This window comes from Phalangium opilio, unplaced genomic scaffold (assembly GCF_054372755.1).
Source record: "Phalangium opilio isolate 3A_F unplaced genomic scaffold, DU_Popi_V2 ptg000019l_1, whole genome shotgun sequence".
Taxonomy (NCBI): domain Eukaryota; kingdom Metazoa; phylum Arthropoda; class Arachnida; order Opiliones; family Phalangiidae; genus Phalangium; species Phalangium opilio.
Genome location: NW_028324152.1, coordinates 8688010 through 8749920, shown reverse-complemented (window position 1 = coordinate 8749920; position 61911 = coordinate 8688010). Strand labels below are relative to the sequence as shown.

General features: G+C 36.3%; 9 non-coding genes across 9 annotated transcripts; 7 read left to right on the top strand and 2 right to left on the bottom strand.

The window, feature by feature from the left end:
- The first annotated feature begins 13924 nt into the window (after positions 1-13924).
- Positions 13925-13997, top strand: TRNAN-GUU (transfer RNA asparagine (anticodon GUU)). Its single transcript has one exon. It is a non-coding gene; the product is annotated as a tRNA-Asn (tRNA).
- Positions 13998-14806: 809 nt separating this feature from the next.
- Positions 14807-14879, top strand: TRNAN-GUU (transfer RNA asparagine (anticodon GUU)). The gene has a single exon. It is a non-coding gene; the product is annotated as a tRNA-Asn (tRNA).
- Positions 14880-15686: 807 nt separating this feature from the next.
- Positions 15687-15759, top strand: TRNAN-GUU (transfer RNA asparagine (anticodon GUU)). The gene has a single exon. It is a non-coding gene; the product is annotated as a tRNA-Asn (tRNA).
- A 2862-nt stretch (positions 15760-18621) lies between these two features.
- TRNAS-GCU (transfer RNA serine (anticodon GCU)) lies at positions 18622-18694 on the top strand. The gene has a single exon. It is a non-coding gene; the product is annotated as a tRNA-Ser (tRNA).
- A 661-nt stretch (positions 18695-19355) lies between these two features.
- On the top strand, positions 19356-19428 carry TRNAN-AUU (transfer RNA asparagine (anticodon AUU)). The gene has a single exon. It is a non-coding gene; the product is annotated as a tRNA-Asn (tRNA).
- A 1101-nt stretch (positions 19429-20529) lies between these two features.
- Positions 20530-20602, top strand: TRNAS-GCU (transfer RNA serine (anticodon GCU)). Its single transcript has one exon. It is a non-coding gene; the product is annotated as a tRNA-Ser (tRNA).
- A 661-nt stretch (positions 20603-21263) lies between these two features.
- Positions 21264-21336, top strand: TRNAN-AUU (transfer RNA asparagine (anticodon AUU)). The gene has a single exon. It is a non-coding gene; the product is annotated as a tRNA-Asn (tRNA).
- Positions 21337-22412: 1076 nt separating this feature from the next.
- Positions 22413-22484, bottom strand: TRNAK-CUU (transfer RNA lysine (anticodon CUU)). The gene has a single exon. It is a non-coding gene; the product is annotated as a tRNA-Lys (tRNA).
- A 4770-nt stretch (positions 22485-27254) lies between these two features.
- TRNAN-GUU (transfer RNA asparagine (anticodon GUU)) lies at positions 27255-27327 on the bottom strand. The gene has a single exon. It is a non-coding gene; the product is annotated as a tRNA-Asn (tRNA).
- Between the last annotated feature and the right edge of the window lie 34584 nt (positions 27328-61911).

Here is a 61911-nt window from a genome sequence, read left to right as displayed (position 1 = left end):
TAGCGCGTTCGGCTGTTAACCGAAAAGTTGGTGGTTCGAGCCCACCTGGGAGCGGTGTTGTAAGATCTCAAATGTAACGTAAAAAGCTAAAGTTTTTCCACAATACCTGACGACCATTTAATTTTTGGGCTTCCGTGGCGCAATGGTTAGCGCGTTCGGCTGTTAACCTAAAGGCTGGTGGTTCGAGCCCACCCGGGAGAGGTGTTGTGCGGTCTCAGTGTAGCGTAAAATGTCAAAACTTTTCCACAATACGTGACAACCATTTAATTTCTGAGCTTTTGTGGCTCAATGGTTAGCGCGTTCCGCTGTTAACCAATAAGTTTGTGGTTCAAGCCCACCCGGGAGCGGTGTTGTGGGATCTCAAATGTAACGTAAAAAGCCAAAGTTTTTCCACAATACCTGACGAACATTTAATTTTTGAGCTTCCGTGGCGCAATGGTTAGCGCGTTCGGCTGTTAACCTAAAGGCTGGTGGTTCGAGCCCATCCGGGAGAGGTGTTGTGCGGTCTCAGTGTAGCGTAAAATGTCAAAAGTTTTCCACAATACGTGACAACCATTTAATTTCTGAGCTTCCGTGGCTCAATGGTTAGCGCGTTCCGCTGTTAACCAATAAGTTTGTGGTTCAAGCCCACCCGGGAGCGGTGTTGTGGGATCTCAAATGTAACGTAAAAAGCCAAAGTTTTCCAGAATACCTGACGAACATTTAATTTTTGGGCTTCCGTGGCGCAATGGTTAGCGCGTTCCGCTGTTAACCAATAAGTTTGTGGTTCAAGCCCACCCGGGAGCGGTGTTGTGGGATCTCAAATGTAACGTAAAAAGCCAAAGTTTTTCCACAATACCTGACGAACATTTAATTTTTGAGCTTCCGTGGCGCAATGGTTAGCGCGTTCGGCTGTTAACCTAAAGGCTGGTGGTTCGAGCCCATCCGGGAGAGGTGTTGTGCGGTCTCAGTGTAGCGTAAAATGTCAAAAGTTTTCCACAATACGTGACAACCATTTAATTTCTGAGCTTCCGTGGCTCAATGGTTAGCGCGTTCCGCTGTTAACCAATAAGTTTGTGGTTCAAGCCCACCCGGAAGCGGTGTTGTGGGATCTCAAATGTAACGTAAAAAGCCAAAGTTTTCCAGAATACCTGACGAACATTTAATTTTTGGGCTTCCGTGGCGCAATGGTTAGCGCGTTCGGCTGTTAACCGAAAAGTTTGTGGTTCAAGCCCACCCGGGAGCGGTGTTGTGGGATCTCAAATGTAACGTAAAAAGCCAAAGTTTTTCCACAATACCTGACGAACATTTAATTTTTGAGCTTCCGTGGCGCAATGGTTAGCGCGTTCGGCTGTTAACCTAAAGGCTGGTGGTTCGAGCCCATCCGGGAGAGGTGTTGTGCGGTCTCAGTGTAGCGTAAAATGTCAAAAGTTTTCCACAATACGTGACAACCATTTAATTTCTGAGCTTCCGTGGCTCAATGGTTAGCGCGTTCCGCTGTTAACCAATAAGTTTGTGGTTCAAGCCCACCCGGGAGCGGTGTTGTGGGATCTCAAATGTAACGTAAAAAGCCAAAGTTTTTCCACAATACCTGACGAACATTTAATTTTTGAGCTTCCGTGGCGCAATGGTTAGCGCGTTCGGCTGTTAACCTAAAGGCTGGTGGTTCGAGCCCATCCGGGAGAGGTGTTGTGCGGTCTCAGTGTAGCGTAAAATGTCAAAAGTTTTCCACAATACGTGACAACCATTTAATTTCTGAGCTTCCGTGGCTCAATGGTTAGCGCGTTCCGCTGTTAACCATTAAGTTTGTGGTTCAAGCCCACCCGGGAGCGGTGTTGTGGGATCTCATATGTAACGTAAAAAGCCAAAGTTTTCCAGAATACCTGACGAACATTTAATTTTTGGGCTTCCGTGGCGCAATGGTTAGCGCGTTCGGCTGTTAACCGAAACGTTTGTGGTTCAAGCCCACCCGGGAGCGGTGTTGTGGGATCTCAAATGTAACGTAAAAAGCCAAAGTTTTTCCACAATACCTGACGAACATTTAATTTTTGAGCTTCCGTGGCGCAATGGTTAGCGCGTTCGGCTGTTAACCGAAAAGTTGGTGGTTCGAGCCCACCTGGGAGCGGTGTTGTAAGATCTCAAATGTAACGTAAAAAGCTAAAGTTTTTCCACAATACCTGACGACCATTTAATTTTTGGGCTTCCGTGGCGCAATGGTTAGCGCGTTCGGCTGTTAACCTAAAGGCTGGTGGTTCGAGCCCACCCGGGAGAGGTGTTGTGCGGTCTCAGTGTAGCGTAAAATGTCAAAACTTTTCCACAATACGTGACAACCATTTAATTTCTGAGCTTTTGTGGCTCAATGGTTAGCGCGTTCCGCTGTTAACCAATAAGTTTGTGGTTCAAGCCCACCCGGGAGCGGTGTTGTGGGATCTCAAATGTAACGTAAAAAGCCAAAGTTTTTCCACAATACCTGACGAACATTTAATTTTTGAGCTTCCGTGGCGCAATGGTTAGCGCGTTCGGCTGTTAACCTAAAGGCTGGTGGTTCGAGCCCATCCGGGAGAGGTGTTGTGCGGTCTCAGTGTAGCGTAAAATGTCAAAAGTTTTCCACAATACGTGACAACCATTTAATTTCTGAGCTTCCGTGGCTCAATGGTTAGCGCGTTCCGCTGTTAACCAATAAGTTTGTGGTTCAAGCCCACCCGGGAGCGGTGTTGTGGGATCTCAAATGTAACGTAAAAAGCCAAAGTTTTCCAGAATACCTGACGAACATTTAATTTTTGGGCTTCCGTGGCGCAATGGTTAGCGCGTTCCGCTGTTAACCAATAAGTTTGTGGTTCAAGCCCACCCGGGAGCGGTGTTGTGGGATCTCAAATGTAACGTAAAAAGCCAAAGTTTTTCCACAATACCTGACGAACATTTAATTTTTGAGCTTCCGTGGCGCAATGGTTAGCGCGTTCGGCTGTTAACCTAAAGGCTGGTGGTTCGAGCCCATCCGGGAGAGGTGTTGTGCGGTCTCAGTGTAGCGTAAAATGTCAAAAGTTTTCCACAATACGTGACAACCATTTAATTTCTGAGCTTCCGTGGCTCAATGGTTAGCGCGTTCCGCTGTTAACCAATAAGTTTGTGGTTCAAGCCCACCCGGAAGCGGTGTTGTGGGATCTCAAATGTAACGTAAAAAGCCAAAGTTTTCCAGAATACCTGACGAACATTTAATTTTTGGGCTTCCGTGGCGCAATGGTTAGCGCGTTCGGCTGTTAACCGAAAAGTTTGTGGTTCAAGCCCACCCGGGAGCGGTGTTGTGGGATCTCAAATGTAACGTAAAAAGCCAAAGTTTTTCCACAATACCTGACGAACATTTAATTTTTGAGCTTCCGTGGCGCAATGGTTAGCGCGTTCGGCTGTTAACCTAAAGGCTGGTGGTTCGAGCCCATCCGGGAGAGGTGTTGTGCGGTCTCAGTGTAGCGTAAAATGTCAAAAGTTTTCCACAATACGTGACAACCATTTAATTTCTGAGCTTCCGTGGCTCAATGGTTAGCGCGTTCCGCTGTTAACCAATAAGTTTGTGGTTCAAGCCCACCCGGGAGCGGTGTTGTGGGATCTCAAATGTAACGTAAAAAGCCAAAGTTTTCCAGAATACCTGACGAACATTTAATTTTTGGGCTTCCGTGGCGCAATGGTTAGCGCGTTCGGCTGTTAACCGAAAAGTTTGTGGTTCAAGCCCACCCGGGAGCGGTGTTGTGGGATCTCAAATGTAACGTAAAAAGCCAAAGTTTTTCCACAATACCTGACGAACATTTAATTTTTGAGCTTCCGTGGCGCAATGGTTAGCGCGTTCGGCTGTTAACCGAAAAGTTGGTGGTTCGAGCCCACCTGGGAGCGGTGTTGTAAGATCTCAAATGTAACGTAAAAAGCTAAAGTTTTTCCACAATACCTGACGACCATTTAATTTTTGGGCTTCCGTGGCGCAATGGTTAGCGCGTTCGGCTGTTAACCTAAAGGCTGGTGGTTCGAGCCCACCCGGGAGAGGTGTTGTGCGGTCTCAGTGTAGCGTAAAATGTCAAAACTTTTCCACAATACGTGACAACCATTTAATTTCTGAGCTTTTGTGGCTCAATGGTTAGAGCGTTCCGCTGTTAACCAATAAGTTTGTGGTTCAAGCCCACCCGGGAGCGGTGTTGTGGGATCTCAAATGTAACGTAAAAAGCCAAAGTTTTTCCACAATACCTGACGAACATTTAATTTTTGAGCTTCCGTGGCGCAATGGTTAGCGCGTTCGGCTGTTAGCCTAAAGGCTGGTGGTTCGAGCCCATCCGGGAGAGGTGTTGTGCGGTCTCAGTGTAGCGTAAAATGTCAAAAGTTTTCCACAATACGTGACAACCATTTAATTTCTGAGCTTCCGTGGCTCAATGGTTAGCGCGTTCCGCTGTTAACCAATAAGTTTGTGGTTCAAGCCCACCCGGGAGCGGTGTTGTGGGATCTCAAATGTAACGTAAAAAGCCAAAGTTTTCCAGAATACCTGACGAACATTTAATTTTTGGGCTTCCGTGGCGCAATGGTTAGCGCGTTCGGCTGTTAACCGAAAAGTTTGTGGTTCAAGCCCACCCGGGAGCGGTGTTGTGGGATCTCAAATGTAACGTAAAAAGCCAAAGTTTTTCCACAATACCTGACGACCATTTAATTTTTGGGCTTCCGTGGCGCAATGGTTAGCGCGTTCGACTGTTAAGCGAAAGGTTGGTGGTTCGAGCCCATCCGTGAGCGGTGTTGTGAGGTCTCAGATGTGACGTGAAATGTCAAAACTTTTCCACAATACCTGACGACCATTTCATTTCTGAGCTTTCTTGGCTCCATGGTTAGCTCGTTCGGATGTTAACCAAAAGTTTGGTGATTCGAGCCCACCCAGGAGCGGTGATGTAAGATCTCAAATGTAACGTCAAAAGCCAAAGTTTTTCCACAATACCTGACGACCATTTAATTTTTGGGCTTCCGTGGCGCAATGGTTAGCGCGTTTGGCTGTTAACCGAAAGGTTGGTGGTTCGAGCCCATACGTGAGCGGTGTTGTGAGGTCTCAGATGTGACGTAAAATGTCAAAACTTTTCCGCAATACGTGACAACCATTTAATTTCTGAGCTTCCTTGGCTCAATGGTTAGCGCGTTCAGCTGTTAACCAATAAGTTTGTGGTTCAAGCCCACCCCGGAGCGGTGTTGTGGGATCTCAAATGTAACGTAAAAAGCCAAAGTTTTTCCACAATACCTGACGACCATTTAATTTTTGGGCTTCCGTGGCGCAATGGTTAGTGCGTTCGGCTGTTAACCGAAAAGTTGGTGGTTCGAGCCCACCTGGGAGCGGTGTTGTAAGATCTCAAATGTAACGTCAAAAGCCAAAGTTTTTCCACAATACCTGACGACCATTTAATTTTTGGGCTTCCGTGGCGCAATGGTTAGCGCGTTCGGCTGTTAAGCGAAAGGTTGGTGGTTAGAGCCCACCCAGGAGCGGTGTTGTAAGATCTCAAATGTAACGTCAAAAGCCAAAGTTTTTCCACAATACCTGACGACCATTTAATTTTTGGGCTTCCGTGGCGCAATGGTTAGCGCGTTCGGCTGTTAAGCGAAAGGTTGGTGGTTAGAGCCCACCCAGGAGCGGTGTTGTAAGATCTCAAATGTAACGTCAAAAGCCAAAGTTTTTCCACAATACCTGACGACCATTGAATTTTTGGGCTTCCGTGGCGCAATGGTTAGCGCGTTCGGCTGTTAACCTAAAGGCTGGTGGTTCGAGCCCACCCGGGAGAGGTGTTGTGCGGTCTCAGATGTAGCGTAAAATGTCAAAACTTTTCCACAATACGTGACAACCATTTAATTTCTGAGCTTCCGTGGCTCAATGGTTAGCGCGTTCCGCTGTTAACCAATAAGTTTGTGGTTCAGGCCCACCCGGGAGCGGTGTTGTGGGATCTCAAATGTAACGTAAAAAGCCAAAGTTTTTCCACAATACCTGACGAACATTTAATTTTTGGGCTTCCGTTGCGCAATGGTTAGCGCGTTCCGCTGTTAACCAATAAGTTTGTGGTTCAAGCCCACCCGGGAGCGGTGTTGTGGGATCTCAAATGTAACGTAAAAAGCCAAAGTTTTTCCACAATACCTGACGAACATTTAATTTTTGAGCTTCCGTGGCGCAATGGTTAGCGCGTTCGGCTGTTAACCGAAAAGTTGGTGGTTCGAGCCCACCTGGGAGCGGTGTTGTAAGATCTCAAATGTAACGTAAAAAGCTAAAGTTTTTCCACAGTACCTGACGACCATTTAATTTTTGGGCTTCCGTGGCGCAATGGTTAGCGCGTTCGGCTGTTAACCTAAAGGCTGGTGGTTCGAGCCCACCCGGGAGAGGTGTTGTGCGGTCTCAGTGTAGCGTAAAATGTCAAAACTTTTCCACAATACGTGACAACCATTTAATTTCTGAGCTTCCGTGGCTCAATGGTTAGCGCGTTCCGCTGTTAACCAATAAGTTTGTGGTTCAAGCCCACCCGGGAGCGGAGTTGTGGGATCTCAAATGTAACGTAAAAAGCCAAAGTTTTCCAGAATACCTGACGAACATTCAATTTTTGGGCTTCCGTGGCGCAATGGTTAGCGCGTTCGGCTGTTAACCGAAAAGTTGGTGGTTCGAGCCCACCTGCGAGCGGTTTTGTAAGATCTCAAATGTAACGTAAAAAGCCAAAGTTTTTCCACAATACCTGACGACCATTTAATTTTTGGGCTTCCGTGGCGCAATGGTTAGTGCGTTCGACTGTTAAGCGAAAGGTTGGTGGTTCGAGCCCATCCGTGAGCGGTGTTGTGAGGTCTCAGATGTGACGTGAAATGTCAAAACTTTTCCACAATACCTGACGACCATTTCATTTCTGAGCTTTCTTGGCTCCATGGTTAGCTCGTTCGGATGTTAACCAAAAGTTTGGTGGTTCGAGCCCACCCAGGAGCGGTGTTGTAAGATCTCAAATGTAACGTCAAAAGCCAAAGTTTTTCCACAATACCTGTCGACCATTTAATTTTTGGGCTTCCGTGGCGCAATGGTTAGCGCGCTCGGCTGTTAACCGAAAGGTTGGTGGTTCGAGCCCATACGTGAGCGGTGTTGTGAGGTCTCAGATGTGACGTAAAATGTCAAAACTTTTCCGCAATACGTGACAACCATTTAATTTCTGAGCTTCCTTGGCTCAATGATTAGCGCGTTCAGCTGTTAACCAATAGGTTTGTGGTTCGAGCCCACCCCGGAGCGGTGTTGTGGGATCTCAAATGTAACGTAAAAAGCCAAAGTTTTTCCACAATACCTGACGACCATTTAATTTTTGGGCTTCCGTGGCGCAATGGTTAGCGCGTTCGACTGTTAAGCGAAAGGTTGGTGGTTAGAGCCCACCCAGGAGCGGTGTTGTAAGATCTCAAATGTAACGTCAAAAGCCAAAGTTTTTCCACAATACCTGACGACCATTGAATTTTTGGGCTTCCGTGGCGCAATGGTTAGCGCGTTCGGCTGTTAACCTAAAGGCTGGTGGTTCGAGCCCACCCGGGAGAGGTGTTGTGCGGTCTCAGATGTAGCGTAAAATGTCAAAACGTTTCCACAATACGTGACAACCATTTAATTTCTGAGCTTCCGTGGCTCAATGGTTAGCGCGTTCCGCTGTTAACCAATAAGTTTGTGGTTCAGGCCCACCCGGGAGCGGTGTTGTGGGATCTCAAATGTAACGTAAAAAGCCAAAGTTTTTCCACAATACCTGACGAACATTTAATTTTTGGGCTTCCGTTGCGCAATGGTTAGCGCGTTCGGCTGTTAACCGAAAAATTGGTGGTTCGAGCCCACCTGGGAGCGGTGTTGTAAGATCTCAAATGTAACGTAAAAAGCCAAAGTTTTTCCACAATACCTGACGACCATTTAATTTTTGGGCTTCCGTGGCGCAATGGTTAGCGCGTTCGGCTGTTAACCGAAAAATTGGTGGTTCGAGCCCATCCGGGAGCGGTGTTGTGGTATCTCAAATGTAACGTAAAAAGCCAAAGTTTTTCCACAATTCCTGACGACCATATAATTTTTGGGCTTCCGTGGCGCACTGGTTAGCGCGTTCGGCTTTTAACCGAAAGGTTGGTGGTTCGAGCCCATCCGTGAGTGGTGTTGTGAGGTCTCAGATGTGACGTAAAATGTCAAAACTTTTCCGCAATACGTGACAACCATTTAATTTCTGAGCTTCCGTGGCTCAATGGTTAGCGCGTTCAGATGTTAACCAATAGGTTTGTGGTTCGTGCCCACCCGGGAGCGGTGTTGTGGGATCTCAAATGTAACGTAAAAAGCCAAAGCTTTTCCACAATACCTGACGACCATTTAATTTTTGGGCTTCCAAGGCTCAATGGTTAGCGCGTTCAGCTGTTAACCAATAGGTTTGTGGTTCGTGCCCACCCGGGAGCGGTGTTGTGGGATCTCAAATATAACGTAAAACGCCAAAGTTTTTCCACAATACCTGACGACCATTTAATTTTCGGGCTTCCGTGGCTTAATGGTTAGTGCGTTCGGCTGTTAACCGAAAAGTTGGTGGTTCGAGCCCATCCGGGAGCGGTGTTGTGAGGTCTCAGATGTGACGTAAAATGTCAAAACTTTTCCACAATACGTGACAACCATTTAATTTCTGAGCTTCCGTGGCTCAATGGTTAGGGCGTTCCGCTGTTAACCAAAAGGTTTGTGGTTCGAGCCCATCCGGGAGCGGTGTTGTGAGGTCTCAGATGTGACGTAAAAAGTCAAAGTTTTTCCACAATACCTGACGACCTTTTAATTTTTGGGCTTCCGTGGCGCAATGGTTAGCGCGTTCGGCTGTTAACCGAAAGGCTGGTGGTTCGAGCCCACCTGCGAGCGGTTTTGTAAGATCTCAAATGTAACGTAAAAAGCCAAAGTTTTTCCACAATACCTGACGACCATTTAATTTTTGGGCTTCCGTGGCGCAATGGTTAGTGCGTTCGACTGTTAAGCGAAAGGTTGGTGGTTCGAGCCCATCCGTGAGCGGTGTTGTGAGGTCTCAGATGTGACGTGAAATGTCAAAACTTTTCCACAATACCTGACGACCATTTCATTTCTGAGCTTTCTTGGCTCCATGGTTAGCTCGTTCGGATGTTAACCAAAAGTTTGGTGGTTCGAGCCCACCCAGGAGCGGTGTTGTAAGATCTCAAATGTAACGTCAAAAGCCAAAGTTTTTCCACAATACCTGACGACCATTTAATTTTTGGGCTTCCGTGGCGCAATGGTTAGCGCGCTCGGCTGTTAACCGAAAGGTTGGTGGTTCGAGCCCATACGTGAGCGGTGTTGTGAGGTCTCAGATGTGACGTAAAATGTCAAAACTTTTCCGCAGTACGTGACAACCATTTAATTTCTGAGCTTCCTTGGCTTAATGATTAGCGCGTTCAGCTGTTAACCAATAGGTTTGTGGTTCGAGCCCACCCCGGAGCGGTGTTGTGGGATCTCAAATGTAACGTAAAAAGCCAAAGTTTTTCCACAATACCTGACGACCATTTAATTTTTGGGCTTCCGTGGCGCAATGGTTAGTGGCGTTCGGCTGTTAGCCGAAAAGTTGGTGGTTCGAGCCCACCTGGGAGCGGTTTTGTAAGATCTCAAATGTAACGTAAAAAATCAAAGTTTTTCCACAATACCTGACGACTTTTTAATTTTTGAGCTTCCGTGGCGCAATGGTTAGCGCGTTCGACTGTTAAGCGAAAGGTTGGTGGTTAGAGCCCACCCAGGAGCGGTGTTGTAAGATCTCAAATGTAACGTCAAAAGCCAAAGTTTTTCCACAATACCTGACGACCATTGAATTTTTGGGCTTCCGTGGCGCAATGGTTAGCGCGTTCGGCTGTTAACCTAAAGGCTGGTGGTTCGAGCCCACCCGGGAGAGGTGTTGTGCGGTCTCAGATGTAGCGTAAAATGTCAAAACTTTTCCACAATACGTGACAACCATTTAATTTCTGAGCTTCCGTGGCTCAATGGTTAGCGCGTTCCGCTGTTAACCAATAAGTTTGTGGTTCAGGCCCACCCGGGAGCGGTGTTGTGGGATCTCAAATGTAACGTAAAAAGCCAAAGTTTTTCCACAATACCTGACGAACATTTAATTTTTGGGCTTCCGTTGCGCAATGGTTAGCGCGTTCGGCTGTTAACCGAAAAATTGGTGGTTCGAGCCCACCTGGGAGCGGTGTTGTAAGATCTCAAATGTAACGTAAAAAGCCAAAGTTTTTCCACAATACCTGACGACCATTTAATTTTTGGGCTTCCGTGGCGCAATGGTTAGCGCGTTCGGCTGTTAACCGAAAAATTGGTGGTTCGAGCCCATCCGGGAGCGGTGTTGTGGTATCTCAAATGTAACGTAAAAAGCCAAAGTTTTTCCACAATTCCTGACGACCATATAACTTTTGGGCTTCCGTGGCGCACTGGTTAGCGCGTTCGGCTTTTAACCGAAAGGTTGGTGGTTCGAGCCCATCCGTGAGTGGTGTTGTGAGGTCTCAGATGTGACGTAAAATGTCAAAACTTTTCCGCAATACGTGACAACCATTTAATTTCTGAGCTTCCGTGGCTCAATGGTTAGCGCGTTCAGCTGTTAACCAATAGGTTTGTGGTTCGTGCCCACCCGGGAGCGGTGTTGTGGGATCTCAAATGTAACGTAAAAAGCCAAAGCTTTTCCACAATACCTGACGACCATTTAATTTTCGGGCTTCCAAGGCTCAATGGTTAGCGCGTTCAGCTGTTAACCAATAGGTTTGTGGTTCGTGCCCACCCGGGAGCGGTGTTGTGGGATCTCAAATATAACGTAAAACGCCAAAGTTTTTCCACAATACCTGACGACCATTTAATTTTCGGGCTTCCGTGGCTTAATGGTTAGTGCGTTCGGCTGTTAACCGAAAAGTTGGTGGTTCGAGCCCATCCGGGAGCGGTGTTGTGAGGTCTCAGATGTGACGTAAAATGTCAAAACTTTTCCACAATACGTGACAACCATTTAATTTCTGAGCTTCCGTGGCTCAATGGTTAGGGCGTTCCGCTGTTAACCAAAAGGTTTGTGGTTCGAGCCCATCCGGGAGCGGTGTTGTGAGGTCTCAGATGTGACGTAAAAAGTCAAAGTTTTTCCACAATACCTGACGACCTTTTAATTTTTGGGCTTCCGTGGCGCAATGGTTAGCGCGTTCGGCTGTTAACCGAAAGGCTGGTGGTTCGAGCCCACCCGGGAGAGGTGGCGTGCGGTCTCAGATGTAGCGTAAAATGTCAAAAATTTTCCACAATACGTGACAACCATTTAATTTCTGAGCTTCCGTAGCTCAATGGTTAGCGCGTTCCGCTGTTAACCAATAAGTTTGTGGTTCAAGCCCACCCGGGAGCGGTGTTGTGGGATCTCAAATGTAACGTAAAAAGCCAAAGTTTTTCCACAATACCTGACGAACATTTAATTTTTGGGCTTCCGTGGCTCAATGGTTAGCGCGTTCGGCTGTTAACCGAAAAATTGGTGGTTCGAGCCCATCCGGGAGCGGTGTTGTGAGGTCTTAGATGTAACGTAAAATTCAGAGTTTTTCTACAATAACTGACGAACATTTAATTTTTGGGCTTCCGTGGCGCAATGGTTAGCGCGTTCAGCTGTTATTCAAAAGGTTTGTGGTTCGAGCCCATCTGGGATCGGTGTTGTGAGGTCTCTGATGTGACGTAAAATGTCAAAACTTTTCCACAATACGAGACAACCATTTAATTTCTGAGCTTCCGTGGCGCACTGGTTAGCGCGCTCAGCTGTTATTCAAAAGGCTGGTGGTTCGAGCCCATCCGGGAGTGGTGTTGTGAGGTCTCTGATGTGACGTAAAATGTGAAAACTTTTCCACAATACGTGACAACCATTTAATTTCTGAGCTTCCGTGGCTCAATGGTTAGCACGTTCGGCTGTTAGCCAATAGGTTTGTGGTTCGAGCCCACCAGGGAGGGGTGTTGTGGTATCTCAAATGTAACGTAAAAACCCAAAGTTTTTCCACAATACCTGACGACCATTTAATCTTTGGGCTTCCGTTGCGCAATGGTTAGCGCGTTCGGCTGTTAACCGAAAAATTGGTGGTTCGAGCCCATCCGGGAGCGGTGTTGTGAGGTCTTAGATGTAACGTAAAATTCAGAGTTTTTCTACAATAACTGACGAACATTTAATTTTTGGGCTTCCGTGGCGCAATGGTTAGCGCGTTCAGCTGTTATTCAAAAGGTTTGTGGTTCGAGCCCATCCGGGAGCGGTGATGTGAGGTCTCAGATGTGACGTAAAAAGTCAAAGTTTTTCCACAATACCTGACGAACATTTAATTTTTGGGCTTCCGTGGCGCAATGGTTAGCGCGTTCGGCTGTTAACCGAAAGGTTGGTGGTTCGAGCCCACCCTGGAGCGGTGTTGTGAGATCTCACATGTAACGTAAAAATCCAAAGTTTTTCCACAATACCTGACGAACATTTAATCTTTGGGCTTCCGTGGCGCAATGGTTAGCGCGTCCGGCTGTTAACCGAAAAATTGGTGGTTCGAGCCCATCCGGGAGCGGTGTTGTGAGGTCTCTGATGTGACGTAAAATGTCAAAACTTTTCCACAATACGTGACAACCATTTAATTTCTGAGCTTCCGTGGCGCACTGGTTAGCGCGCTCAGCTGTTATTCAAAAGGCTGGTGGTTCGAGCCCACCCGGTAGCGGTGATGTGAGGTCTCAGATGTAACGTAAAAAGTCAGAGTTTTTCCACAATACCTGACGAACATTTAATTTTTGGGCTTCCGTGGCACAGTGGTTAGCGCGTTCAGCTGTTAACCGAAAGGTTGGTGGTTCGAGCTCATCCGGGAGCGGTGTTGTGAGGTTTTAGATGTAACGTAAAATTCAGAGTTTTTCCACAATAACTGACGAACATTTAATTTTTGGGCTTCCGTGGCGCAATGGTTAGTGCGTTCAGCTGTTATTCAAAAGGTTTGTGGTTCGAGCCCATCCGGGAGCGGTGATGTGAGGTCTCAGATGTAACGTAAAAAGTCAGAGTTTTTTCAAAATACCTGACGACCATTTAATTTTTGGGCTTCCGTGGCGCAATGGTTAGCGCGTTCGGCTGTTAACCTAAAGGCTGGTGGTTCGAGCCCACCCGGGAGAGGTGTTGTGCGGTCTCAGATGTAGCGTAAAATGTCAAAACATTTCCACAATACGTGACAACCATTTAATTTCTGAGCTTCCGTGGCTCAATGGTTAGCGCGTTCCGCTGTTAACCAATAAGTTTGTGGTTCAAGCCCACCCGGGAGCGGTGTTGTGGGATCTCAAATGTAACGTAAAAAGCCAAAGTTTTTCCACAATGCCTGACGAACATTTAATTTTTGGGCTTCCGTGGCTCAATGGTTAGCGCGTTCAGCTGTTAACCAATAGGTTTGTGGTTCGAGCCCATCCGGGAGCGGTGTTGTGAGGTCTCTGATGTGACGTAAAATGTCAAAACTTTTCCACAATTCGTGACAACCATTTAATTTCTGAGCTTCCGTGGCGCACTGGTTAGCGCGCTCAGCTGTTATTCAAAAGGCTGGTGGTTCGAGCCCACCCGGGAGCGGTGATGTGGTATCTCAAATGTAACGTAAAAAGCCAAAGTTTTTCCACAATACCTGACGACCATATAATTTTTGGGCTTCCGTGGCGCACTGGTTAGCGCGCTCAGCTGTTATTCAAAAGGCTGTTGGTTCGAGCCCACCCGGGAGCGGTGATGTGAGGTCTCAGATGTAACGTATAAAGTCAGAGTTTTTCCACAATACCTGACGAACATTTAATTTTTGGGCTTCCGTGGCTCAATGGTTAGCGCGTTCCGCTGTTAACCAATAAGTTTGTGGTTCAAGCCCACCCGGGAGCGGTGTTGTGGGATCTCAAATGTAACGTAAAAAGCCAAAGTTTTTCCACAATTCCTGACGAACGTTTAATTTTTGGGCTTCCGTGGCGCAATGGTTAGCGCGTTCGGCTGTTAACCGAAAGGTTGGTGGTTCGAGCCCACCCGGGAGCGGTGTTGTGAAATCTCACATGTAACGTAAAAATCCAAAGTTATTCCACAATACCTGACGAACATTTAATCTTTGGGCTTCCGTTGCGCAATGGTTAACGCCGTCGGCTGTTATCCGAAAGGTTGGTGGTTCGAGCCCATCCGGGAGCGGGGTTGTGAGGTCTCTGATGTGACGTAAAATGTCAAAACTTTTCCACAATACGAGACAACCATTTAATTTCTGAGCTTCCGTGGCGCACTTGTTAGCGCGCTCAGCTGTTATTCAAAAGGCTGGTGGTTCGAGCCCATCCGGGAGTGGTGTTGTGAGGTCTCTGATGTGACGTAAAATGTGAAAACTTTTCCACAATACGTGACAACCATTTAATTTCTGAGCTTCCGTGGCTCAATGGTTAGCACGTTCGGCTGTTAACCAATAGGTTTGTGGTTCGAGCCCACCAGGGAGCGGTGTTGTGGTATCTCAAATGTAACGTAAAAAGCCAAAGTTTTTACACAATACCTGACGACCATATATATTTTGGGCTTCCGTGGCGCACTGGTTAGCGCGTTCAGCTGTTAACCGAAAGGTTGGTGGTTCGAGCCCACCCGGGAGCTGTGTTGTAAGATCTCAAATGTAACGTAAAAACCCAAAGTTTTTCCACAATACCTGACGACCATTTAATTTTCGGGCTTCCGTGGCGCAATGGTTAGCGCGTTCGGCTGTTAACCGAAAGGTTGGTGGTTCGAGCCCACCCGGGAACGGTGTTGTGAGATCTCAAATGTAACGTAAAAACCCAAAGTTTTTCCACAATACCTGACGAACATTTAATTTTCGGGCTTCCGTGGCGCAATGGTTAGCGCGTTCGGCTGTTAACCGAAAGGTTGGTGGTTCGAGCCCACCCGGGAGCGGTGTTGTGAAATCTCACATGTAACGTAAAAATCCAAAGTTATTCCACAATACCTGACGAACATTTAATCTTTGGGCTTCCGTTGCGCAATGGTTAACGCCGTCGGCTGTTATCCGAAAGGTTGGTGGTTCGAGCCCATCCGGGAGCGGTGTTGTGAGGTCTTAGATGTAACGTAAAATTCAGAGTTTTTCTACAATAACTGACGAACATTTAATTTTTGGGCTTCCGTGGCGCAATGGTTAGCGCGTTCAGCTGTTATTCAAAATGTTTGTGGCTCGAGCCCATTCGGGAGCGGTGATGTGAGGTCTCAGATGTGACGTAAAAAGTCAAAGTTTTTCCACAATACCTGACGACCATTTAATTTTCGGGCTTCCGTGGCGCAATGGTTAGCGAGTTCGGCTGTTAACCGAAAGGTTGGTGGTTCGAGCCCACCCGGGAACGGTGTTGTGAGATCTCAAATGTAACGTAAAAACCCAAAGTTTTTCCACAATACCTGACGAACATTTAATTTTCGGGCTTCCGTGGCGCAATGGTTAGCGCGTTCGGCTGTTAACCGAAAGGTTGGTGGTTCGAGCCCATCCGGGAGCGGTGTTGTGAGGTCTTAGATGTAACGTAAAATTCAGAGTTTTTCTACAATAACTGACGAACATTTAATTTTTGGGCTTCCGTGGCGCAATGGTTAGCGCGTTCAGCTGTTATTCAAAAGGTTTGTGGCTCGAGCCCATCCGGGAGCGGTGATGTGAGGTCTCAGATTTGACGTAAAAAGTCAAAGTTTTTCCACAATACCTGACGAACATTGAATTTTTGGGCTTCCGTGGCGCAATGGTTAGCGCGTTCGGCTGTTAACCGAAAGGTTGGTGGTTCGAGCCCACCCGGGAGCGGTGTTGTGAGATCTCACATGTAACGTCAAAATCCAAAGTTTTTCCACAATACCTGACGAACATTTAATCTTTGGGCTTCCGTGGCGCAATGGTTAGCGCGTCCGGCTGTTAACCGAAAAATTGGTGGTTCCAGCCCATCCGTGAGGGGTGTTGTGAGGTCTCTGATGTGACGTAAAATGTCAAAACTTTTCCACAATACGTGACAACCATTTAATTTCTGAGCTTCCGTGGCGCACTGGTTAGCGCGCTCAGCTGTTATTCAAAAGGCTGGTGGTTCGAGCCCACCCGGGAGCGGTGATGTGGTATCTCAAATGTAACGTAAAAAGCCAAAGTTTTTCCACAATACCTGACGACCATATAATTTTTGGGCTTCCGTGGCGCACTGGTTAGCGCGCTCAGCTGTTATTCAAAAGGCTGGTGGTTCGAGCCCACCCGGGAGCGGTGATGTGAGGTCTCAGATGTAACGTAAAAAGTCAGAGTTTTTCCACAATACCTGACGAACATTTAATTTTTGGGCTTCCGTGGCTCAATGGTTAGTGCGTTCGGCTGTTAACCGAAAAGTTGGTGGTTCGAGCCCATCCGTGAGCGGTGTTGTGAGGTCTCAGATGTGACGTAAAATGTCAAAAATTTTCCACAATACGTGACAACCATTTAATTTCTGAGCTTCCGTGGCTCAATGGTTAGCGCGTTCCGCTGTTAACCAATAAGTTTTGGCTCAAGCCCACCCGGGAGCGGTGTTGTGGGATCTCAAATGTAACGTAAAAAGCCCAAGTTTTTCCACAATACCTGACGAACATTTAATTTTAACTTCCGCGGGCAATGGTTAGCGCGTTCCGCTGTTAACCAATAAGTTTGTGGTTCAAGCCCACCCGGGATCGGTGTTGTGGGATCTCAAATGTAACGTAAAAAGCCAAAGTTTTTCCACAATACCTGACGAACATTTAATCTGTGGGCTTCCGTGGCGCAATGGTTAGCGCGTCCGGCTGTTAACCGAAAAATTGGTGGTTCGAGCCCATCCGGGAGCGGTGTTGTGAGGTCTCTGATGTGACGTAAAATGTCAAAACTTTTCCACAATACGTGACAACCATTTAATTTCTGAGCTTCCGTGGCGCACTGGTTAGCGCGCTCAGCTGTTATTCAAAAGGCTGGTGGTTCGAGCCCACCCGGGAGCGGTGATGTGAGGTCTCAGATGTGACGTAAAATGTCAAAACATTTCCACAATACGTGACAACCATTTAATTTCTGAGCTTCCGTGGCTCAAGAGTTAGCGCGTTCGGCTGTTAACCGAAAGGTTGGTGGTTCGAGCCCATCCGTGAGCGGTGTTGTGAGGTCTCAGATGTGACGCAAAATGTCAAAACATTTCCACAATACGTGACAACCATTTAATTTCTGAGCTTCCGTGGCTCAAGGGTTAGCGCGTTCAGCTGTTAACCAATAGGTTTGTGGTACGAGCCCACCCGGGAGCGGTGTTGTAGGATCTCAAATGTAACGTAAAAAGCCAAAGTTTTTCCACAATACCTGTCGACGATTTAATTTTTGGGCTTCCGTGGCGCAATGGTTAGCGCGTTCGGCTGTTAACCGAAAAATTGGTGGTTCGAGCCCATCCGGGAGCGGTGTTGTGAGGTCTCTGATGTGACGTAAAATGTCAAAACTTTTCCACAATACGTGACAACCATTTAATTTCTGAGCTTCCGTGGCTCAATGGTTAGCGCGTTCGGCTGTTAACCAATAGGTTTGTGGTTCGAGCCCACCAGGGAGCGGTGTTGTGGTATCTCAAATGTAACGTAAAAAGCCAAAGTTTTTACACAATACCTGACGACCATATAGTTTTTGGGCTTCCGTGGCGCACTGGTTAGCGCGTTCAGCTGTTATTCAAAAGGTTTGTGGTTCGAGCCCATCCGGGAGTGGTGATGTGAGGTCTCAGATGTAACGTAAAAAGTCAGAGTTTTTCCACAATACCTGACGAAACTTTAATTTTCGGGCTTCCGTGACGCAATGGTTAGCGCGTTCGGCTGTTAACCGAAAGGTTGGTGGTTCGAGCCCACCCGGGAGCGGTGTTGTGGGATCTCAAATGTAACGTAAAAGCCAAAGTTTTTCCACAATACCTGAAGAACATTTAATTTTTGGGCTTCCATGGCGCAATGGTTAGCGCGTTCGGCTGTTAACCGAAAAGTTTGTGGTTCGAGCCCACCTGGGAGCGGTGTTGTAAGATCTCAAATGTAACGTAAAAAGCCAAAGTTTTTCCACAATACCTGACGACCATTTAATTCTTGGGCTTCCGTGGCGCAATGGTTAGCGCGTTCGGCTGTTAACCGAAAGGTTGGTGGTTCGAGACCATCCGTGAGCGGTGTTGTGAGGTCTCAGATATAGCGTAAAATGTCAAAAGTTTTCCACAATACGTGACAACCATTTAATTTCTGAGCTTCCGTGGCTCAATGGTTAGCGCGTTCGGCTGTTAACCAATAGGTTTGTGGTACGAGCCCACCAGGGAGCGGTGTTGTGGTATCTCAAATGTAACGTAAAAAGCCAAAGTTTTTACACAATACCTGACGACCATATAGTTTTTGGGCTTCCGTGGCGCACTGGTTAGCGCGCTCAGCTGTTATTCAAAAGGCTGGTGGTTCGAGCCCACCCGGGAGCGGTGATGTGAGGTCTCAGATGTAACGTAAAAGGTCAGAGTTTTTCCACAATAACTGACGAACATTTAATTTTTGGGCTTCCGTGGCGCAATGGTTAGCGCGTTCAGCTGTTATTCAAAAGGTTTGTGGTACAAGCCCATCCGGGAGCGGTGATGTGAGGTCTCAGATGTAACGTAAAAAGTCAGAGTTTTTCCAAAATACCTGACGACCATTTAATTTTTGGGCTTCCGTGGCGCAATGGTTAGCGCGTTCGGCTGCTAACCTAAAGGCTAGTGGTTCGAGCCCACCCGGGAGAGGTGTTGTGCGGTCTCAGATGTAGCGTAAAATGTCAAAAGTTTTCCACAATACGTGACAACCATTTAATTTCTGAGCTTCCGTGGCTCGATGGTTAGCGCGTTCAGCTGTTAACCGAAAGGTTGGTGGTTCGAGCCCACCCGGGAGCTGTGTTATAAGATCTCAAATGTAACGTAAAAACCCAAACTTTTTCCACAATACCTGACGACCATTTAATTTCTGAGCTTCCGTGGCTCAATGGTTAGCGCGTTCAGCTGTTAACCAATAGGTTTGTGGTTCGAGCCCACCCGGGAGCGGTGTTGTAGGATCTCAAATGTAACGTAAAAACCCAAAGTTTTTACACAATACCTGACGACCATATATTTTTCGGCTTCCGTGGCGCACTGGTTAGCGCGCTCAGCTGTTATTCAAAAGGCTGGCGGTTCGAGCCCACCCGGGAGCGGTGATGTGAGGTCTCAGATGTAACGTAAAAAGTCAGAGTTTTTCCACAATACCTGACGAACATTTAATTTTTGGGCTTCCGTGGCGCAATGGTTAGCGCGTTCAGCTGTTAACCGAAAGGTTGGTGGTTCGAGCCCACCCGGGAGCTGTGTTGTAAGATCTCAAATGTAACGTAAAAACCCAAAGTTTTTCCACAATACCTGACGACCATTTAATTTTTGGGCTTCCGTGGCGCAATGGTTAGCGCGTTCGGCTATTAACCGAAAGGTTGGTGGTTCGAGCCCATCCGGGAGCGGTGTTGTGAGGTCTTAGATGTAACGTAAAATTCAGAGTTTTTCCACAATAACTGACGAACATTTAATTTTTGGGCTTCCGTGGCGCAATGGTTAGCGCGTTCAGCTGTTATTCAAAAGGTTTGTGGTTCGAGCCCATCCGGGAGCGGTGATGTGAGGTCTCAGATGTAACGTAAAAAGTCAGAGTTTTTCCACAATACCTGACGAAACTTTAATTTTCGGGCTTCCGTGACGCAATGGTTAGCGCGTTCGGCTGTTAACCGAAAGGTTGGTGGTTCGAGCCCACCCGGGAGCGGTGTTGTGGGATCTCAAATGTAACGTAAAAGCCAAAGTTTTTCCACAATACCTGACGAACATTTAATTTTTGGGCTTCCATGGCGCAATGGTTAGCGCGTTCGGCTGTTAACCGAAAAGTTTGTGGTTCGAGCCCACCTGGGAGCGGTGTTGTAAGATCTCAAATGTAACGTAAAAAGCCAAAGTTTTTCCACAATACCTGACGACCATTTAATTCTTGGGCTTCCGTGGCGCAATGGTTAGCGCGTTCGGCTGTTAACCGAAAGGTTGGTGGTTCGAGACCATCCGTGAGCGGTGTTGTGAGGTCTCAGATATAGCGTAAAATGTCAAAAGTTTTCCACAATACGTGACAACCATTTAATTTCTGAGCTTCCGTGGCTCAATGGTTAGCGCGTTCGGCTGTTAACCAATAGGTTTGTGGTACGAGCCCACCAGGGAGCGGTGTTGTGGTATCTCAAATGTAACGTAAAAAGCCAAAGTTTTTACACAATACCTGACGACCATATAGTTTTTGGGCTTCCGTGGCGCACTGGTTAGCGCGCTCAGCTGTTATTCAAAAGGCTGGTGGTTCGAGCCCACCCGGGAGCGGTGATGTGAGGTCTCAGATGTAACGTAAAAGGTCAGAGTTTTTCCACAATAACTGACGAACATTTAATTTTTGGGCTTCCGTGGCGCAATGGTTAGCGCGTTCAGCTGTTATTCAAAAGGTTTGTGGTACAAGCCCATCCGGGAGCGGTGATGTGAGGTCTCAGATGTAACGTAAAAAGTCAGAGTTTTTCCAAAATACCTGACGACCATTTAATTTTTGGGCTTCCGTGGCGCAATGGTTAGCGCGTTCGGCTGCTAACCTAAAGGCTAGTGGTTCGAGCCCACCCGGGAGAGGTGTTGTGCGGTCTCAGATGTAGCGTAAAATGTCAAAAGTTTTCCACAATACGTGACAACCATTTAATTTCTGAGCTTCCGTGGCTCGATGGTTAGCGCGTTCAGCTGTTAACCGAAAGGTTGGTGGTTCGAGCCCACCCGGGAGCTGTGTTATAAGATCTCAAATGTAACGTAAAAACCCAAACTTTTTCCACAATACCTGACGACCATTTAATTTCTGAGCTTCCGTGGCTCAATGGTTAGCGCGTTCAGCTGTTAACCAATAGGTTTGTGGTTCGAGCCCACCCGGGAGCGGTGTTGTAGGATCTCAAATGTAACGTAAAAACCCAAAGTTTTTACACAATACCTGACGACCATATATTTTTCGGCTTCCGTGGCGCACTGGTTAGCGCGCTCAGCTGTTATTCAAAAGGCTGGCGGTTCGAGCCCACCCGGGAGCGGTGATGTGAGGTCTCAGATGTAACGTAAAAAGTCAGAGTTTTTCCACAATACCTGACGAACATTTAATTTTTGGGCTTCCGTGGCGCAATGGTTAGCGCGTTCAGCTGTTAACCGAAAGGTTGGTGGTTCGAGCCCACCCGGGAGCTGTGTTGTAAGATCTCAAATGTAACGTAAAAACCCAAAGTTTTTCCACAATACCTGACGACCATTTAATTTTTGGGCTTCCGTGGCGCAATGGTTAGCGCGTTCGGCTATTAACCGAAAGGTTGGTGGTTCGAGCCCATCCGGGAGCGGTGTTGTGAGGTCTTAGATGTAACGTAAAATTCAGAGTTTTTCCACAATAACTGACGAACATTTAATTTTTGGGCTTCCGTGGCGCAATGGTTAGCGCGTTCAGCTGTTATTCAAAAGGTTTGTGGTTCGAGCCCATCCGGGAGCGGTGATGTGAGGTCTCAGATGTAACGTAAAAAGTCAGAGTTTTTCCACAATACCTGACGAACATTTAATTTTTGGGCTTCCGTAGCGCAATGGTTAGCGCGTTCAGCTGTTAACCGAAAGGTTGGTGCTTCGAGCCCACCCGGGAGCGGTGTTGTAAGATCTCAAATGTAACGTAAAAACCCAAAGTTTTTCCACAATACCTGACGAACATTTAGTTTTTGGGCTTCCGTGGCGCAATGGTTAGCGCGTTCGGCTGTTAACCGAAAAAATGGTGGTTCGAGCCCATCCGGGAGCGGTGTTGTGAGGTCTCTAATGTGACGTAGAATGTCAAAACCTTTCCACAATACGTGACAACCATTTAATTTCTGAGCTTCCGTGGCTCAATGGTTAGCGCGTTCGGCTGTTAACCAATAGGTTTGTGGTTCGAGCCCACCAGGGAGCGGTGTTGTGGTATCTCAAATGTAACGTAAAAAGCCAAAGTTTTTCCACAATACCTGATGACCATATAATTTTTGGGCTTCCGTGGCGCACTGGTTAGCGCGCTCAGCTGTTATTCAAAAAAGCTCAGAAATGAAATGGTCGTCAGGTATTGTGGAAAAACTTTGCCTTTTTACGTCACATCTGAGACCTCACAACACCGCTCCCGGATGGGCTCGAACCACAAACCTTTTGAATAACAGCTGAACGCGGTAACCATTGCGCCATGGAAGCCCCAAATTATATGGTCGTCAGGAATTGTGGAAAAACTTTGGTTTTTTACGTTACATTTGAGATCCCACAACACCGCTCCCGGGTGGGCTCGAACCACAAACCTATTGGTTAACAGCCGAACGCGCTAACCATTGAGCCACGGAAGCTCAGAAATTAAATGGTTGTCACGTATTGTGGAAAAGTTTTGACATTTTACGTCACATCTGAGACCTCACAAAACCGCTCCCGGATGGGCTCGAACCACCAACTTTTCGGTTAAGAGCCGAACGCACTAACCATTGCGCCACGGAGCCCGAAAATTAAATGGTCGTCAGGTATTGTGGAAAAACTTTGGCTTTTTACGTTACATTTGAGATCCCACAACACCGCTCCCGGGTGGGCTCGAACCACAAACCTATTGGTTAACAGCTGAACGCGCTAACCATTGAGCCACGGAAGCTCGGAAATTAAATGGTTGTCACTTATTGCGGAAAAGTTTTGACATTTTACGTCACATCTGAGACCTCACAACACCGCTCACGGATGGGCTCGAACCACCAACCTTTCGGTTAAAAGCCGAACGCGCTAACCAGTGCGCCACGGAAGCCCAAAAATTATATGGTCGTCAGGAATTGTGGAAAAACTTTGGCTTTTTACGTTACATTTGAGATACCACAACACCGCTCCCTGGTGGGTTCGAACCACAAGCCTTTTGGTTAACAGCCGAACGCGCTAACCATTGAGCCACGGAAGCTCAGAAATTAAATGGTTGTCACGTATTGTGGAAAAGTTTTGACATTTTACGTCATATCAGAGACCTCACAACACCGCTCCCGGATGGGCTCGAACCACCAATTTTTCGGTTAACAGCCGAACGCGCTAACCATTGCGCCACGGAAGCCCAAAAATTAAATGGTTGTCAGGTATTGTGGAAAAACTTTGGCTTTTTACGTTACATTTGAGATCCTACAACACCGCTCCCGAGTGGGCTCGAACCACAAACCTATTGGTTAACAGCTGAACGCGCTAACCATTGAGCCACGGAAGCTCAGAAATTAAATGGTTGTCACGTATTGTGGAAATGTTTTGACATTTTACGTCACATCTGAGACCTCACATCACCGCTCACGAATGGGCTCGAACCACCAACCTTTTGGTTAACATCCGAACGCGCTAACCATTGCGCCCCGGAAGCCCAAAAAATAAATGGTCGTCAGGTATTGTGGAAAAACTTGGGCATTTTACGTTACATTTGAGATACCACAACACCGCTCCCTGGTGGGTTCGAACCACAAACCTATTGGTTAACAGCCGAACGCGCTAACCATTGAGCCAAGGAAGCTCAGAAATTAAATGGTTGTCACGTATTGTGGAAAAGTTTTGACATTTTACGTCATATCAGAGACCTCACAACACCGCTCCCGGATGGGCTCGAACCACCAACTTTTCGGTTAACAGCCGAACGCACTAACCATTGCGCCACGGAGCCCGAAAATTAAATGGTCGTCAGGAATTGTGGAAAAACTTTGGCTTTTTACGTTACATTTGAGATACCACAACACCGCTCCCTGGTGGGTTCGAACCACAAACCTATTGGTTAACAGCCGAACGCGCTAACCATTGAGCCACGGAAGCTCAGAAATTAAATGGTTGTCACGTATTGTGGAAAAGTTTTGACATTTTACGTCATATCAGAGACGTCACAACACCGCTCCCGGATGGGCTCGAACCACCAACTTTTCGGTTAACAGCCGAACGCACTAACCATTGCGCCACGGAGCCCGAAAATTAAATGGTCGTCAGGTATTGTGGAAAAACTTTGGCTTTTTACGTTACATTTGAGATCCCACAACACCGCTCCCGGGTGGGCTCGAACCACAAACCTATTGGTTAACAGCTGAACGCGCTAACCATTGAGCCACGGAAGCTCAGAAATTAAATGGTTGTCACGTATTGCGAAAACGTTTTGACATTTTACGTCACATCTGAGACCTCACAACACCGCTCACGGATGGGCTCGAACCACCAACCTTTCGGTTAAAAGCCGAACGCGCTAACCAGTGCGCCACGGAAGCCCAAAATTATTTGGTCGTCAGGAATTGTGGAAAAACTTTGGCTTTTTACGTTACATTTGAGATACCACAACACCGCTCCCTGGTGGGTTCGAACCACAAACGTATTGGTAAACAGCCGAACGCGCTAACCATTGAGCCACGGAAGCTCAGAAATTAAATGGTTGTCACGTATAGTGGAAATATTTTGACATTTTACGTCACATCTGAGACCTCACAACACCACTCACGAATGGGCTCGAACCACCAACCTTTTGGTTAACATCCGAACGCGCTAACCATTGCGCCACGGAAGCCCAAAAATTAAATGGTCGTCAGGTATTGTGGAAAAACTTTGACTTTTTACGTCATATCTAAGACCTTGCAACACCGCTCCCGGATGAGCTCGAACCACAAACCTTTTGAATAACAGCTGAACGCGCTAACCATTGCGCCACGGAAGCCCCAAATTATATGGTCGTCAGGAATTGTGGAAAAACTTTGGCTTTTTACGTTACACTTGAGATACCACAACACCGCTCCCGGGTGGGCTCGAACCACAAACCTATTGGTTAACAGCCGAACGCGCTAACCATTGAGCCACGGAAGCTCAGAAATTAAATGGTTGTCACGTATTGTGGAAAAGTTTTGACATTTTACGTCACATCTGAGACCTCACAAAACCGCTCCCGGATGGGTTCGATCCACCAACTTTTCGGTTAACAGCCGAACGCACTATCCATTGCGCCACGGAGCCCGAAAATTAAATGGTCGTCACGTATTGTGGAAAAACTTTGGCTTTTTACGTTACATTTGAGATCCCACAACACCGCTCCCGGGTGGGCTCGCACCACAAACCTATTGGTTAACAGCTGAACGCGCTAACCATTGAGCCACAGAAGCTCAGAAATTAAATGGTTGTCACGTATTGCGGAAAAGTTTTGACTTTTTACGTCACATCTGAGACCTCACAACACCGCTCACGGATGGGCTCGAACCACCAACCTTTCGGTTAAAAGCCGAACGCGCTAACCAGTGCGCCACGGAAGCCCAAAAATTATATGGTCGTCAGGAATTGTGGAAAAACTTTGGCTTTTTACGTTACATTTGAGATACCACAACACCGCTCTCTGGTGGGTTCGAACCACAAACCTATTGGTTAACAGCCGAACGCGCTAACCATTGAGCCACGGAAGCTCAGAAATTAAATGGTTGTCACGTATTGTGGAAAAGTTTTGACATTTTACGTCATATCAGAGACCTCACAACACCACTCCCGGATGGGCTCGAACCACCAATTTTTCTGTTAACAGCCGAACGCGCTAACCATTGCGCCACGGAAGCCCAAAAATTAAATTGTCGTCAGGTATTGTGGAAAAACTTTGGCTATTTACGTTACATTTGAGATACCACAACACCGCTCCCTGGTGGGTTCGAACCACAAACCTATTGGTTAACAGCCGAACGCGCTAACCATTGAGTCACGGAGGCTCAGAAATTAAATGGTTGTCACGTATTGTGGAAAAGTTTTGACATTTTACGTCACATCTGAGACCTCACAAAACCGCTCCCGGATGGGCTCGAACCACCAACTTTTCGGTTAACAGCCGAACGCACTAACCATTGCGCCACGGAGCCCGAAAATTAAATGGTCGTCAGGTATTGTGGAAAAACTTTGGCTTTTTACGTTACATTTGAGAACCCACAACACCGCTCCCGGGTGGGCTCGAACCACAAACCTATTGGTTAACAGCTGAACGCGCTAACCATTGTGACACGGAAGCTCAGAAATTAAATGGTTGTCACGTATTGCGGAAATGTTTTGACATTTTACGTCACATCTGAGACCTCACAACACCGCTCACGGATGGGCTCGAACCACCAGCCTTTCGGTTAAAAGCCGAACGCGCTAACCAGTGCGCCACGGAAGCCCAAAAATTATATGGTCGTCAGGAATTGTGGAAAAACTTTGGCTTTTTACGTTACATTTGAGATACCACAACACCGCTCCCTGGTGGGTTCGAACCACAAACCTATTGGTTAACAGCCGAACGCGCTAACCATTGAGCCACGGAAGCTTAGAAATTAAATGGTTGTCACGTATTGTGGAAAAGTTTTGACATTTTACGTCATATCAGAGACCTCACAACACCGCTCCCGGATGGGCTCGAACCACCAATTTTTCTGTTAACAGCCGAACGCGCTAACCATTGCGCCACGGAAGCCCAAAAATTAAATGGTCGTCAGGTATTGTGGAAAAACTTTGTCTTTAAGTTACATTTGAGATCCTACAACACCGCTCCCGGGTGGGCTCGAACCACAAACCTATTGGTTAACAGCTGAACGCGCTAACCATTGAGCCACAGAAGCTCAGAAATTAAATGGTTGTCACGTATTGTGGAAATGTTTTGACATTTTACGTCACATCTGAGACCTCACAACACCGCTCACGGATGGGCTCGAACCACCAACCTTTCGGGTAACAGCCGAACGCGCTAACCATTGCGCCACGGAAGCCCAAAAATTAAATGTTCGTCAGGTATTGTGTAAAAACTTTGGCTTTTTACCTTACATTTGAGATACCACAACACCGCTCCCTGGTGGGCTCGAACCACAAACCTATTGGTTAACAGCCGAACGTGCTAACCATTGAGCCACGGAAGCTCAGAAATTAAATGGTTGTCACGTATTGTGGAAAAGGTTTGACATTTTACGTCACATCAGAGACCTCACAACACCGCTCCCGGATGGGCTCGAACCACCAGCCTTTTGAATAACAGCTGAGCGCGCTAACCAGTGCGCCACGGAAGCTCAGAAATTAAATGGTTGTCTCGTATTGTGGAAAAGTTTTGACATTTTACGTCACATCAGAGACCTCACAACACCGCTCCCGGATGGGATCGAACCACCAATTTTTCGGTTAACAGCCGGACGCGCTAACCATTGCGCCACGGAAGCCTAAAAATTAAATGTTCGTCAGGTATTGTGGAAAAACTTTGCATTTTTACGTTACATGTAAGATCTCACAACACCGCTCCCGGGTGGGCTCGAACCACCAACCTTTCGGTTAACAGCCGAACGCGCTAACCATTGCGCCACGGAAGCCCAAAAATTAAATGTTCGTCAGGTATTGTGGAAAAACTTTGACTTTTTACGTTACATCTGAGACCTCACATCACCGCTCCCGGGTCGGCTCGAACCACCAGCCTTTTGAATAACAGCTGAGCGCGCTAACCAGTGCGCCACGGAAGCCCAAAAAATATATGGTCGTCAGGTATTGTGTAAAAACTTTGGCTTTTTACGTTACATTTGAGATACCACAACACCGCTCCCTGGTGGGCTCGAACCACAAACCTATTGGTTAACAGCCGAACGCGCTAACCATTGAGCCACGGAAGCTCAGAAATTAAATGGTTGTCACGTATTGTGGAAAAGTTTTGACATTTTACGTCACATCAGAGACCTCACAACACCGCTCCCGGATGGGCTCGAACCACCAATTTTTCGGTTAACAGCCGAACGCGCTAAGCATTGCGCCACGGAAGCCCAAAAATTAAATGGTCGTCAGGTAGTGTGGAAAAACTTTGGCTTTTTACGTTACATTTGAGATCCTACAACACCGCTCTAGGGTGGGCTCGAACCACAAACCTATTGGTTAACAGCTGAACGCGCTAACCATTGAGCCACGGAAGCTCAGAAATTATATGGTTGTCACGTATTGTGGAAATGTTTTGACATTTTACGTCACATCTGAGACCTCACAACACCGCTCACGGATGGGCTCGAACCACCAACCTTTCGGTTAACAGCCGAACGCGCTAACTTTTGCGCCACGGAAGCCCAAAAATTAAATGGTCGTCAGGTATTGTGGAAAAACTTTGGCTTTTTACGTTACATTTGAGATCTTACAACACCGCTCCCAGGTGGGCTCGAACCACCAACTTTTCGGTTAACAGCCGAACGCGCTAACCATTGCGCCACGGAAGCCCAAAAATTAAATGTTCGTCAGGTATTGTGGAAAAACTTTGGCTTTTTACGTTACATTTAGATCCCACAACACCGCTCCTGGGTGGGCTTGAACCACAAACTTATTGGTTAACAGCGGAACGCGCTAACCATTGAGCCACGGAAGCTCAGAAATTAAATGGTTGTCACGTATTGTGGAAAATTTTTGACATTTTACGCTACATCTGAGACCGCACAACACCTCTCCCGGGTGGGCTCGAACCACCAGCCTTTAGGTTAACAGCCGAACGCGCTAACCATTGCGCCACGGAAGCCCAAAAATTAAATGGTCGTCAGGTATTTTGGAAAAACTCTGACTTTTTACGTTACATCTGAGACCTCACATCACCGCTCCCGGATGGGCTCGAACCACAAACCTTTCGGTTAACAGCCGACGGCGATAACCATTGCGCAACGGAAGCCCAAAGATTAAATGTTCGTCAGGTATTGTGGAAAAACTTTGGATTTTTACGTTACATGTGAGATCTCACAACACCGCTCCCGGGTGGGCTCGAACCACCAAATTTTCGGTTAACAGCCGAACGCGCTAACCATTGCGCCACGGAAGCCCAAAAATTAAATGGTCGTCAGGTATTTTGGAAAAACTCTGACTTTTTACGTTACATCTGATTAAAGCAAAAAGTACAAAAATAATGGTACCGAAAAAATCCCATGTTTTTTTTTCTTCAAGATACAAAATCCGTGACAACGATTTCTTATTGAAAATTGAATTTTAAGAGTTTTTTGAATGAATATCGTTACATTTGCATGAATTAAAGCAAAAAGTACAAAAATAATGGTTTCAGTGGTTATATTTGAAAATAGTGAAGAAATAGTCAAAATATGCTTCTCTGGCCGAGAAACGTCGATTTTGAAAATGTTATTAAAAATCGAGGTACATTTTTATTTATTGATCAATCGAGATGAAGTCACTTTTAATGAGTATTTTATAGGTAATTAAGCTGAATTCGGTCAAAAATTTGTCCAGAAAAAAAATGCATTAAAAAGTGTACCGAAAAAATCGCATGTTTTTTTTTCTTCAAGATACAAAATCCCTGACAACGATTTCTTATTGAAAATTGAATTTGAACAGTTTTTTGAATGAATATCGTTACATTTGCTTGAATTAAAGCAAAAAGTACAAAAATAATGGTTTCATTGGTTATATTTGAAAATAGTGAAAAAAAACTCAAAATGTGCTTTTCTGGTCGAGAAACGTCGATTTCGAAAATGGTACTAATAATCGAGGTACATTTTTATTTATTGATCAATCGAGATGAAATGACTTTTAATGAGTATTTTATAAGTATTTAAGCTAAATTCGGTCAAAAATTTGTCCAGAAAAAAATGCATTCAAAAGTGTACCGAAAAAATCCCATGTTTTTTTTCTTCAAGATACAAAATCCGTGACAACGATTTCTTATTGAAAATTGAATTTTAAGAGTTTTTTGAATGAATATCGTTACATTTGCATGAATTAAAGCAAAAAGTACAAAAATAATGGTTTCAGTGGTTATATTTGAAAATAGTGAAGGAATACTCAAAATATGCTTCTCTGGCCGAGAAACGTCGATTTTGAAAATGTTATTAAAAATCGAGGTACATTTTTATTTATTGATCAATCGAGATGAAGTCACTTTTAATGAGTATTTTATAGGTAATTAAGCTGAATTCGGTCAAAAATTTGTCCAGAAAAAAATGCATTCAAAAGTGTACCGAAAAAATCCCATGTTTTTTTTCTTCAAGATACAAAATCCGTGACAACGATTTCTTATTGAAAATTGAATTTTAAGAGTTTTTTGAATGAATATCGTTACATTTGCATGAATTAAAGCAAAAAGTACAAAAATAATGGTTTCAGTGGTTATATTTTAAAATAGTGAAGAAATACTCAAAATATTCTTCTCTGGCCGAGAAACGTCGATTTTGAAAATGTTATTAAAAATCGAGGTACATTTTTATTTATTGATCAATCGAGATGAAGTCACTTTTAATGAGTATTTTATAGGTAATTAAGCTGAATTCGGTCAAAAATTTGTCCAGAAAAAAATGCATTAAAAAGTGTACCGAAAAAATCGCATGTTTTTTTTTCTTTAAGATACAAAATCCCTGACAACGATTTCTTATTGAAAATTGAATTTGAACAGTTTTTTGAATGAATATCGTTACATTTGCTTGAATTAAAGCAAAAAGTACAAAAATAATGGTTTCATTGGTTATATTTGAAAATTGTGAAAAAAAACTCAAAATGTGCTTTTTTGGTCGAGAAACGTCGATTTTGAAAATGGTACTAATAATCGAAGTACATTTTTATTTATTGATCAATCGAGATGAAATCACTTTTAATGAGTATTTTATAAGTATTTAAGCTAAATTCGGTCAAAAATTTGTCCAGAAAAAAATGCATTCAAAAGTGTACCGAAAAAATCCCATGTTTTTTTTCTTCAAGATACAAAATCCGTGACAACGATTTCTTATTGAAAATTGAATTTTAAGAGTTTTTTGAGTGAATATCGTTACATTTGCATGAATTAAAGCAAAAAGTACAAAAATAATGGTTTCAGTGGTTATATTTTAAAATAGTGAAGAAATACTCAAAATATTCTTCTCTGGCCGAGAAACGTCGATTTTGAAAATGTTATTAAAAATCGAGGTACATTTTTATTTATTGATCAATCGAGATGAAGTCACTTTTAATGAGTATTTTATAGGTAATTAAGCTGAATTCGGTCAAAAATTTGTCCAGAAAAAAATGCATTAAAAAGTGTACCGAAAAAATCGCATGTTTTTTTTTCTTTAAGATACAAAATCCCTGACAACGATTTCTTATTGAAAATTGAATTTGAACAGTTTTTTGAATGAATATCGTTACATTTGCTTGAATTAAAGGAAAAAGTACAAAAATAATGGTTTCATTGGTTATATTTGAAAATTGTGAAAAAAAACTCAAAATGTGCTTTTCTGGTCGAGAAACGTCGATTTTGAAAATGGTACTAATAATCGAGGTACATTTTTATTTATTGATCAATCGAGATGAAATCACTTTTAATGAGTATTTTATAAGTATTTAAGCTAAATTCGGTCAAAAATTTGTCCAGAAAAAAATGCATTCAAAAGTGTACCGAAAAAATCCCATGTTTTTTTTCTTCAAGATACAAAATCCGTGACAACGATTTCTTATTGAAAATTGAATTTTAAGAGTTTTTTGAATGAATATCGTTACATTTGCATGAATTAAAGCAAAAAGTACAAAAATAATGGTTTCAGTGGTTATATTTTAAAATAGTGAAGAAATACTCAAAATATTCTTCTCTGGCCGAGAAACGTCGATTTTGAAAATGTTATTAAAAATCGAGGTACATTTTTATTTATTGATCAATCGAGATGAAGTCACTTTTAATGAGTATTTTATAGGTAATTAAGCTGAATTCGGTCAAAAATTTGTCCAGAAAAAAATGCATTAAAAAGTGTACCGAAAAAATCGCATGTTTTTTTTTCTTTAAGATACAAAATCCCTGACAACGATTTCTTATTGAAAATTGAATTTGAACAGTTTTTTGAATGAATATCGTTACATTTGCTTGAATTAAAGGAAAAAGTACAAAAATAATGGTTTCATTGGTTATATTTGAAAATTGTGAAAAAAAACTCAAAATGTGCTTTTCTGGTCGAGAAACGTCGATTTTGAAAATGGTACTAATAATCGAGGTACATTTTTATTTATTGATCAATCGAGATGAAATCACTTTTAATGAGTATTTTATAAGTATTTAAGCTAAATTCGGTCAAAAATTTGTCCAGAAAAAAATGCATTCAAAAGTGTACCGAAAAAATCCCATGTTTTTTTTCTTCAAGATACAAAATCCGTGACAACGATTTTTTATTGAAAATTGAATTTTAAGAGTTTTTTGAATGAATATCGTTACATTTGCATGAATTAAAGCAAAAAGTACAAAAATAATGGTTTCAGTGGTTATATTTGAAAATAGTGAAGAAATACTCAAAATATGCTTCTCTGGCCGAGAAACGTCGATTTTGAAAATGTTATTAAAAATCGAGGTACATTTTTATTTATTGATCAATCGAGATGAAGTCACTTTTAATGAGTATTTTATAGGTAATTAAGCTGAATTCGGTCAAAAATTTGTCCAGAAAAAAATGCATTAAAAAGTGTACCGAAAAAATCGCATGTTTTTTTTTCTTCAAGATACAAAATCCCTGACAACGATTTCTTATTGAAAATTGAATTTGAACAGTTTTTTGAATGAATATCGTTACATTTGCTTGAATTAAAGCAAAAAGTACAAAAATAATGGTTTCAGTGGTTATATTTGAAAATAGTGAAGAAATACTCAAAATATGCTTCTCTGGCCGAGAAACGTCGATTTTGAAAATGTTATTAAAAATCGAGGTTCATTTTTATTTATTGATCAATCGAGATGAAGTCACTTTTAATGAGTATTTTATAGGTAATTAAGCTGAATTCGGTCAAAAATTTGTCCAGAAAAAAATGCATTCAAAAGTGTACCGAAAAAATCCCATGTTTTTTTTCTTCAAGATACAAAATCCGTGACAACGATTTCTTATTGAAAATTGAATTTTAAGAGTTTTTTGAATGAATATCGTTACATTTGCATGAATTAAAGCAAAAAGTACAAAAATAATGGTTTCAGTGGTTATATTTTAAAATAGTGAAGAAATACTCAAAATATTCTTCTCTGGCCGAGAAACGTCGATTTTGAAAATGTTATTAAAAATCGAGGTACATTTTTATTTATTGATCAATCGAGATGAAGTCACTTTTAATGAGTATTTTATAGGTAATTAAGCTGAATTCGGTCAAAAATTTGTCCAGAAAAAAATGCATTAAAAAGTGTACCGAAAAAATCGCATGTTTTTTTTTCTTTAAGATACAAAATCCCTGACAACAATTTCTTATTGAAAATTGAATTTGAACAGTTTTTTGAATGAATATCGTTACATTTGCTTGAATTAAAGCAAAAAGTACAAAAATAATGGTTTCATTGGTTATATTTGAAAATTGTGAAAAAAAACTCAAAATGTGCTTTTCTGGTCGAGAAACGTCGATTTTGAAAATGGTACTAATAATCGAGGTACATTTTTATTTATTGATCAATCGAGATGAAATCACTTTTAATGAGTATTTTATAAGTATTTAAGCTAAATTGGGTCAAAAATTTGTCCAGAAAAAAATGCATTCAAAAGTGTACCGAAAAAATCCCATGTTTTTTTTCTTCAAGATACAAAATCCGTGACAACGATTTCTTATTGAAAATTGAATTTTAAGAGTTTTTTGAATGAATATCGTTACATTTGCATGAATTAAAGCAAAAAGTACAAAAATAATGGTTTCAGTGGTTATATTTGAAAATAGTGAAGGAATACTCAAAATATGCTTCTCTGGCCGAGAAACGTCGATTTTGAAAATGTTATTAAAAATCGAGGTACATTTTTATTTATTGATCAATCGAGATGAAGTCACTTTTAATGAGTATTTTATAGGTAATTAAGCTGAATTCGGTCAAAAATTTGTCCAGAAAGAAATGCATTCAAAAGTGTACCGAAAAAATCCCATGTTTTTTTTCTTCAAGATACAAAATCCGTGACAACGATTTCTTATTGAAAATTGAATTTTAAGAGTTTTTTGAATGAATATCGTTACATTTGCATGAATTAAAGCAAAAAGTACAAAAATAATGGTTTCAGTGGTTATATTTTAAAATAGTGAAGAAATACTCAAAATATTCTTCTCTGGCCGAGAAACGTCGATTTTGAAAATGTTATTAAAAATCGAGGTACATTTTTATTTATTGATCAATCGAGATGAAGTCACTTTTAATGAGTATTTTATAGGTAATTAAGCTGAATTCGGTCAAAAATTTGTCCAGAAAAAAATGCATTAAAAAGTGTACCGAAAAAATCGCATGTTTTTTTTTCTTTAAGATACAAAATCCCTGACAACGATTTCTTATTGAAAATTGAATTTGAACAGTTTTTTGAATGAATATCGTTACATTTGCTTGAATTAAAGCAAAAAGTACAAAAATAATGGTTTCATTGGTTATATTTGAAAATTGTGAAAAAAAACTCAAAATGTGCTTTTTTGGTCGAGAAACGTCGATTTTGAAAATGGTACTAATAATCGAAGTACATTTTTATTTATTGATCAATCGAGATGAAATCACTTTTAATGAGTATTTTATAAGTATTTAAGCTAAATTCGGTCAAAAATTTGTCCAGAAAAAAATGCATTCAAAAGTGTACCGAAAAAATCCCATGTTTTTTTTCTTCAAGATACAAAATCCGTGACAACGATTTCTTATTGAAAATTGAATTTTAAGAGTTTTTTGAATGAATATCGTTACATTTGCATGAATTAAAGCAAAAAGTACAAAAATAATGGTTTCAGTGGTTATATTTTAAAATAGTGAAGAAATACTCAAAATATTCTTCTCTGGCCGAGAAACGTCGATTTTGAAAATGTTATTAAAAATCGAGGTACATTTTTATTTATTGATCAATCGAGATGAAGTCACTTTTAATGAGTATTTTATAGGTAATTAAGCTGAATTCGGTCAAAAATTTGTCCAGAAAAAAATGCATTAAAAAGTGTACCGAAAAAATCGCATGTTTTTTTTTCTTTAAGATACAAAATCCCTGACAACGATTTCTTATTGAAAATTGAATTTGAACAGTTTTTTGAATGAATATCGTTACATTTGCTTGAATTAAAGGAAAAAGTACAAAAATAATGGTTTCATTGGTTATATTTGAAAATTGTGAAAAAAAACTCAAAATGTGCTTTTCTGGTCGAGAAACGTCGATTTTGAAAATGGTACTAATAATCGAGGTACATTTTTATTTATTGATCAATCGAGATGAAATCACTTTTAATGAGTATTTTATAAGTATTTAAGCTAAATTCGGTCAAAAATTTGTCCAGAAAAAAATGCATTCAAAAGTGTACCGAAAAAATCCCATGTTTTTTTTCTTCAAGATACAAAATCCGTGACAACGATTTCTTATTGAAAATTGAATTTTAAGAGTTTTTTGAATGAATATCGTTACATTTGCATGAATTAAAGCAAAAAGTACAAAAATAATGGTTTCAGTGGTTATATTTTAAAATAGTGAAGAAATACTCAAAATATTCTTCTCTGGCCGAGAAACGTCGATTTTGAAAATGTTATTAAAAATCGAGGTACATTTTTATTTATTGATCAATCGAGATGAAGTCACTTTTAATGAGTATTTTATAGGTAATTAAGCTGAATTCGGTCAAAAATTTGTCCAGAAAAAAATGCATTAAAAAGTGTACCGAAAAAATCGCATGTTTTTTTTTCTTTAAGATACAAAATCCCTGACAACGATTTCTTATTGAAAATTGAATTTGAACAGTTTTTTGAATGAATATCGTTACATTTGCTTGAATTAAAGGAAAAAGTACAAAAATAATGGTTTCATTGGTTATATTTGAAAATTGTGAAAAAAAACTCAAAATGTGCTTTTCTGGTCGAGAAACGTCGATTTTGAAAATGGTACTAATAATCGAGGTACATTTTTATTTATTGATCAATCGAGATGAAATCACTTTTAATGAGTATTTTATAAGTATTTAAGCTAAATTCGGTCAAAAATTTGTCCAGAAAAAAATGCATTCAAAAGTGTACCGAAAAAATCCCATGTTTTTTTTCTTCAAGATACAAAATCCGTGACAACGATTTTTTATTGAAAATTGAATTTTAAGAGTTTTTTGAATGAATATCGTTACATTTGCATGAATTAAAGCAAAAAGTACAAAAATAATGGTTTCAGTGGTTATATTTGAAAATAGTGAAGAAATACTCAAAATATGCTTCTCTGGCCGAGAAACGTCGATTTTGAAAATGTTATTAAAAATCGAGGTACATTTTTATTTATTGATCAATCGAGATGAAGTCACTTTTAATGAGTATTTTATAGGTAATTAAGCTGAATTCGGTCAAAAATTTGTCCAGAAAAAAATGCATTAAAAAGTGTACCGAAAAAATCGCATGTTTTTTTTTCTTCAAGATACAAAATCCCTGACAACGATTTCTTATTGAAAATTGAATTTGAACAGTTTTTTGAATGAATATCGTTACATTTGCTTGAATTAAAGCAAAAAGTACAAAAATAATGGTTTCAGTGGTTATATTTGAAAATAGTGAAGAAATACTCAAAATATGCTTCTCTGGCCGAGAAACGTCGATTTTGAAAATGTTATTAAAAATCGAGGTACATTTTTATTTATTGATCAATCGAGATGAAGTCACTTTTAATGAGTATTTTATAGGTAATTAAGCTGAATTCGGTCAAAAATTTGTCCAGAAAAAAATGCATTCAAAAGTGTACCGAAAAAATCCCATGTTTTTTTTCTTCAAGATACAAAATCCGTGACAACGATTTCTTATTGAAAATTGAATTTTAAGAGTTTTTTGAATGAATATCGTTACATTTGCATGAATTAAAGCAAAAAGTACAAAAATAATGGTTTCAGTGGTTATATTTTAAAATAGTGAAGAAATACTCAAAATATTCTTCTCTGGCCGAGAAACGTCGATTTTGAAAATGTTATTAAAAATCGAGGTACATTTTTATTTATTGATCAATCGAGATGAAGTCACTTTTAATGAGTATTTTATAGGTAATTAAGCTGAATTCGGTCAAAAATTTGTCCAGAAAAAAATGCATTAAAAAGTGTACCGAAAAAATCGCATGTTTTTTTTTCTTTAAGATACAAAATCCCTGACAACAATTTCTTATTGAAAATTGAATTTGAACAGTTTTTTGAATGAATATCGTTACATTTGCTTGAATTAAAGCAAAAAGTACAAAAATAATGGTTTCATTGGTTATATTTGAAAATTGTGAAAAAAAACTCAAAATGTGCTTTTCTGGTCGAGAAACGTCGATTTTGAAAATGGTACTAATAATCGAGGTACATTTTTATTTATTGATCAATCGAGATGAAATCACTTTTAATGAGTATTTTATAAGTATTTAAGCTAAATTGGGTCAAAAATTTGTCCAGAAAAAAATGCATTCAAAAGTGTACCGAAAAAATCCCATGTTTTTTTTCTTCAAGATACAAAATCCGTGACAACGATTTCTTATTGAAAATTGAATTTTAAGAGTTTTTTGAATGAATATCGTTACATTTGCATGAATTAAAGCAAAAAGTACAAAAATAATGGTTTCAGTGGTTATATTTGAAAATAGTGAAGGAATACTCAAAATATGCTTCTCTGGCCGAGAAACGTCGATTTTGAAAATGTTATTAAAAATCGAGGTACATTTTTATTTATTGATCAATCGAGATGAAGTCACTTTTAATGAGTATTTTATAGGTAATTAAGCTGAATTCGGTCAAAAATTTGTCCAGAAAAAAATGCATTCAAAAGTGTACCGAAAAAATCCCATGTTTTTTTTCTTCAAGATACAAAATCCGTGACAACGATTTCTTATTGAAAATTGAATTTTAAGAGTTTTTTGAATGAATATCGTTACATTTGCATGAATTAAAGCAAAAAGTACAAAAATAATGGTTTCAGTGGTTATATTTTAAAATAGTGAAGAAATACTCAAAATATTCTTCTCTGGCCGAGAAACGTCGATTTTGAAAATGTTATTAAAAATCGAGGTACATTTTTATTTATTGATCAATCGAGATGAAGTCACTTTTAATGAGTATTTTATAGGTAATTAAGCTGAATTCGGTCAAAAATTTGTCCAGAAAAAAATGCATTAAAAAGTGTACCGAAAAAATCGCATGTTTTTTTTTCTTTAAGATACAAAATCCCTGACAACGATTTCTTATTGAAAATTGAATTTGAACAGTTTTTTGAATGAATATCGTTACATTTGCTTGAATTAAAGCAAAAAGTACAAAAATAATGGTTTCATTGGTTATATTTGAAAATTGTGAAAAAAAACTCAAAATGTGCTTTTTTGGTCGAGAAACGTCGATTTTGAAAATGGTACTAATAATCGAAGTACATTTTTATTTATTGATCAATCGAGATGAAATCACTTTTAATGAGTATTTTATAAGTATTTAAGCTAAATTCGGTCAAAAATTTGTCCAGAAAAAAATGCATTCAAAAGTGTACCGAAAAAATCCCATGTTTTTTTTCTTCAAGATACAAAATCCGTGACAACGATTTCTTATTGAAAATTGAATTTTAAGAGTTTTTTGAATGAATATCGTTACATTTGCATGAATTAAAGCAAAAAGTACAAAAATAATGGTTTCAGTGGTTATATTTTAAAATAGTGGAGAAATACTCAAAATATTCTTCTCTGGCCGAGAAACGTCGATTTTGAAAATGTTATTAAAAATCGAGGTACATTTTTATTTATTGATCAATCGAGATGAAGTCACTTTTAATGAGTATTTTATAGGTAATTAAGCTGAATTCGGTCAAAAATTTGTCCAGAAAAAAATGCATTAAAAAGTGTACCGAAAAAATCGCATGTTTTTTTTTCTTTAAGATACAAAATCCCTGACAACGATTTCTTATTGAAAATTGAATTTGAACAGTTTTTTGAATGAATATCGTTACATTTGCTTGAATTAAAGGAAAAAGTACAAAAATAATGGTTTCATTGGTTATATTTGAAAATTGTGAAAAAAAACTCAAAATGTGCTTTTCTGGTCGAGAAACGTCGATTTTGAAAATGGTACTAATAATCGAGGTACATTTTTATTTATTGATCAATCGAGATGAAATCACTTTTAATGAGTATTTTATAAGTATTTAAGCTAAATTCGGTCAAAAATTTGTCCAGAAAAAAATGCATTCAAAAGTGTACCGAAAAAATCCCATGTTTTTTTTCTTCAAGATACAAAATCCGTGACAACGATTTTTTATTGAAAATTGAATTTTAAGAGTTTTTTGAATGAATATCGTTACATTTGCATGAATTAAAGCAAAAAGTACAAAAATAATGGTTTCAGTGGTTATATTTGAAAATAGTGAAGAAATACTCAAAATATGCTTCTCTGGCCGAGAAACGTCGATTTTGAAAATGTTATTAAAAATCGAGGTACATTTTTATTTATTGATCAATCGAGATGAAGTCACTTTTAATGAGTATTTTATAGGTAATTAAGCTGAATTCGGTCAAAAATTTGTCCAGAAAAAAATGCATTAAAAAGTGTACCGAAAAAATCGCATGTTTTTTTTTCTTCAAGATACAAAATCCCTGACAACGATTTCTTATTGAAAATTGAATTTGAACAGTTTTTTGAATGAATATCGTTACATTTGCTTGAATTAAAGCAAAAAGTACAAAAATAATGGTTTCAGTGGTTATATTTGAAAATAGTGAAGAAATACTCAAAATATGCTTCTCTGGCCGAGAAACGTCGATTTTGAAAATGTTATTAAAAATCGAGGTACATTTTTATTTATTGATCAATCGAGATGAAGTCACTTTTAATGAGTATTTTATAGGTAATTAAGCTGAATTCGGTCAAAAATTTGTCCAGAAAAAAATGCATTCAAAAGTGTACCGAAAAAATCCCATGTTTTTTTTCTTCAAGATACAAAATCCGTGACAACGATTTCTTATTGAAAATTGAATTTTAAGAGTTTTTTGAATGAATATCGTTACATTTGCATGAATTAAAGCAAAAAGTACAAAAATAATGGTTTCAGTGGTTATATTTTAAAATAGTGAAGAAATACTCAAAATATTCTTCTCTGGCCGAGAAACGTCGATTTTGAAAATGTTATTAAAAATCGAGGTACATTTTTATTTATTGATCAATCGAGATGAAGTCACTTTTAATGAGTATTTTATAGGTAATTAAGCTGAATTCGGTCAAAAATTTGTCCAGAAAAAAATGCATTAAAAAGTGTACCGAAAAAATCGCATGTTTTTTTTTCTTTAAGATACAAAATCCCTGACAACAATTTCTTATTGAAAATTGAATTTGAACAGTTTTTTGAATGAATATCGTTACATTTGCTTGAATTAAAGCAAAAAGTACAAAAATAATGGTTTCATTGGTTATATTTGAAAATTGTGAAAAAAAACTCAAAATGTGCTTTTCTGGTCGAGAAACGTCGATTTTGAAAATGGTACTAATAATCGAGGTACATTTTTATTTATTGATCAATCGAGATGAAATCACTTTTAATGAGTATTTTATAAGTATTTAAGCTAAATTGGGTCAAAAATTTGTCCAGAAAAAAATGCATTCAAAAGTGTACCGAAAAAATCCCATGTTTTTTTTCTTCAAGATACAAAATCCGTGACAACGATTTCTTATTGAAAATTGAATTTTAAGAGTTTTTTGAATGAATATCGTTACATTTGCATGAATTAAAGCAAAAAGTACAAAAATAATGGTTTCAGTGGTTATATTTGAAAATAGTGAAGAAATACTCAAAATATGCTTCTCTGGCCGAGAAACGTCGATTTTGAAAATGTTATTAAAAATCGAGGTACATTTTTATTTATTGATCAATCGAGATGAAGTCACTTTTAATGAGTATTTTATAGGTAATTAAGCTGAATTCGGTCAAAAATGTGTCCAGAAAAAAATGCATTAAAAAGTGTACCGAAAAAATCGCATGTTTTTTTTTCTTTAAGATACAAAATCCGTGACAACGATTTCTTATTGAAAATTGAATTTTAAGAGTTTTTTGAATGAATATCGTTACATTTGCATGAATTAAAGCAAAAAGTACAAAAATAATGGTTTCAGTGGTTATATTTTAAAATAGTGAAGAAATACTCAAAATATTCTTCTCTGGCCGAGAAACGTCGATTTTGAAAATGTTATTAAAAATCGAGGTACATTTTTATTTATTGATCAATCGAGATGAAGTCACTTTTAATGAGTATTTTATAGGTAATTAAGCTGAATTCGGTCAAAAATTTGTCCAGAAAAAAATGCATTCAAAAGTGTACCGAAAAAATCCCATGTTTTTTTTCTTCAAGATACAAAATCCGTGACAACGATTTCTTATTGAAAATTGAATTTTAAGAGTTTTTTGAATGAATATCGTTACATTTGCATGAATTAAAGCAAAAAGTACAAAAATAATGGTTTCAGTGGTTATATTTTAAAATAGTGAAGAAATACTCAAAATATTCTTCTCTGGCCGAGAAACGTCGATTTTGAAAATGTTATTAAAAATCGAGGTACATTTTTATTTATTGATCAATCGAGATGAAGTCACTTTTAATGAGTATTTTATAGGTAATTAAGCTGAATTCGGTCAATAATTTGTCCAGAAAAAAATGCATTAAAAAGTGTACCGAAAAAATCGCATCTTTTTTTTTCTTTAAGATACAAAATCCCTGACAACAATTTCTTATTGAAAATTGAATTTGAACAGTTTTTTGAATGAATATCGTTACATTTGCTTGAATTAAAGCAAAAAGTACAAAAATAATGGTTTCATTGGTTATATTTGAAAATTGTGAAAAAAAACTCAAAATGTGCTTTTCTGGTCGAGAAACGTCGATTTTGAAAATGGTACTAATAATCGAGGTACATTTTTATTTATTGATCAATCGAGATGAAATCACTTTTAATGAGTATTTTATAAGTATTTAAGCTAAATTGGGTCAAAAATTTGTCCAGAAAAAAATGCATTCAAAAGTGTACCGAAAAAATCCCATGTTTTTTTTCTTCAAGATACAAAATCCGTGACAACGATTTCTTATTGAAAATTGAATTTTAAGAGTTTTTTGAATGAATATCGTTACATTTGCATGAATTAAAGCAAAAAGTACAAAAATAATGGTTTCAGTGGTTATATTTGAAAATAGTGAAGAAATACTCAAAATATGCTTCTCTGGCCGAGAAACGTCGATTTTGAAAATGTTATTAAAAATCGAGGTACATTTTTATTTATTGATCAATCGAGATGAAGTCACTTTTAATGAGTATTTTATAGGTAATTAAGCTGAATTCGGTCAAAAATGTGTCCAGAAAAAAATGCATTAAAAAGTGTACCGAAAAAATCGAATGTTTTTTTTCTTTAAGATACAAAATCCCTGACAACGATTTCTTATTGAAAATTGAATTTGAACAGTTTTTTGAATGAATATCGTTACATTTGCTTGAATTAAAGCAAAAAGTACAAAAATAATGGTTTCATTGGTTATATTTGAAAATAGTGAAAAAAAACTCAAAATGTGCTTTTCTGGTCGAGAAACGTCGATTTTGAAAATGGTACTAATAATCGAGGTACATTTTTATTTATTGATCAATCGAGATGAAATCACTTTTAATGAGTATTTTATAAGTATTTAAGCTAAATTCGGTCAAAAATTTGTCCAGAAAAAAATGCATTCAAAAGTGTACCGAAAAAATCCCATGTTTTTTTTCTTCAAGATACAAAATCCGTGACAACGATTTCTTATTGAAAATAGAATTTGAACAGTTTTTTGAATGAATATCGTTACATTTGCTTGAATTAAAGCAAAAAGTACAAAAATAATGGTTTCATTGGTCATATTTGAAAAAAGTGAAAAAAACTCAAAATGTGCTTTTCTGGTCGAGAAACGTCGATTTTGAAAATGTTATTAAAAATCGAGGTGAATTTTTATTTATTGATCAATCGAGATGAAATCACTTTTATTGAGTATTTTATAGGTAAATAAGCTGAATTCCGTCAAAAATTTGTCCAGAAAAAAATGCATTCAAAAGTGTACCGAAAAAATCCCATGTTTTTTTTCTTCAAGATACAAAATCCGTGACAACGATTTCTTATTGAAAATTGAATTTTAAGAGTTTTTTGAATGAATATCGTTACATTTGCATGAATTAAAGCAAAAAGTACAAAAATAATGGTTTCAGTGGTTATATTTGAAAATAGTGAAGAAATAGTCAAAATATGCTTCTCTGGCCGAGAAACGTCGATTTTGAAAATGTTATTAAAAATCGAGGTACATTTTTATTTATTGATCAATCGAGATGAAGTCACTTTTAATGAGTATTTTATAGGTAATTAAGCTGAATTCGGTCAAAAATTTGTCCAGAAAAAAAATGCATTAAAAAGTGTACCGAAAAAATCGCATGTTTTTTTTTCTTCAAGATACAAAATCCCTGACAACGATTTCTTATTGAAAATTGAATTTGAACAGTTTTTTGAATGAATATCGTTACATTTGCTTGAATTAAAGCAAAAAGTACAAAAATAATGGTTTCATTGGTTATATTTGAAAATAGTGAAAAAAAACTCAAAATGTGCTTTTCTGGTCGAGAAACGTCGATTTCGAAAATGGTACTAATAATCGAGGTACATTTTTATTTATTGATCAATCGAGATGAAATGACTTTTAATGAGTATTTTATAAGTATTTAAGCTAAATTCGGTCAAAAATTTGTCCAGAAAAAAATGCATTCAAAAGTGTACCGAAAAAATCCCATGTTTTTTTTCTTCAAGATACAAAATCCGTGACAACGATTTCTTATTGAAAATTGAATTTTAAGAGTTTTTTGAATGAATATCGTTACATTTGCATGAATTAAAGCAAAAAGTACAAAAATAATGGTTTCAGTGGTTATATTTTAAAATAGTGAAGAAATACTCAAAATATTCTTCTCTGGCCGAGAAACGTCGATTTTGAAAATGTTATTAAAAATCGAGGTACATTTTTATTTATTGATCAATCGAGATGAAGTCACTTTTAATGAGTATTTTATAGGTAATTAAGCTGAATTCGGTCAAAAAATTGTCCAGAAAAAAATGCATTAAAAAGTGTACCGAAAAAATCGCATGTTTTTTTTTCTTTAAGATACAAAATCCCTGACAACGATTTCTTATTGAAAATTGAATTTGAACAGTTTTTTGAATGAATATCGTTACATTTGCTTGAATTAAAGCAAAAAGTACAAAAATAATGGTTTCATTGGTTATATTTGAAAATAGTGAAAAAAAACTCAAAATGTGCTTTTCTGGTCGAGAAACGTCGATTTTGAAAATGGTACTAATAATCGAGGTACATTTTTATTTATTGATCAATCGAGATGAAATGACTTTTAATGAGTATTTTATAAGTATTTAAGCTAAATTCGGTCAAAAATTTGTCCAGAAAAAAATGCATTCAAAAGTGTACCGAAAAAATCCCATGTTTTTTTTCTTCAAGATACATAATCCGTGACAACGATTTCTTATTGAAAATTGAATTTTAAGAGTTTTTTGAATGAATATCGTTACATTTGCATGAATTAAAGCAAAAAGTACAAAAATAATGGTTTCAGTGGTTATATTTGAAAATAGTGAAGGAATACTCAAAATATGCTTCTCTGGCCGAGAAACGTCGATTTTGAAAATGTTATTAAAAATCGAGGTACATTTTTATTTATTGATCAATCGAGATGAAGTCACTTTTAATGAGTATTTTATAGGTAATTAAGCTGAATTCGGTCAAAAATTTGTCCAGAAAAAAATGCATTCAAAAGTGTACCGAAAAAATCCCATGTTTTTTTTCTTCAAGATACAAAATCCGTGACAACGATTTCTTATTGAAAATTGAATTTTAAGAGTTTTTTGAATGAATATCGTTACATTTGCATGAATTAAAGCAAAAAGTACAAAAATAATGGTTTCAGTGGTTATATTTTAAAATAGTGAAGAAATACTCAAAATATTCTTCTCTGGCCGAGAAACGTCGATTTTGAAAATGTTATTAAAAATCGAGGTACATTTTTATTTATTGATCAATCGAGATGAAGTCACTTTTAATGAGTATTTTATAAGTATTTAAGCTAAATTCGGTCAAAAATTTGTCCAGAAAAAAATGCATTCAAAAGTGTACCGAAAAAATCCCATGTTTTTTTTCTTCAAGATACAAAATCCGTGACAACGATTTCTTATTGAAAATTGAATTTTAAGAGTTTTTTGAATGAATATCGTTACATTTGCATGAATTAAAGCAAAAAGTACAAAAATAATGGTTTCAGTGGTTATATTTTAAAATAGTGAAGAAATACTCAAAATATTCTTCTCTGGCCGAGAAACGTCGATTTTGAAAATGTTATTAAAAATCGAGGTACATTTTTATTTATTGATCAATCGAGATGAAGTCACTTTTAATGAGTATTTTATAGGTAATTAAGCTGAATTCGGTCAAAAAATTGTCCAGAAAAAAATGCATTAAAAAGTGTACCGAAAAAATCGCATGTTTTTTTTTCTTTAAGATACAAAATCCCTGACAACGATTTCTTATTGAAAATTGAATTTGAACAGTTTTTTGAATGAATATCGTTACATTTGCTTGAATTAAAGCAAAAAGTACAAAAATAATGGTTTCATTGGTTATATTTGAAAATAGTGAAAAAAAACTCAAAATGTGCTTTTCTGGTCGAGAAACGTCGATTTTGAAAATGGTACTAATAATCGAGGTACATTTTTATTTATTGATCAATCGAGATGAAATGACTTTTAATGAGTATTTTATAAGTATTTAAGCTAAATTCGGTCAAAAATTTGTCCAGAAAAAAATGCATTCAAAAGTGTACCGAAAAAATCCCATGTTTTTTTTCTTCAAGATACATAATCCGTGACAACGATTTCTTATTGAAAATTGAATTTTAAGAGTTTTTTGAATGAATATCGTTACATTTGCATGAATTAAAGCAAAAAGTACAAAAATAATGGTTTCAGTGGTTATATTTGAAAATAGTGAAGGAATACTCAAAATATGCTTCTCTGGCCGAGAAACGTCGATTTTGAAAATGTTATTAAAAATCGAGGTACATTTTTATTTATTGATCAATCGAGATGAAGTCACTTTTAATGAGTATTTTATAGGTAATTAAGCTGAATTCGGTCAAAAATTTGTCCAGAAAAAAATGCATTCAAAAGTGTACCGAAAAAATCCCATGTTTTTTTTCTTCAAGATACAAAATCCGTGACAACGATTTCTTATTGAAAATTGAATTTTAAGAGTTTTTTGAATGAATATCGTTACATTTGCATGAATTAAAGCAAAAAGTACAAAAATAATGGTTTCAGTGGTTATATTTTAAAATAGTGAAGAAATACTCAAAATATTCTTCTCTGGCCGAGAAACGTCGATTTTGAAAATGTTATTAAAAATCGAGGTACATTTTTATTTATTGATCAATCGAGATGAAGTCACTTTTAATGAGTATTTTATAGGTAATTAAGCTGAATTCGGTCAAAAATTTGTCCAGAAAAAAATGCATTAAAAAGTGTACCGAAAAAATCGCATGTTTTTTTTTCTTTAAGATACAAAATCCCTGACAACGATTTCTTATTGAAAATTGAATTTGAACAGTTTTTTGAATGAATATCGTTACATTTGCTTGAATTAAAGCAAAAAGTACAAAAATAATGGTTTCATTGGTTATATTTGAAAATTGTGAAAAAAAACTCAAAATGTGCTTTTTTGGTCGAGAAACGTCGATTTTGAAAATGGTACTAATAATCGAAGTACATTTTTATTTATTGATCAATCGAGATGAAATCACTTTTAATGAGTATTTTATAAGTATTTAAGCTAAATTCGGTCAAAAATTTGTCCAGAAAAAAATGCATTCAAAAGTGTACCGAAAAAATCCCATGTTTTTTTTCTTCAAGATACAAAATCCGTGACAACGATTTCTTATTGAAAATTGAATTTTAAGAGTTTTTTGAATGAATATCGTTACATTTGCATGAATTAAAGCAAAAAGTACAAAAATAATGGTTTCAGTGGTTATATTTTAAAATAGTGAAGAAATACTCAAAATATTCTTCTCTGGCCGAGAAACGTCGATTTTGAAAATGTTATTAAAAATCGAGGTACATTTTTATTTATTGATCAATCGAGATGAAGTCACTTTTAATGAGTATTTTATAGGTAATTAAGCTGAATTCGGTCAAAAATTTGTCCAGAAAAAAATGCATTAAAAAGTGTACCGAAAAAATCGCATGTTTTTTTTTCTTTAAGATACAAAATCCCTGACAACGATTTCTTATTGAAAATTGAATTTGAACAGTTTTTTGAATGAATATCGTTACATTTGCTTGAATTAAAGGAAAAAGTACAAAAATAATGGTTTCATTGGTTATATTTGAAAATTGTGAAAAAAAACTCAAAATGTGCTTTTCTGGTCGAGAAACGTCGATTTTGAAAATGGTACTAATAATCGAGGTACATTTTTATTTATTGATCAATCGAGATGAAATCACTTTTAATGAGTATTTTATAAGTATTTAAGCTAAATTCGGTCAAAAATTTGTCCAGAAAAAAATGCATTCAAAAGTGTACCGAAAAAATCCCATGTTTTTTTTCTTCAAGATACAAAATCCGTGACAACGATTTTTTATTGAAAATTGAATTTTAAGAGTTTTTTGAATGAATATCGTTACATTTGCATGAATTAAAGCAAAAAGTACAAAAATAATGGTTTCAGTGGTTATATTTGAAAATAGTGAAGAAATACTCAAAATATGCTTCTCTGGCCGAGAAACGTCGATTTTGAAAATGTTATTAAAAATCGAGGTACATTTTTATTTATTGATCAATCGAGATGAAGTCACTTTTAATGAGTATTTTATAGGTAATTAAGCTGAATTCGGTCAAAAATTTGTCCAGAAAAAAATGCATTAAAAAGTGTACCGAAAAAATCGCATGTTTTTTTTTCTTCAAGATACAAAATCCCTGACAACGATTTCTTATTGAAAATTGAATTTGAACAGTTTTTTGAATGAATATCGTTACATTTGCTTGAATTAAAGCAAAAAGTACAAAAATAATGGTTTCAGTGGTTATATTTGAAAATAGTGAAGAAATACTCAAAATATGCTTCTCTGGCCGAGAAACGTCGATTTTGAAAATGTTATTAAAAATCGAGGTACATTTTTATTTATTGATCAATCGAGATGAAGTCACTTTTAATGAGTATTTTATAGGTAATTAAGCTGAATTCGGTCAAAAATTTGTCCAGAAAAAAATGCATTCAAAAGTGTACCGAAAAAATCCCATGTTTTTTTTCTTCAAGATACAAAATCCGTGACAACGATTTCTTATTGAAAATTGAATTTTAAGAGTTTTTTGAATGAATATCGTTACATTTGCATGAATTAAAGCAAAAAGTACAAAAATAATGGTTTCAGTGGTTATATTTTAAAATAGTGAAGAAATACTCAAAATATTCTTCTCTGGCCGAGAAACGTCGATTTTGAAAATGTTATTAAAAATCGAGGTACATTTTTATTTATTGATCAATCGAGATGAAGTCACTTTTAATGAGTATTTTATAGGTAATTAAGCTGAATTCGGTCAAAAATTTGTCCAGAAAAAAATGCATTAAAAAGTGTACCGAAAAAATCGCATGTTTTTTTTTCTTTAAGATACAAAATCCCTGACAACAATTTCTTATTGAAAATTGAATTTGAACAGTTTTTTGAATGAATATCGTTACATTTGCTTGAATTAAAGCAAAAAGTACAAAAATAATGGTTTCATTGGTTATATTTGAAAATTGTGAAAAAAAACTCAAAATGTGCTTTTCTGGTCGAGAAACGTCGATTTTGAAAATGGTACTAATAATCGAGGTACATTTTTATTTATTGATCAATCGAGATGAAATCACTTTTAATGAGTATTTTATAAGTATTTAAGCTAAATTGGGTCAAAAATTTGTCCAGAAAAAAATGCATTCAAAAGTGTACCGAAAAAATCCCATGTTTTTTTTCTTCAAGATACAAAATCCGTGACAACGATTTCTTATTGAAAATTGAATTTTAAGAGTTTTTTGAATGAATATCGTTACATTTGCATGAATTAAAGCAAAAAGTACAAAAATAATGGTTTCAGTGGTTATATTTGAAAATAGTGAAGAAATACTCAAAATATGCTTCTCTGGCCGAGAAACGTCGATTTTGAAAATGTTATTAAAAATCGAGGTACATTTTTATTTATTGATCAATCGAGATGAAGTCACTTTTAATGAGTATTTTATAGGTAATTAAGCTGAATTCGGTCAAAAATGTGTCCAGAAAAAAATGCATTAAAAAGTGTACCGAAAAAATCGCATGTTTTTTTTCTTTAAGATACAAAATCCCTGACAACGATTTCTTATTGAAAATTGAATTTGAACAGTTTTTTGAATGAATATCGTTACATTTGCTTGAATTAAAGCAAAAAGTACAAAAATAATGGTTTCATTGGTTATATTTGAAAATAGTGAAAAAAAACTCAAAATGTGCTTTTCTGGTCGAGAAACGTCGATTTTGAAAATGGTACTAATAATCGAGGTACATTTTTATTTATTGATCAATCGAGATGAAATGACTTTTAATGAGTATTTTATAAGTATTTAAGCTAAATTCGGTCAAAAATTTGTCCAGAAAAAAATGCATTCAAAAGTGTACCGAAAAAATCCCATGTTTTTATTCTTCAAGATACAAAATCCGTGACAACGATTTCTTATTGAAAATTGAATTTTAAGAGTTTTTTGAATGAATATCGTTACATTTGCATGAATTAAAGCAAAAAGTACAAAAATAATGGTTTCAGTGGTTATATTTGAAAATAGTGAAGAAATACTCAAAATATTCTTCTCTGGCCGAGAAACGTCGATTTTGAAAATGTTATTAAAAATCGAGGTACATTTTTATTTATTGATCAATCGAGATGAAGTCACTTTTAATGAGTATTTTATAGGTAATTAAGCTGAATTCGGTCAAAAATGTGTCCAGAAAAAAATGCATTAAAAAGTGTACCGAAAAAATCGCATGTTTTTTTTTCTTTAAGATACAAAATCCCTGACAACGATTTCTTATTGAAAATTGAATTTGAACAGTTTTTTGAATGAATATCGTTACATTTGCTTGAATTAAAGCAAAAAGTACAAAAATAATGGTTTCATTGGTTATATTTGAAAATAGTGAAAAAAACTCAAAATGTGCTTTTCTGGTCGAGAAACGTCGAATTTGAAAATGGTACTAATAATCGAGGTACATTTTTATTTATTGATCAATCGAGATGAAATGACTTTTAATGAGTATTTTATAAGTATTTAAGCTAAATTCGGTCAAAAATTTGTCCAGAAAAAAATGCATTCAAAAGTGTACCGAAAAAATCCCATGTTTTTTTTCTTCAAGATACAAAATCCGTGACAACGATTTCTTATTGAAAATTGAATTTTAAGAGTTTTTTGAATGAATATCGTTACATTTGCATGAATTAAAGCAAAAAGTACAAAAATAATGGTTTCAGTGGTTATATTTGAAAATAGTGAAGAAATACTCAAAATATTCTTCTCTGGCCGAGAAACGTCGATTTTGAAAATGTTATTAAAAATCGAGGTACATTTTTATTTATTGATCAATCGAGATGAAGTCACTTTTAATGAGTATTTTATAGGTAATTAAGCTGAATTCGGTCAAAAATTTGTCCAGAAAAAAATGCATTAAAAAGTGTACCGAAAAAATCGCATGTTTTTTATTCTTTAAGATACAAAATCCCTGACAACAATTTCTTATTGAAAATTGAATTTGAACAGTTTTTTGAATGAATATCGTTACATTTGCTTGAATTAAAGCAAAAAGTACAAAAATAATGGTTTCATTGGTTATATTTGAAAATTGTGAAAAAAAACTCAAAATGTGCTTTTCTGGTCGAGAAACGTCGATTTTGAAAATGGTACTCATAATCGAGGTACATTTTTATTTATTGATCAATCGAGATGAAATCACTTTTAATGAGTATTTTATAAGTATTTAAGCTAAATTCGGTCAAAAATTTGTCCAGAAAAAAATGCATTCAAAGGTGTACCGAAAAAATCCCATGTTTTTTTTCTTCAAGATACAAAATCCGTGACAACGATTTCTTATTGAAAATTGAATTTTAAGAGTTTTTTGAATGAATATCGTTACATTTGCATGAATTAAAGCAAAAAGTACAAAAATAATGGTTTCAGTGGTTATATTTGAAAATAGTGAAGAAATACTCAAAATATGCTTCTCTGGCCGAGAAACGTCGATTTTGAAAATGTTATTAAAAATCGAGGTACATTTTTATTTATTGATCAATCGAGATGAAGTCACTTTTAATGAGTATTTTATAGGTAATTAAGCTGAATTCGGTCAAAAATTTGTCCAGAAAAAAATGCATTAAAAAGTGTACCGAAAAAATCGCATGTTTTTTTTTTCTTTAAGATACAAAATCCCTGACAACGATTTCTTATTGAAAATTGAATTTGAACAGTTTTTTGAATGAATATCGTTACATTTGCTTGAATTAAAGCAAAAAGTACAAAAATAATGGTTTCATTGGTTATATTTGAAAATAGTGAAAAAAAACTCAAAATGTGCTTTTCTGGTCGAGAAACGTCGATTTTGAAAATGGTACTAATAATCGAGGTACATTTTTATTTATTGATCAATCGAGATGAAATGACTTTTAATGAGTATTTTATAAGTATTTAAGCTAAATTCGGTCAAAAATTTGTCCAGAAAAAAATGCATTCAAAAGTGTACCGAAAAAATCCCATGTTTTTTTTCTTCAAGATACAAAATCCGTGACAACGATTTCTTATTGAAAATTGAATTTTAAGAGTTTTTTGAATGAATATCGTTACATTTGCATGAATTAAAGCAAAAAGTACAAAAATAATGGTTTCAGTGGTTATATTTGAAAATAGTGAAGAAATACTCAAAATATGCTTCTCTGGCCGAGAAACGTCGATTTTGAAAATGTTATTAAAAATCGAGGTACATTTTTATTTATTGATCAATCGAGATGAAGTCACTTTTAATGAGTATTTTATAGGTAATTAAGCTGAATTCGGTCAAAAATTTGTCCAGAAAAAAATGCATTAAAAAGTGTACCGAAAAAATCGCATGTTTTTTTTTCTTTAAGATACAAAATCCCTGACAACGATTTCTTATTGAAAATTGAATTTGAACAGTTTTTTGAATGAATATCGTTACATTTGCTTGAATTAAAGCAAAAAGTACAAAAATAATGGTTTCATTGGTTATATTTGAAAATAGTGAAAAAAAACTCAAAATGTGCTTTTCTGGTCGAGAAACGTCGATTTTGAAAATGGTACTAATAATCGAGGTACATTTTTATTTATTGATCAATCGAGATGAAATGACTTTTAATGAGTATTTTATAAGTATTTAAGCTAAATTCGGTCAAAAATTTGTCCAGAAAAAAATGCATTCAAAAGTGTACCGAAAAAATCCCATGTTTTTTTTCTTCAAGATACAAAATCCGTGACAACGATTTCTTATTGAAAATTGAATTTTAAGAGTTTTTTGAATGAATATCGTTACGTTTGCATGAATTAAAGCAAAAAGTACAAAAATAATGGTTTCAGTGGTTATATTTGAAAATAGTGAAGAAATACTCAAAATATGCTTCTCTGGCCGAGAAACGTCGATTTTGAAAATGTTATTAAAAATCGAGGTACATTTTTATTTATTGATCAATCGAGATGAAGTCACTTTTAATGAGTATTTTATAGGTAATTAAGCTGAATTCGGTCAAAAATTTGTCCAGAAAAAAATGCATTCAAAAATGTACCGAAAAAATCCCATGTTTTTTTTTCTTCAAGATACAAAATCCGTGACAACGATTTCTTATTGAAAATTGAATTTTAAGAGTTTTTTGAATGAATATCGTTACATTTGCATGAATTAAAGCAAAAAGTACAAAAATAATGGTTTCAGTGGTTATATTTTAAAATAGTGAAGAAATACTCAAAATATTCTTCTCTGGCCGAGAAACGTCGATTTTGAAAATGTTATTAAAAATCGAGGTACATTTTTATTTATTGATCAATCGAGATGAAGTCACTTTTAATGAGTATTTTATAGGTAATTAAGCTGAATTCGGTCAAAAATTTGTCCAGAAAAAAATGCATTAAAAAGTGTACCGAAAAAATCGCATGTTTTTTTTTCTTTAAGATACAAAATCCCTGACAACGATTTCTTATTGAAAATTGAATTTGAACAGTTTTTTGAATGAATATCGTTACATTTGCTTGAATTAAAGCAAAAAGTACAAAAATAATGGTTTCATTGGTTATATTTGAAAATTGTGAAAAAAAACTCAAAATGTGCTTTTCTGGTCGAGAAACGTCGATTTTGAAAATGGTACTAATAATCGAGGTACATTTTTATTTATTGATCAATCGAGATGAAATCACTTTTAATGAGTATTTTATAAGTATTTAAGCTAAATTCGGTCAAAAATTTGTCCAGAAAAAAATGCATTCAAAAGTGTACCGAAAAAATCCCATGTTTTTTTTCTTCAAGATACAAAATCCGTGACAACGATTTCTTATTGAAAATAGAATTTGAACAGTTTTTTGAATGAATATCGTTACATTTGCTTGAATTAAAGCAAAAAGTACAAAAATAATGGTTTCATTGGTCATATTTGAAAAAAGTGAAAAAAACTCAAAATGTGCTTTTCTGGTCGAGAAACGTCGATTTTGAAAATGTTATTAAAAATCGAGGTGAATTTTTATTTTTGATCAATCGAGATGAAATCACTTTTATTGAGTATTTTATAGGTAAATAAGCTGAATTCCGTCAAAAATTTGTCCAGAAAAAAATGCATTCAAAAGTGTACCGAAAAAATCCCATGTTTTTTTTCTTCAAGATACAAAATCCGTGACAACGATTTCTTATTGAAAATTGAATTTTAAGAGTTTTTTGAATGAATATCGTTACATTTGCATGAATTAAAGCAAAAAGTACAAAAATAATGGTTTCAGTGGTTATATTTGAAAATAGTGAAGAAATACTCAAAATATGCTTCTCTGGCCGAGAAACGTCGATTTTGAAAATGTTATTAAAAATCGAGGTACATTTTTATTTATTGATCAATCGAGATGAAGTCACTTTTAATGAGTATTTTATAGGTAATTAAGCTGAATTCGGTCAAAAATTTGTCCAGAAAAAAATGCATTCAAAAGTGTACCGAAAAAATCCCATGTTTTTTTCTTCAAGATACAAAATCCGTGACAACGATTTCTTATTGAAAATTGAATTTTAAGAGTTTTTTGAATGAATATCGTTACATTTGCATGAATTAAAGCAAAAAGTACAAAAATAATGGTTTCAGTGGTTATATTTTAAAATAGTGAAGAAATACTCAAACTATTCTTCTCTGGCCGAGAAACGTCGATTTTGAAAATGTTATTAAAAATCGAGGTACATTTTTATTTATTGATCAATCGAGATGAAGTCACTTTTAATGAGTATTTTATAGGTAATTAAGCTGAATTCGGTCAAAAATTTGTCCAGAAAAAAATGCATTAAAAAGTGTACCGAAAAAATCGCATGTTTTTTTTTTCTTTAAGATACAAAATCCCTGACAACGATTTCTTATTGAAAATTGAATTTGAACAGTTTTTTGAATGAATATCGTTACATTTGCTTGAATTAAAGCAAAAAGTACAAAAATAATGGTTTCATTGGTTATATTTGAAAATTGTGAAAAAAAACTCAAAATGTGCTTTTCTGGTCGAGAAACGTCGATTTTGAAAATGGTACTAATAATCGAGGTACATTTTTATTTATTGATCAATCGAGATGAAATCACTTTTAATGAGTATTTTATAAGTATTTAAGCTAAATTCGGTCAAAAATTTGTCCAGAAAAAAATGCATTCAAAAGTGTACCGAAAAAATCGCATGTTTTTTTTTCTTCAAGATACAAAATCCCTGACAACGATTTCTTATTGAAAATTGAATTTTAAGAGTTTTTTGAATGAATATCGTTACATTTGCATGAATTAAAGCAAAAAGTACAAAAATAATGGTTTCAGTGGTTATATTTGAAAATAGTGAAGAAATACTCAAAATATGCTTCTCTGGCCGAGAAACGTCGATTTTGAAAATGTTATTAAAAATCGAGGTACATTTTTATTTATTGATCAATCGAGATGAAGTCACTTTTAATGAGTATTTTATAGGTAATTAAGCTGAATTTGGTCAAAAATTTGTCCAGAAAAAAATGCATTCAAAAGTGTACCGAAAAAATCCCATGTTTTTTTTCTTCAAGATACAAAATCCGTGACAACGATTTCTTATTGAAAATTGAATTTTAAGAGTTTTTTGAATGAATATCGTTACATTTGCATGAATTAAAGCAAAAAGTACAAAAATAATGGTTTCAGTGGTTATATTTTAAAATAGTGAAGAAATACTCAAACTATTCTTCTCTGGCCGAGAAACGTCGATTTTGAAAATGTTATTAAAAATCGAGGTACATTTTTATTTATTGATCAATCGAGATGAAGTCACTTTTAATGAGTATTTTATAGGTAATTAAGCTGAATTCGGTCAAAAATTTGTCCAGAAAAAAATGCATTAAAAAGTGTACCGAAAAAATCGCATGTTTTTTTTTTCTTTAAGATACAAAATCCCTGACAACGATTTCTTATTGAAAATTGAATTTGAACAGTTTTTTGAATGAATATCGTTACATTTGCTTGAATTAAAGCAAAAAGTACAAAAATAATGGTTTCATTGGTTATATTTGAAAATTGTGAAAAAAAACTCAAAATGTGCTTTTCTGGTCGAGAAACGTCGATTTTGAAAATGGTACTAATAATCGAGGTACATTTTTATTTATTGATCAATCGAGATGAAATCACTTTTAATGAGTATTTTATAAGTATTTAAGCTAAATTCGGTCAAAAATTTGTCCAGAAAAAAATGCATTCAAAAGTGTACCGAAAAAATCGCATGTTTTTTTTCTTCAAGATACAAAATCCCTGACAACGATTTCTTATTGAAAATTGAATTTGAACAGTTTTTTGAATGAATATCGTTACATTTGCTTGAATTAAAGCAAAAAGTACAAAAATAATGGTTTCATTGGTTATATTTGAAAATAGTGAAAAAAAACTCAAAATGTGCTTTTCTGGTCGAGAAACGTCGATTTCGAAAATGGTACTAATAATCGAGGTACTTTTTTATTTATTGATCAATCGAGATGATATGACTTTTAATGAGTATTTTATAAGTATTTAAGCTAAATTCGGTCAAAAATTTGTCCAGAAAAAAATGCATTCAAAAGTGTACCGAAAAAATCCCATGTTTTTTTTCTTCAAGATACAAAATCCGTGACAACGATTTCTTATTGAAAATAGAATTTGAACAGTTTTTTGAATGAATATCGTTACATTTGCTTGAATTAAAGCAAAAAGTACAAAAATAATGGTTTCATTGGTCATATTTGAAAAAAGTGAAAAAAACTCAAAATGTGCTTTTCTGGTCGAGAAACGTCGATTTTGAAAATGTTATTAAAAATCGAGGTGAATTTTTATTTATTGATCAATCGAGATGAAATCACTTTTATTGAGTATTTTATAGGTAATTAAACTGAATTCGGTCAAAAATTTGTCCAGAAAAAAATGCATTAAAAAGTGTACCGAAAAAATCGCATGTTTTTTTTCTTCAAGATACAAAATCCCTGACAACGATTTCTTATTGAAAATTGAATTTGAACAGTTTTTTGAATGAATATCGTTACATTTGCTTGAATTAAAGCAAAAAGTACAAAAATAATGGTTTCATTGGTTATATTTGAAAATAGTGAAAAAAAACTCAAAATGTGCTTTTCTGGTCGAGAAACGTCGATTTCGAAAATGGTACTAATAATCGAGGTACATTTTTATTTATTGATCAATCGAGATGATATGACTTTTAATGAGTATTTTATAAGTATTTAAGCTAAATTCGGTCAAAAATTTGTCCAGAAAAAAATGCATTCAAAAGTGTACCGAAAAAATCCCATGTTTTTTTTCTTCAAGATACAAAATCCGTGACAACGATTTCTTATTGAAAATTGAATTTGAACAGTTTTTTGAATGAATATCGTTACATTTGCATGAATTAAAGCAAAAAGTACAAAAATAATGGTTTCAGTGGTTATATTTTAAAATAGTGAAGAATTACTCAAAATATTCTTCTCTGGCCGAGAAACGTCGATTTTGAAAATGTTATTAAAAATCGAGGTACATTTTTATTTATTGATCAATCGAGATGAAGTCACTTTTAATGAGTATTTTATAGGTAATTAAGCTGAATTCGGTCAAAAATTTGTCCAGAAAAAAATGCTTTAAAAAGTGTACCGAAAAAATCGCATGTTTTTTTTTTCTTTAAGATACAAAATCCCTGACAACGATTTCTTATTGAAAATTGAATTTGAACAGTTTTTTGAATGAATATCGTTACATTTGCTTGAATTAAAGCAAAAAGTACAAAAATAATGGTTTCATTGGTTGTATTTGAAAATAGTGAAAAAAAACTCAAAATGGGCTTTTCTGGTCGAGAAACGTCGATTTTGAAAATGGAACTAATAATCGAGGTACATTTTTATTTATTGATCAATCGAGATGAAATGACTTTTAATGAGTATTTTATAAGTATTTAAGCTAAATTCGGTCAAAAATTTGTCCAGAAAAAAATGCATTCAAAAGTGTACCGAAAAAATCCCATGTTTTTTTTCTTCAAGATACAAAATCCGTGACAACGATTTCTTATTGAAAATAGAATTTGAACAGTTTTTTGAATGAATATCGTTACATTTGCATGAATTAAAGCAAAAAGTACAAAAATAATGGTTTCAGTGGTTATATTTTAAAATAGTGAAGAATTACTCAAAATATTCTTCTCTGGCCGAGAAACGTCGATTTTGAAAATGTTATTAAAAATCGAGGTACATTTTTATTTATTGATCAATCGAGATGAAGTCACTTTTAATGAGTATTTTATAGGTAATTAAGCTGAATTCGGTCAAAAATTTGTCCAGAAAAAAATGCTTTAAAAAGTGTACCGAAAAAATCGCATGTTTTTTTTTTCTTTAAGATACAAAATCCCTGACAACGATTTCTTATTGAAAATTGAATTTGAACAGTTTTTTGAATGAATATCGTTACATTTGCTTGAATTAAAGCAAAAAGTACAAAAATAATGGTTTCATTGGTTGTATTTGAAAATAGTGAAAAAAAACTCAAAATGTGCTTTTCTGGTCGAGAAACGTCGATTTTGAAAATGGAACTAATAATCGAGGTACATTTTTATTTATTGATCAATCGAGATGAAATGACTTTTAATGAGTATTTTATAAGTATTTAAGCTAAATTCGGTCAAAAATTTGTCCAGAAAAAAATGCATTCAAAAGTGTACCGAAAAAATCCCATGTTTTTTTTCTTCAAGATACAAAATCCGTGACAACGATTTCTTATTGAAAATAGAATTTGAACAGTTTTTTGAATGAATATCGTTACATTTGCTTGAATTAAAGCAAAAAGTACAAAAATAATGGTTTCATTGGTCATATTTGAAAATAGTGAAAAAAACTCAAAATGTGCTTTTCTGGTCGAGAAACGTCGATTTTGAAAATGTTATTAAAAATCGAGGTGAATTTTTATTTATTGATCAATCGAGATGAAATCACTTTTATTGAGTATTTTATAGGTAAATAAGCTGAATTCCGTCAAAAATTTGTCCAGAAAAAAATGCATTCAAAAGTGTACCGAAAAAATCGCATGTTTTTTTTTCTTCAAGATACAAAATCCGTGACAACGATTTCTTATTGAAAATTCAATTTGAACAGTTTTTTGAATGAATATCGTTACATTTGCTTGAATTAAAGCAAAAAGTACAAAAATAATGGTTTCATTGGTTATATTTGAAAATAGTGAAAAAAAACTCAAAATGTGCTTTTCTGGTCGAGAAACGTCGATTTCGAAAATGGTACTAATAATCGAGGTACATTTTTATTTATTGATCAATCGAGATGAAATGACTTTTAATGAGTATTTTATAAGTATTTAAGCTAAATTCGGTCAAAAATTTGTCCAGAAAAAAATGCATTCAAAAGTGTAGCGAAAAAATCCCATGTTTTTTTTCTTCAAGATACAAAATCCGTGACAACGATTTCTTAATGAAAATAGAATTTGAACAGTTTTTTGAATGAATATCGTTACATTTGCTTGAATAAAAGCAAAAAGTACAAAAATAATGGTTTCATTGGTCATATTTGAAAAAAGTGAAAAAAACTCAAAATGTGCTTTTCTGGTCGAGAAACGTCGATTTTGAAAATGTTATTAAAAATCGAGGTGAATTTTTATTTATTGATCAATCGAGATGAAATCACTTTTATTGAGTATTTTATAGGTAAATAAGCTGAATTCCGTCAAAAATTTGTCCAGAAAAAAATGCTTTCAAAAGTGTACCGAAAAAATCCCATGTTTTTTTTCTTCAAGATACAAAATCCGTGACAACGATTTCTTATTGAAAATTGAATTTTAAGAGTTTTTTGAATGAATATCGTTACATTTGCATGAATTAAAGCAAAAAGTACAAAAATAATGGTTTCATTGGTTATATTTGAAAATTGTGAAAAAAAACTCAAAATGTGCTTTTCTGGTCGAGAATCGTCGATTTCGAAAATGGTACTAATAATCGAGGTACATTTTTATTTATTGATCAATCGAGATGAAGTCACTTTTAATGAGTATTTTATAGGTAATTAAGCTGAATTCGGTCAAAAATTTGTCCAGAAAAAAATGCATTCAAAAGTGTACCGAAAAAATCCCATGTTTTTTTTCTTCAAGATACAAAATCCGTGACAACGATTTCTTATTGAAAATTGAATTTTAAGAGTTTTTTGAATGAATATCGTTACATTTGCATGAATTAAAGCAAAAAGTACAAAAATAATGGTTTCAGTGGTTATATTTTAAAATAGTGAAGAATTACTCAAAATATTCTTCTCTGGCCGAGAAACGTCGATTTTGAAAATGTTATTAAAAATCGAGGTACATTTTTATTTATTGATCAATCGAGATGAAGTCACTTTTAATGAGTATTTTATAGGTAATTAAGCTGAATTCGGTCAAATATTTGTCCAGAAAAAAATGCTTTAAAAAGTGTACCGAAAAAATCGCATGTTTTTTTTTTCTTTAAGATACAAAATCCCTGACAACGATTTCTTATTGAAAATTGAATTTGAACAGTTTTTTGAATGAATATCGTTACATTTGCTTGAATTAAAGCAAAAAGTACAAAAATAATGGTTTCATTGGTTGTATTTGAAAATAGTGAAAAAAAACTCAAAATGTGCTTTTCTGGTCGAGAAACGTCGATTTTGAAAATGGAACTAATAATCGAGGTACATTTTTATTTATTGATCAATCGAGATGAAATGACTTTTAATGAGTATTTTATAAGTATTTAAGCTAAATTCGGCCAAAAATTTGTCCAGAAAAAAATGCATTCAAAAGTGTACCGAAAAAATCCCATGTTTTTTTTCTTCAAGATACAAAATCCGTGACAACGATTTCTTATTGAAAATAGAATTTGAACAGTTTTTTGAATGAATATCGTTACATTTGCTTGAATTAAAGCAAAAAGTACAAAAATAATGGTTTCATTGGTCATATTTGAAAATAGTGAAAAAAACTCAAAATGTGCTTTTCTGGTCGAGAAACGTCGATTTTGAAAATGTTATTAAAAATCGAGGTGAATTTTTATTTATTGATCAATCGAGATGAAATCACTTTTATTGAGTATTTTATAGGTAAATAAGCTGAATTCCGTCAAAAATTTGTCCAGAAAAAAATGCATTCAAAAGTGTACCGAAAAAATCGCATGTTTTTTTTTCTTCAAGATACAAAATCCGTGACAACGATTTCTTATTGAAAATTCAATTTGAACAGTTTTTTGAATGAATATCGTTACATTTGCTTGAATTAAAGCAAAAAGTACAAAAATAATGGTTTCATTGGTTATATTTGAAAATAGTGAAAAAAAACTCAAAATGTGCTTTTCTGGTCGAGAAACGTCGATTTCGAAAATGGTACTAATAATCGAGGTACATTTTTATTTATTGATCAATCGAGATGAAATGACTTTTAATGAGTATTTTATAAGTATTTAAGCTAAATTCGGTCAAAAATTTGTCCAGAAAAAAATGCATTCAAAAGTGTAGCGAAAAAATCCCATGTTTTTTTTCTTCAAGATACAAAATCCGTGACAACGATTTCTTATTGAAAATAGAATTTGAACAGTTTTTTGAATGAATATCGTTACATTTGCTTGAATTAAAGCAAAAAGTACAAAAATAATGGTTTCATTGGTTATATTTGAAAATAGTGAAAAAAACTCAAAATGTGCTTTTCTGGTCGAGAAACGTCGATTTTGAAAATGGTACTAATAATCGAGGTACATTATTATTTATTGATCAATCGAGATGAAATCACTTTCAATGAGTATTTTATAAGTATTTAAGCTAAATTCGGTCAAAAATTTGTCCAGAAAAAATGCATTCAAAAGTGTACCGAAAAAATCGCATGTTTTTTTTCTTCAAGATACAAAATTCGTGACAACGATTTCTTATTGAAAATTCAATTTGAACAGTTTTTTGAATGAATATCGTTACATTTGCTTGAATTAAGGCAAAAAGTACAAAAATAATGGTTTCATTGGTTATATTTGAAAATAGTGAAAAAAAAACTCAAAATGTGCTTTTCTGGTCGAGAAACGTCGATTTTGAAAATGGTACTAATAATCGAGGTACATTTTTATTTATTGATCAATCGAGATGAAATGACTTTTAATGAGTATTTTATAAGTATTTAAGCTAAATTCGGTCAAAAATTTGTCCAGAAAAAAATGCATTCAAA